Source organism: Equus caballus, chromosome 3 (genome assembly GCF_041296265.1).
Source record: "Equus caballus isolate H_3958 breed thoroughbred chromosome 3, TB-T2T, whole genome shotgun sequence".
NCBI lineage: Eukaryota > Metazoa > Chordata > Mammalia > Perissodactyla > Equidae > Equus > Equus caballus.
This window is the reverse complement of record NC_091686.1, coordinates 77,324,459-77,396,547: the sequence shown is the minus strand read 5'-3', so window position 1 is coordinate 77,396,547 and position 72,089 is coordinate 77,324,459. Positions and strand designations below refer to the sequence as shown.

The window sequence follows — 72,089 nt, the reverse complement described above, 5'->3', positions numbered from 1 at the left end:
ATTTTCCACTTTATTAGGAATGCCAAACTATTTTCCAAATAGACTAGACCAACCAAATCATGCTAAGTAGTCCTTGGAAAAATTTTACTTGAATAGATACTCTGTAGTTTGTGTATCTATTTCTTTAGCTGGGAATTTAGGTTGTTTTCTTTTCTTTATGGTTACATATAACGCTACAGTGAATTTCTTTGTGTACTTTATACATTGCATCAAAGCTTCTATTTCTTTACTTATAATCAATTCTTAGGTTTTTAAATTATTTTGATCAAGAGTTTGGTCATTTTGTGGTTCTTGACATAATTTCCATGCTTAAATACACTATTATCTGTGACAGTTTACATGTATCTATATTCCTTAGCCACCTTGTGAAGTATAGTGCTGTTACTAAAAGTCAGTTGTGCAAAGAAGAAATAGAGGGGCTGGCCCCGTGGCCGAGTGGTTAAGTTCGCGCGCTCTGCTGCAGGCGGCCCAGTGTTTCGTCGGTTCGAATCCTGGGCACGGACATGGCACTGCTCGTCAGACCACGCTGAGGCAGCGTCCCACATGCCACAACTAGAGGAACCCACAACGAAGAATACACAACTACGTACCGGGGGGCTTTGGGGAGAAAAAGGAAAAAATAAAATCTTAAAAAAATAAAAAAAAAAAAAAGAAATAGAATTGGGAGAATCAAGTGTACTATTCATATTTTTTCTTTTGCATATCAGCTGTTTTTTGTAAACAAGAATGTTTCCCTGTTTCTGAGAACAGTAGAAATACTTTTTCTACTCACATTCTCTTGATCAGGACATTGAAATTATATTAACCTGAAAACACTTTTTTTAAGTGTCCATGATTTCTTTTCTCTTTTGTTCAAGAAAAAAAGATCATGTTAAAACTTCTGAGAATCCTATTCTGATGCACAGAAGAGTCCATTGTTTCTGTTTTTATGACTAGAGCTAAGCAAAGCAATAGATGTAAAATATGTTTGTATAAATAAACATGATATATTAGGTGAACTTTCAGGGCTGCCAATATTGAAATATACCTGGAAAAAAAGGGAAAGCTCAAATATTTCTAAAAACATTCTCAAATATATATCAAATCTGCAATTGTTTTTTATTGATTTAAAATGGCATTGGTTATTCTTAAACATATTTTAAAATCTTTTTATAAACACATATTTTCTGTGAAATTCCCTGAGATTTTATTTCAAAATATATTTCCTTTTGGATGCACAGTTGTTTTTAAGGGGTTAACCATGCAGCAGAGTACGCTGTGAATCAAGAATAACCATGCTGGGAATGAACCTCCAAGGGGAAGGTAAATCTACTGAGACGTACAAGACAGACCTGCACTGATGCCAGTCCATTTCATTTGGATTGAATTGCCTACAACCGTGGCTGAGTTACCCAGAGCCCTCAATTTCTTTTTTTCCCTTTAGTAGTGGCCTGACTGATTTGATTTCAAGTCGCCTGGGGTTTTAAGAAACAAAATCCTCCCCTATTAAAACTGCATGGTGTTTATAACCACCACAGGGATGGTTTAAAAAACAATGAAAAAAGTTGACTTATGAAAAATAAAGCTGGCTAATTACAGCAAATGGGCTTAATTTAAAAACCACAGGTGCCTCTTTTATAAGCTTTTGTTGAGTTCTTGCCCGTTCCATGTTTATATGACATGGAACCAGCTGAAATCTTTGCTGTGGCCAGCTTTAAAGGGGAAGCATTTGGTTCACCTCCATTTATGGTTCAGACCGCATATGATGTCATAGAAATGATAAAACCCACGGAAGCTTGTTTCTCCCTTGAGGAATATTGCATCTGATTCATTATTTATGGAATTTAAGTAAAATGATATCAATTAATGCCCTGGCAAATAACCCATTTGCTATATATTTTGTTTTAAGTAGAAGTAACAAGGGATTTACTCTATAATTCATATTATTTTACTTTTAGAAATCTGTGATATGAGAAGCATTAAGATATATTTAGTGAAAATATTGTTTGCTGAAGTAACTGTGGTTATAGTGGATTTCCATAAGCTTATAAATAAGATGTGTGTGATTTTATATTCTAAGGCCTAAAATGTTTCCTTAAGTATGTGTATACATTTTTCACACTTACATTTCATTTGCAAGTTTATTTCATTTAATTTGGTTATTTTAGTGATGTTTATCTCTTACAAGTGTAACATATTCTATCCAGAAGACCCTGTAATCTCCAGGAATGAGAATATCTGTTTTTCTCTTTGCCTAAATCCTGTCACATATATTTTCCTTATACGTTTCTTGTGGATGTGATTAAATTTTAAATTTCCTTACTCTAGGTGCTTAGAGTTTAGGTTAGTTCCTTGGAGCCCTTGTGTTTCTAAATCAAGCAGGCATCTAATCTTCTTCTTGTCCTTGAGTAGTTAGAACTTCTGGGCTATAATCAGAGATTTGGAATAGAATCACTTAGAGAGGATCAAGGAGGAAACCAATGAACCCTAAAGATTACTCTCTTGAAATTAACCCAAAGCAGTAGAGAGAACAGCAAAATACACATATTAAATGTTGCCAATTATTTTTCAATACAAACATTATATCATAAACAAATCACCTAACATTCACCAAATAATACCATTTAAAGTGCCATATTCAGTCTGTGCATAGATTAGAATGTGCTGTGAAATCCTATACATAATTATAAATATGCATCTATTCACTTCACTTTTTATATTTGTCAGGGAAAAATCCATGCAAGCTGTTTTGGTTTGATGATCTTTTATAATAGTTTTATGGCTACGTTTGGAAAGCGCATGTTACATGACACAATGAGACCCTCAGGTTCTTCATCTATTAGATCATGCTGACAGATCTCTCCTGTAGAGTTCTTCTGAAATGGCAGAACTCAGTAAATGGTACAATTATTTTGCTGTTGTTGTTGTATTAATAGACACATGTACAGCATTTCTTATTTGAAAATCTCACTTTGTTTCCTAAAAATATTTTACCAGCAATTACTAATTACTTGAGCTTTGGGACTCATTCTCATGTGCAGGTCAAATACGAGCTTATATCAATAGCAACAAGTATGACTCAGGAAAATTCTACATAACTTTATTTCCATTGAAAAATATTTCTATCTTCTTCATTATTTTTTAAAAGGACAGTTCTGACTCTTGAAGAAAGATAAATAGGAAAATTCCCCATTATCATGATTGTTATCTTAATAACAGCAGATAGAGTGTATTTAGTGTATACTACACTGCAAATGCTATGCTATGTTATGCATAATGAACATATTTTTGCTAGCCCTTATGACATTTTCCTCATTTTTTTTTAGGAAGATTAGCCGTGAACTAACATCCATGGGCAAGTCTCCTCTTTTGGCTGAGGAAGATTGGTCCTGAGCTAACATTTGTGTCCATCTTCCTCTATTTTATATCTGGGACACGTGCCACAGCATGGCTTGATAAGCCGTGCATAGGTTCGCTCCCAGGATCTGAACTGGTGAACACTGGGCTGCTGAAGCTGAGTGCATGCACTTAACTGCTATGCCACTGGGCCGATGACACATTATCCTCATTTTTGATATAATAAAAGTGAGAGTTGAGGAGGTTATGTAATTTGCCCAAAGTGACCAAAACATGAACTGAATACAGGTTCATCTGACTCCTACTTTCCTGATTTTTCTATAAATGCAGTCATATCTTTTATTGAGGTTGGCCAACAGATTTGTACAGACTTCTAAGCCTAGAGCTAGGATACTTGCATTTGGAACATTTAGCTAGGAATAACTTAATATTGTTTTAATCTGTTCTGTACTACTGTTGCTACAAGAATATTCAGTTGACTCAGTTTTCTTTTTCTTGGGATATTGCTGACAACAGAAGAGCTTAAATGCTTTGCTCAGCAACAACAAATTTTTCCAGCCGTAGCCATATAAGATACATTGATATTACTGTATTCTCCTTTAAAGAATAAGTAGGTAGAAAATTGAACTACACAAACACTACAGCATAGCTAAGACTTCAAATATATAATTGGAATGATGTTTAATATTTTATTTGCCACAAAATTACAGAACTTCAGAAGCCAAAGGGTCACTGTGCATTAGTACAAACTTGAGATTGAGATGAACAACGATTTTGAAGACCTAGATCTAAAGTACAGGTCTTACACATACAAATGATGTCCACCTAGACGACTGTTTGAGATCAATGCCTTAATGCATTAAAATCTAGACTGAAGGTAAGGTTAATTTTTTCCTTTCAGTAATCATTAAATGCCTTCCATGCATCAGATGTTGTTTTAGGCCCTGGAAACCCAGTGGTGGATAAAATAGATAAGGTCCTTGCTCTTATGGATCTTATTCTTTACTGGAAGAGAAAACAATTCACAAGCCAGAAAATAAATAAATGAAAATAGATTTCAGATTTGAGTAAGAGCAATGACGCATAAAGTGCCTAGAGGTTGAGATGGGTGTGTGTATATGTGTGTGTGTGTGTGTGTGTGTGTGTGTGAAGGTGTATGTTGAATACTTTAGGAAAGACCCACAAGAGCACAGAGGATGTGGCATGTAAGCTGAGACCTTTAAGGAAAGATAATATTTGAGACTCAAATTATTACTACAAGCATACTGTGTGAGAAAATCTGGCATCATAGTTTCAGAAAACATTAGGCCTTGAGGTCTATAAAAGTCTGGAAAGTTTGAGTAAATAGAATTAAGACCAATATGTTTAAAAGGTAATTAATAGGGGGCTTAAAAATTTCTACGTGGAAGGAGCTGGAGGAATAAATCTGTTTGGAAGTAGAGGTTGGGAGATTATTTTGAGCCTTACGAGCACATTATTTTTGGTTTGACTGCAAATTTATTTGGGATGGAGATTACAGGGATCTTAAAACCCCTACTTTGGCATTCACAAGCTACCCCTTGGTGTCTGCACTGGGGAGCTCTAGACAGAGGTCAGATGGTGTGTGTCTAATCAGATCATGTAGTGCATGTTATGTTATTTAGAGTTATTCTAAGAGTGGTGTTAAGCGAGATGACGTGTTTTATATTTTTCTAGGACTAATCTGACTGCTACATAAAGAATGAGAGAGGAAATCTTTTTATTAAGAGATTAATGTTTTATGATTCATTCAATCATTTGTTGAACTTTGAGTTTCTACCATGAGCCAAGCACGCTTCCTGGGCACTGGGGAAATAGCAATGAATACAACAACGTCCTGGATGTCATGGATTTTACAGTAAGGTGAAGGCAGGCATGCAGAAATAAATAAACACCAATATCAAATGGTGACAAATGCTTCATTCGACGCATAAATCAGGGTAATGGGATAGAAAGTGAAGTGGTATTTGGTGTCTTTTGCTAATTTATACAAGTGGTGTGGAAGTCTTCTCTGATTATTTGGCATTTAAGCACAAACTAGAAGGCAATAAGGGAGTAAATAAGGTGGATATTTATGAGAAGAATGTTTTAGGCAGAGGGCCACGAAGTGCAAATGCAGTGAGAAGAGGCAATTTTTATGTTTTTTGCTTCCTTTTGCCAGAAAATGCAAAAGAAGCATCAGAATTTTGGCTTTCCATTCCTGGCATATTTATTAATTAAATATATAAATTTATTTATATATTATATATATTTATAATTATATTTATAATATAAATTAAAAAGCCTTTTGCAAAATCTTTAGTCACTATGTATTACAGACTCCAGTAGACCTTGAAAAAGACACTACCATTCAGAAAGTGGAAGAAGGAGGGGCCTACAGTAGCAATCCCCAATCCTGCTGGGTACGTATTGTGTTGTCTCTCTGCCCTAAGGATAGCAAACATTCCTTGTTTAGGACACAGTGCTGCATCTTCTCTAGCTCTCCAATCCATGGTATTCCATGGCTCTTGGCTCCTCTCTCTGGAAATTCCTTTCTTTTCTATTATCCCCTTTGGCCTCATCTAAGGAATTTGCTGAAGAATATGCCTTCTTTAGAAGCTGAACAAGGTCCTGCCTATAAATGTTTAGGCACTCAAAATTCCTCCTCAAAGATTGAATATTTGTCAATAATAATTCAGTTTTATCAGACTAGGTGCTCAATTAGATTCTGGTTTTATTATTGTGATCATCAATCTGTGATAATTTGATATTTCTATCTGTTTTTATTATAGACCGATGTATTTTTTTCTCCATAAACATTTAAGATTAATTAAAGCTACTTGGCATAGTGGATACAAAGAATGAGATACATTCTGTGTCCCAAAATAATTCCATGAAGCAGATTGATAAGAATATCAAAAGTTAGAACATTACATAAAACGTTCTGTAACGCTGGTTGTGTTCACTATGCCCTGGGAGCAGGGAGGTGTACCAATCTAGCACCGTAGATCAGAAATAGGTTCCTATATATGGTCATGTTTTGGGGTTTTTTTTTTCTGAGTCCAAATAACAAAGAGTAACTAGAGTGAGAAGGAAAGATGTTCCAACCAGCAATGTGTAAAAGCAGACAGCCCTGAGAAATTGACGTTTATTTAGGAAAAGGCAAATGACCTTTTGTGACTGGAATATAGCCCATCTACTGGGAAGTGAGAGGGGGAGGATGTTAAGCAATTTCGATTTTATCTTGAGGATCATAAAGGAGACAATCGTGGGTTAAAAATAGGGGTCAAGCTTACATCTGAATAAAGGATTTGCAGGTACTAAAGAAAGGAGGGAGTAGTGATATTGTAGGCTGAAGGTGAAGGTAGAAATGTAGAAATTTAGATGGACTGAATTTGTGCAGCAACAGGGCAATGTGGAGAGAGATTGAGAATATAGATTTGAGAGAGTTTTTTGATTATGTGAGGGTGAGAGAAGGAGGACCGGAGAATAATTCTCAGCTCTTTTATTTCACAAGAATGTTTGAAAAGGAGGAACAGATTTTGTATGTGTGATGAGATTATCCAGGCTGAGACTGAGTGGTCTATGTTTTATCCAAATGGATAGTTAAGTATAAATTTGGATGGATATATGTCTGTGGCTCAAAAGAAAAGGAACCACCTATTTATATAGATGATGTGAGCCCAGGGAAGATTATGGGAAAAGGAACTGGTAGAGAAGCAGGAAATGGTAGAGAGATAGCAGAAGCGAGAAAAATTTTTACATGGAAGAGAAGAGGGAGGGTATTATTAATCGAGGAGATTGTGCGTGATATTGAAGTCAGAGACTTTAACCAAGGGAAAGGGCCAGTGAACTTGGCCAACAGGAAATAATTGATGACCCTAGTGGGGGCAATTCCAGGATAATGTATCTATACAGATTTCTGAGGATTGAGATGAAAATGTAACGCAAGTGGAGGAGTTAAACTTGGGGCTGATATTTATTAAACTTGATAATGAAAGAAAGAAGGGCACTAGGATCGTCTATTTTCTTAATGTCTAGAGAGACTCTGGCATTCCCTATGTCAAGTGTTGAGAAGTGGCAGGGTGGTGGAGAGGGACATAATGCATTGAGACGTGATGCTAGTTTGAGTAAGGCCTTAAAGAGAAGGAATGGATTGACACGGGAGAAATTAGATTCAAGTGAAAAAGCAAAAGATGATTCATCTTTTAAAAAGGAAGTAGACAGAGATAGTAATGAGAATCTACTTGAGTTTTTAAGTGGTAAAAGTAAACTTTTGTAGCTTTCAATTTATCTGTATATTTTGCTTTTCATTTGATATGCAAAGATTTGCACTGCTGACTCAAACAGTAATCTGAAGTCTCTGAAAAAATCCACAATCAGAAATAGCAGAAACAAATAAGTATTGACTGGATATATGAAATCAATTATCCTGTCTCAGAATAGGACTGGAAAATAATTACTTTGGGGAAGTACACTTTGACCTCAGAGAGCACAAAGTGATTGTCACATTTAGCCTGCAGTCCTGTATTTTATGTATTGTCAGGCTGATCTCCTTGAGGTTATAACTTTTCTGTTATGATTTATGAAGAGTAATAATTTGATCTGTTTTTAATAACTCATCTCTAAGTATGAAGTACAAAGTGACACTTCGCCATGAAATTGAAATTTTATTTTTGCTATATATTAAAATACACAACCTGCAAACAAGTTACAATTTGACTTTTGAAATGATTATTCTTAGAAACAGCATAGCTTAGCAGATGAGATAGCAATAATGGCACTATTAATAAAGACTCTATGCTACTGCCATGTTTATACACTATAAACCTCCTAACCAATTGTAAATAGAAAGCACAGAGATCAATCATAGGATATTATCAATTGTCACAACATTCAAAAAATGTCATCACATGAACCAAAGAATATTATCTACAGAGCTAGGATTCTTTTTTTTTTTTTTTTTTAAAGATTTTATTTTTTCCTTTTTCTCCCCAAAGCCCCCCCGGTACATAGTTGTATATTCTTCGTTGTGGGTCCTTCTAGTTGTGGCATGTGGGACGCTGCCTCAGCATGGTTTGATGAGCAGTGTCATGTCTGCGCCCAGGATTCGAACCAATGAAACACTGGGCCGCCTGCAGCGGAGCACGCGAACTTAACCGCTCGGCCACGGGGCCAGCCCCAGAGCTAGGATTCTTGATACATAAAGATGCATGGCTGAATTAAGAGGAGGAGCTCGGGAAGAAGACTAGAGGGAAAGATCAGGTGCCCGGGCTATGCAATAAATTTGTGCATGCAAGAGTGAAAAGATTCTACCACCCTTGATAGCTCCTAAGGTTAGGACTCTATATAACGTATCTGAGTCATTCCTCAGAGCTGGTCTTTTTGTATGGTTATACCCACTACTCTTATTCTAAAGACTGACTGTGTCAGTTACATGGCCTATCCTCTTCTCTGAAGTATGTCCCATTTCCTTTTTCTTTTTCTTTCCTTTTTTTTTCTTTTCTGAAGACGATTCACCCTGAGCTGACACCTGGGCCAATCTTCCTCTATTTTTTATATGGGTCACTGACTGCCACAGCTTGGCCACCAACGAGTGATGTAGGCCCACCTGGGAACCAAACCTGGGCCACCAAAGTAGAGTGCTCCAAACTTAACCCCTAGGCCATGAGACCAGCCCCCATTTCCTTTTAATATCAAAAATTTCTTTACCAGAAGAAAAGTTAAAAGTCTTTTGCTGTAAATGAAAGTTAACAGGTTTAAAACGTAAATATACACAGGAGAGACAGCACTTTTATATAACATGGTTTTATTAGAGAAAATACCACAATTACAGGTTGGTATTTGATTTGTTTTTATTTTGAAGCTCAAGCTAGAAGAGGGTGGGGTGCAGACATACATTGGAAATGTAGGGACATGAAATTAGGGACAATTGTGTAAAGAAAGAGTTTGGGGCTTATAAAAGACAGGATTCGCACTCAATTGTACCTGGGTTCTTGTAGAAATGCAACAGGTCAATAGAAAGCCAAATTTGAAAGTATTTTTGCCTTGTAGAAGCAAAGCAGACAGATCTGTATTAGGTATAACTCCTTCTTTTTGCTTGCTTTTAATTAGTCTTATTTCACATTGCGATATTTTGATACCAGGGATTTGTCAATGTACCAAAGAATCTGTTATAAGAATCTCCTCTTAAAATCATGTTTTGTTTTCCATTATGTAGTAAAGCAAAAGTAAGTCATAAATACATTGGCACTTTTGTCCCTCTGTCAGCATAATAGGCCTTTTTATATTTTCCAATCCTTCACGTATTGACTATAATAATAGCTATTTGCAAGTGAAGAACACACTATCCCAAATGACCACAATTTGAAATGCAAATGTAACTCTGCAATGCCTAATAGCAGACAATTCAGTATTAGGAAGGGCTGTCTCTGAATTCCACTTCTGCCTCTTATTAGCGGTGAGACTTTGGATAACCATAGTTTCTAAGCCTTAGTTTCCATATATACTTAGTAGCTGCTTCATGCTGTGTTAATGAATATTAAATGATAAGATGCATATGTAGCACATAGTAAATGCTTAGCAAATGCTAGGGAAGAAGAAAAATCCCACCAACAATAAAGCAGTGAGTTTCTTGCCTTTTAATAGTAGAATAGATTTATTAGCAGTTGAAAATTCTCAGTTTTTAGTAGTTTCAAGATTGTGTTTTAACTAAGATAACATCTTTGCCATGAAACTCCTTTCTTTCTGCAAGCTATTGTATTTTCTGATAAATGGTGGTAGGAGATTGGAAAGAGTCCACAGAACTAGGCTTCTGGAAATGGGTGAGGTTAGTGACAAAGGCCCTTGGGAGTCTTAGGCAGACAATATTTGGATCAGGCAAGCTTGGCATGGTGGGAGCCAAGGGTAAACGTGGCTGACATCCTCTCTGTCTAAGGTCAGCTCTCGTCCTTGATTTGTATCCAGTAAGCTGATAATACTACTCTCTAGGTATTGGAAGTGGACAAATTTTAAGAGATTGTTGATTCCTGCTTTCATAGAATCTACCTACTCAGACACAAAAACTAGACCTATTACTACCTTAGAGAAATGAAAACATGTTGTTTTGCAATGCCAATAGACAATGAGTTAATTTTTTAATAAACCGTTGCAAGAAAAAGTCTTCCACTATAACCAATGTATTTCATAACAAATAATTTATCATTTATTATCTACTATGTTTCTATGCATTTTTGTACCACAATTACAATAGATCCTTACAGCAAATTTCTTAGGCTCTTTTGTTTTCCCTGGGGAAAATTTAGGCTGAGCTAACATCCTTGCCAATCTTTCTCTAGTTTTTAGTATGTGTGCTGCCAGCACTGCACAGCATGTGGTGTAGGTCTGCTCCCTGGAACCAAACCCAGGCTGCTAGAGTGGAGTACACTGAACTTAACCACTAGGCCACTGGGGCTGGCCCCCTTAGTCTCGTTTTAATGATGAAGACTTTGAAGCTAGGGTAGTTTAATGGTTTTGGCTAAGGATGCACAGCTAGTGGATGGCAAAGCAGAGTTACACTGCTGATGACTTACCATGATTTTATGTTCTTTTTTCTATCCTCAGTGACAGTGGGTAACTGGTTGTATAAAACCATTTTATGAGTCTTCTCATATGAAATATGTTCCTAGCCATTTTCCCTCCTTATCAAGGAAAATCCTTACAATGCAAATAAATAAATATGTGTATACTTTTTCTTTTTTTTTTTTTTTTTAATAAGGAAGCTTTCGTGACCTCATTCTCAGCAGGACATTCAACTTGAACTTTATTTCCTAGTATTGGTAAGGTGTATTGATGAAACACTTCACTGTTCAGGACCAAAATAAAGTCATGCATTGTTTAATGATGGGGATACGATCTGAGAAATGTGTCATTAGGTGATTTCATCATTGTGCTAGCATCACAGAGAGCACTTACACAAACTTACATAGTATAGCATACTACACACCTAGGCTATATGGTACTAATGTTATGGAACCTCTGTTGTATATGTGGTTCATCAATGATTGAAATGTCGTTATGCAGTGTATGACTCTGCAACAATTTAACATAATTGCTAAGAGTACAGCTGGGAATTCAACAGACTGAAAATAGAGTATTAGTCACGTCACTTCCTAGGTAAATTACTAGGTAAATTTTGCTAAGTTTCCTAATCTGTATAAAGCACGCTTTCCTCACATTAAAAGGAGAAATATAATAATATCTTGGTTATTATTAAAGGAGACACCATACAAGCAAAAGGTAGGAATTTAAAAATGGCACCATTACTATTATTTTTTAAATTGTTTGGAAGTGCTGTTGATTTAGTCAAAGGCCAAGCTACATTTTTTCTCTTTTTTATGCATCTCATTTTCTTACAACAAAATAAAATATATTGCATTTTCCAAAATTCATGGTCTCTTTTTTCCTAGACTGCTCAAATGCTCAAATCTAATAGCCAATGAATTATAGTATTTGTCTAATTTAGTGGTCAGCAAACTTTTTCTGTGACATCTAGAAGTAAATATTTCAGGCTATCTTGGCCATGTGCTCAGTTGCAACTACTCAGCTCTGCCATTGGAGCACTAAAGTAGCCACAGACGGTACATAACGAAAAGTGTGACTGCGTTCCAATAAAACTTTATTTTCAAAAACAGGATGTGGGGGCTGGCCCCATGGCATAGTGGTTAAGTTTGGCACATTCCACTTCGGCGGCCCAGGTTCACTGGTTTGGATGCTGGGTGCAGACCTACACTACTTGTCAGCCATGCTGTGGTGGCAACCCACATATAAAATAGAGGAAGATTGGCACAGATATTAGCTCAGGGCTAATCTTCCTCAAGCAAAAAAAGAGGAAGATTGGCAACAGATGATAGCTCAGGATGAAATCTTCCTCAGTAAAAAAACATGAAACAAAATAAAAACTAGCTGTGGATATATTTGGCCTGTGGGTCATAGTTGGTTATCCTTGATATAAATTATTGATAAATAATCATGGATTATTTATTGTTGTTCAGCATACATATGTATAAGCACTTATATTTATGCACAATTAAACATTTAAAAATACTACACATATTAATTACTTATTTAAAGAGACTTACCTGTTTTATCAATTGGCATTGTTGCATACATTAGTGTCTCTCTCTTTTTTAATGTAATTCTGGATTTGAAATAAAGGAAGAAAAGAAGCTGCAAAAAAACAGGAAAAATTAATTGTCTAGTTTAGATAGCTTTCAAAAATTTTCACTGGCCCCACAGCAAGAAGTACCTTTCACAGCACAATTCAGTATTCATTACACACATCCACACACACAACGGGTGTGTGTATTTCACCCTGATCTATTCTCTGCTGTGCTATTGTATGTTATACTATGCTATGCTATCCCATGCCATTTTATTATATTTTAGTTCAAGCAAAAGAGCATAACACCAGACTCACTAAAATGACTTCAAGATCTTCTAGTGAATTATAAACTACAATTTGAGAACACTGGCATAGGGGTCTGGAAACTCAGAGGCCAGAGCTCTGGCAGATCTTCTCTCATCACGTCTAAATAAAACCTTCTGACATAAAATTAGAAAGTCACTCAGATCATGCTGTTCAATAAAAATCAAAGTTATACATGCAGCTGAAGGAAATACAAAAAGAAAAAAACAAAATTTTATTATGAAAAAGTCCCTCCTGTCTTCCACCTATTCTCATCTCTGCTTTACAAAGGCAATGACTTTGAACTATTTTTGCTTTTGGTTGTTACGTCCACATCTCTAAGTTTACATTCCTATTTCTTTTTTTGTTCTTTTCAAGCATAACTGACATACAAAATTATATTAGTTTCAGGTGTATAACTTAATGACTTGATATTTGCATATATTGTAAGTTGATCACCACAAGTCTAGTCAACACCTGTCATCATACATAGTTACAAAATTTTTCTTCTTGTGACAAGAACTTTTAAGATTTACTCTGTTAGGAACTTTCAAATATACAATACAGCATTAATAGCTATAGTCACCACATCGTACATTAAATCCCCAGGATTTATTTATTTTATAAGTGGAAATTTGTACCTTTTGACCCCCTTTGCCCATTGTACCCACTCCCCCATCCCTCCACCTCTGGCAACCACCAATCTGTTCTCTGTATCTATGAGCTTGTTTTCTTCTTTTTTTAGGTTCTATATATAAGTGAGATCATCTGGTATTTGTCTTCCTCTGTCTGACTTATTACATTTAGCGTAATGCCCTCAAGGTCCAGCCATGTTCTCATAAATGGTAAGATTTCCTTCTTTTTTATAACTGAATAATATTCTATTGTGTATATATAATACATTTTCTTTATCCTTTTATCCATTAATGGACATTTAGGTTGTCCCATGTCTTGGCTATTGTAAATTTTGCCACAGTGAACACGGGGGTGCATATATCTTTTTGAGTTAGTCTTTTAATTTTCTCCAGATAAATACCCAGAACTAGACTTGCTGGATCATATGATAGTTCTATTTTTGACTTTTTGAGGAAACTTCATACTGTTTCCTATAGTGGTTGGACTAAGTTACATTCTCACCAATAGTGCAGAAGTGTTCTCTGTTCTCTGCTGTTTCACCACATGCCCAGCTGTGTGAGCAATGCAGGACAGGTTGCCAAGAGACTGAAGAAAAGATGCAGGGACAGCAAATGAAACATATGGGTTTATTGGAGAGATACTTACAGGGGGCGTCCAGTGGCAGCCGGCTGGATGGAAGTGTACACTGCTACCACCCTCTGAGAGAAGCTTCCTTAACTAGGTAGAGGAAGAAAGACTGCATGCTTGCCAAGGGGGACTGTCCCTGTATTACCTGCATTCCAAGGACCAGAGCTCCCCTCAGAGGGCCTCCATGTTCCCTCACACTGTGACAGTCTTTGTGCTAATGATCCCATGAGAAAACAGCTGGCTTAGGATTATTATCATCACGAGTGCTGGCACATAGCCCAGACAAGGAGACTCAAGGACACATGGTTTAAAGGGCACACAGGCTGGTGCCTTGAGTTCCACATTCTCACCAACATTTATTTCTTGTCTTTTTGATAACAGTCATTCTAACATTCTATAAAGAGGTAATATCTCTATTTCTTGATAATAGCCATCCTAAAGCTCTATAAAGAAGTGATATCTCTATGTTGCTATTTTTTGACGTGTTGATTTTGGACATTATCTAATTGCTTCCTGCTGTGGAAATCACCATTATTATCTTCCCTGACTCCTTCTTCCTTATAGCCTTATATCCACATTAATACAGATGAAGGTGGAAAGGGATATTGGGAGACAGAATTTCTCCCATATATAGTTTTTGTTTTATCCTGAGATTTCTAATTGTCATTCTTCCTGTAATACTGTTTTCCAATAATCTTTCTTTTGTGTATGTGGTGGTTTTAAACATATTATGTCAAGTCGTTGAGTTTTATTATTTGTTTTCTGAAGTCCTCCTTCCTAGAGCCCCCATCCTTGGAGTCATCTGTCTCTACTTCAGGTGGTTTGCTCTTGCATGGATCTTGAGTTCCTTTACATTCTCTCCTCAGAAGCAGACATTGTTTTCTGATCGCGTGTCCTCTCTTTCTTTTAAAGTGACTCATTTTGCTGCAACACAGGTTGGGTGGGAGAGTGATTCCTGCAGATCTGTAAGTGTTTCATTCTATCCTTACTGCTTTTTTAAAACTTTAAAAACATTTTTTGAAACAATTACAAGCTTACAGAAAAGTGTCAAGTATGGTACAAATAACTTTCTTCTTCCCTCCCTCTCTCCCTTCCTCCTTCTTTCTCACTCTCCATTTCCTTTTACCCATCCTTCCTTCATTCCATTATTCTTCCCTTCTCTCCTCCCTCTCTCCTTCTCTCTCTCTCATTCTTTCTCCAAATAACTTTCCAGGAAACTTTCAGTGTAACCTGCTGACATTACTACATTACTCCTAAATACTTTATTATGTATTTCCTACAAACCAGCACATTCCCATTTGTAGCCAAATACAATTATCAAAATCAGAACATAACTACCATTTAATCTTCAGACCCAAGTGTTCCTCTGACAAGTTTCAGCAACTGTCCCAATAGTTTTCTTTGTAGAGAAAGGATCTAGTCCAGAATTTTCCATTACTTCTAGTTAGCAAGTCTCTTTATACTCCTTCAGTCTGAAGGATTCCTCAGTCTCCTCTTGACTTTCATAGACTTGACACTTTTGAAGTATATAGGCCAAGTTATTTTATAAAATTTCCTGTAATTTGGGTTTCTCTTATGTTTCCTTATGTTCAGTTCAGTTGTGTATCTATGGCATGAAAAATCACACACGTGATGCTGTGTGCTCAATGCATACTATTGGATGACAAACACACACACTTACTCTGTGGCATAAGATATTCCAGGCTCATCTTGTTCTTTCTCTAACTAACTCTGGAATCAGTCATTCCTCCAAGAATCCCTGCTTTCTTTTAGTGGAGCATACTACTTAGTAATAAAAATCTGGGTGCTAGGTTTGCTCATTGCTGTTGGGGTATCACTGCTCACTGACCATCTCAGTTGTTAGAGTTAAGGAACTAAGGAATATATGTGTGTGTATACATGTATCTTGAGAACTGAGACTACTGCATCAACATGGCTTACTCATGACGGGAAAATTCTTTTCCCAGGAGAGATGCTTCTGTAAATCATTAAACAACTTTGTTTTGGGAAATTTCTGTTTGTTTTTGGAAATTCCTAAAAATGTATCTGAGAATACACCTGAGCATAGATCTAACTAATGAATCAACAGTTTAGTTAATAAGTCTTGCTTTAAGATTCTTGCTTTGTTATTTCCCTCAATCCTCAACTGTTTAAGCTAAACTATTAAATTCTAAACTATTTTAAACTAAAATCCTAAACTTTCCTCAATCCTATCAGATCCCTACCTTGAAATGTATTCTTGAAATCACTTGAGTCCAGATCACAAAATCTATAAAGAACCCACTTCCTCTAAGAATCTGTCATGCTAGTGTTCTCCTATACTGCATAAATTCAAATAAACTTAATTTTGATGTATTATTAAGTTGTCTGCTGATATTTTGGTGTATGCACCTGCACACACATACATACATTTGCATCTACATTAATTTATCTATCTATTCGTCATCTATCTTTCTATATCTACATACCTATATTTATATTTGCATCTATATGTAAATCCACATGTGTATGTGTGTTTGTAGGTATATATACACAAACACACACAAATACACACATGTATATTTGCTCATTTTTTATGAGTAAGTTTTATAATAAAAAATTACCATTTTACTATCAATTTACAGATATATGAAATGCTATTTAAAATTGTATTATTATTTTTTATATACATATATATAAAATCATAATAAAACGTAAGCGTTCCTCAAGAGTTAGAAGTGGAAGTATTGTAACCAAATTGCTAGAGCTGAAGTAACCTCTATAGCAGACTTCTATATCCCCATTAAGCACCAGGAAAAGTGGGACACAGATGACCTATTCCTGTAGGTTCACCCAGTGCTGATACACCAGAAGCACTTTGTCAAGGAAAGGAGATCAAGATAATAGCACAGATTCTGCTGTTTTGAATTTTCACTTTGAACTCTTCAGTTGGTATTTCAAAGATAGTATTAAATATTTAAAAACAAGGATACATTAAATATATACAACTGCACACTAATTTAAAAACGGTATATATTGCATAAAATACATAAAATTATATAATTATGCATTATTTGTTTAAGGTGTATATCAAGTTTTATTCCTACTTTGCGTTTTTTTTTTTGAGGAAGATTAGCCCTGAGCTAACATCTGCTGCCAATCCTCGTCTTTTTGCTGAGGGAGACTGGCCCTGAGCTAACATCTGTACCCATCTTCCTCGGCTTTATATGTGGGACGCCTACCACAGCATGGCTTGCCAAGTGGTGCCATGTCCGCATCCGGGATCTGAACCAGCAAGCCCCAGGCCGCCAAAGTGAAACATGTGCACTTAACCACTGTGCCACCAGGCTGACCCCCCTACTTTGCTTTGTTTAGGATGAATAATGTCTCTATTCTGCAGATAAGACTACTGGATGTTAATTAACTTACACCTAGGAAGTGATGCAATTAGGAAACCTATCTAGATCAAATGTTTTCTTTTTAATCATGCTATAATTTTCTATAATACTAGGCTGCATATTTTATTCGATCATTCTTTTATGGTTGGACATTCAAAATTTATCCTGTTATGTTTTGTTTGTTTAGATTCTAAGAATTATAAATGCTCAATCAAACTTTAGGAGCAGTAAAATTTTAATAAATTTTACTGATGTATTTACACAACAATTATTTTAATCATTTTCTTGTAATCTAAGTTGTGAATATGCAGAAAATAATGACACCTCCAAGTGCTTCAAAATTAAGTGTTCATTGCACATTTTGCCTTTGCAAATTGCTATAGGGTATAAAAGTAAAGACAAGAACTCAATTCTCTAAAAAATTGCACATGGAATAAAGATTTAATATTATTTGCAAAGATACATTTAATTTAATTCCTATTACAATTCTACAAACAATGAGCAAAAATGTAGGATAAAAGTGAATTTTAAGAAGGTTACTTAGGCAAGACTTTTGGAAAAAGATGAGTTTTCAGCTGCTTTTAGCAGAAGAGGAGGAGAAAATACTACTGGAAATCAGTGACATGAAGATATTTTCTTGTTATCACCAACTATGCAGGGTAAAAAAATCCCACGAACTATTAAAAGTAACTTCCTTATATACATTTTCTCAACATTTATGATAAATTTAATTTTCAAAAGTTATTATTTATTACCGTGGAATCATTTCCTGCAGTCCTTTTGAGCAAAGCTTTCATGGACAAATTTAATCATAGTACAGTAGTGTTTTCTCCTAGGCTATATTTGGAGCTTCTCCTCATTTGAAGCGTATAATTTTTTATAAAAGATTACAGCTATGAAATAGCCTCCTGTTATAAGCAAATCATAATGATGAAAAATATCACCCCTATTTTGGTACCTGTATGAAATTACCAGCAGTATTTCATGTAGATGAAAAAGTATACATTGACATTTAAATCTATTATATATTATGCCCCTTTCTATATTTTTGATTTAGTAATGTAAATCTTCATACAACTTTGTTTTTTACTCTAGATATTATAATTACAGGGAATAAATTTTGCAGAATAAACTGGGGAAATTTTATTTCTGAAAACATCTTCTTCTGGGGGAGAATAAAGATTATATATTCTCATAACCACATAGAAAAATCTCAAGTTTTCAGTTGCTCTCAATCTCTTTATAGACTACCCCCTTCAAAAGATAAATAACAGGGGGCTGGCCCCGTGGCTGAGTGGTTAAGTTTGCGTGCTCCGTCCGCTGCAGGTGGCCCAGTGTTTCGTTGGTTTGAATCCTGGGCGCAGACATGGCACTGCTCATCAAACCACGCTGAGGCAGCGTCCCACATGCCACAACTAGAAGGACCCACAACGAAGAATATACAACTATGTACCGGGGGGCTGTGGGGAGAAAAAGGAAAAAAAAAAAAAAATTAAAACATCTAAAAATAAATAAATAAATAATAATAAACTTTGCTTTTTAGGCAGAGTTTATGTTATACTCTAACATGCTGTGCTTAAATTGAGGCTTGGGGTACTGTCATCTGTAGTTATAACTCCAACAAGTCCTGCACTGTTGTTTTGTAGGTGTCCAGATGAAAGAACTTTCTGGGTCTCCGCAGCTCTCCTCATGATAAAGAGGTCAATTTCACCTTCAGATCTAACCTTCTGTTTGGCAATACTTGTTATGTAGGCTTTGGGAATAGATTTCTCTATAGAATGCTTGGGGTCTGTCATTGAGTAAAAGAAACAAACATTATCTTCAATAGAATCTGTGTTTGTGTGTAGAATAAGATAGGAATTGGCCTTCTATGTGTTTTTTTCCCTCAAGGCTTTTTCACCTGACTTCTGGTTCTGCCTTTTGAAAGAGCCTGTGAAAGTTTAATAAGCAGTTTGTGGAATCCTTAAGGAATGCAAGCCTTTTCGTGTTCTGCTGCTGAAATATAGAACTGATTCTCACTTGACGTCAGAAGTGCTACCTCTATTAATAAGTTGACAACTGTTCCCAAATACATCTTTTTGGAGAACATTTTTGAATTAGAGAAATAGACCAGAATAGAAATATAAACAAAACAAAAAGTAGAACAAGAGCCATTTTTGATTTTTCTACATTTTGCCTAGGGGCAATACAACACTTGGGAGCAAGTTTGTTTCTTTTAAACAACCTTCTCCCAAATTCCGTTTTTTTTTTTAATTCATAGAGTTTATTTATTAGAGCAGTTTTGGGTTTACAGAAAAATTGAACACAAAGTACAGAGAGTTCTCGTATATTCCCTCTTCCAACTTGCCTATGCCCACCCCTCAACAATTCTATCATTAACATCTCGCGTTGGTGTCGTACATTTGTTACTGAACCAATTTTGATACATTACACTAAAGTCAGTAGTTTAGAGTTCACTCTTTGTGTTGTCCACTTAAATGGGTTTTGACAAATGCATAATGTCATGGATCCACCAGTACAACATCATACAGATTAGTTTTACTGTTCTGAAACTCCCTGTGCTCCATCTATGTACCCCTTCCTCTCTTTCCTCCCCAACTCCTGGCAACTACTGATCTTTTTATTGTCTATAGTTTTGCCTTTTCTAATATGTCATATAGCTAGAATCATATAGTATGTAGCCCTTTCAAACTGGTTTCTTTCACTGAGCAATATGCATTTAAGTTTCCTCCATGTCTTTCACAGTTTGATAGGTTATTTACTTTTATCATAGAATAATATTCCATTGTATGGATGTACTATCATTTGTTTATTCATTCAACTATTGAAAGACATCTTTGTTGCATCAATTTTTGGCAATTATGAATAAAACTACTAGAGATATTTATGTGCAGGATTTTGTGTGGACGTAAGTTTTCAACTTATTTGAGTAAATATGTATGAGTGTGATTGCTGGATTGTAGGGTAGACTCTGCTTAGTTCTGTGGGAGAAAAACCCTGCCAAACTGTCTTCCCACTGAATCATTTTGTATCCCCACGAGAAATGAATGAGAGTTCCTGTCGGTCCATATCCTCACCATCATTTGGTGTTGCAAGTGTTTTGGATTTTAGCCATTCTAGTAGGTACGTAGTGCCACCTCATTGCTTTGATTTGCAATTCCCTAATAACATATGATGTTGAGCATAATTTCATATGCTTATTTGCAAACTGTATATCTTCTGTGAAGATTCAGATCTTCTACTTTTTAATTGGGTTGTTTGTTTTGTTTTTTTTCTTTTTTCTTTTTGGTGAGGAAGATTGGCCCTTGAACTAACATCTGTGCCAATCTTCTTCCGTTTTCTACATGGGATGCCACCACAGCATGGCTTCATGGGTGGTGTGTAGGTCCATGCCCAGGATCCGAACCCACATACCCCAGGCCACTGAAGCAGAGCACATGAACTTAACCACTACACCACAGGGCCAGCCCCCGGTTGTTTTCTTATTATTGAGTTTCAGGAATTCTTGCATATTTTGGGGATACAAATATCATTTTTTTAATCTTTAAAGTGTATCCCTCCAGCCTCTCATTCCATTGTTACATCTTTTTCTGAATTTGACCCTCGTACCACACTCTTAATAAGGTCCCTTGTGATTACACTGGACCTTCCTCCAGATAATCCTGGTTAGACTCTGCATCTCAAGATCCTTAACTTAATCACATCTGCAAAATTTGTTTTGTCTCATAAGTTACATACTTACAGCTTCTGGGGATTAGGACCTAAACAGCTTTGGAAGGCCCTTATTCTGTCTACCACAGTAACCTTCCTTGTTTCCAGTTTTGCTATTTAAACCTCTCAAACTCCTTTAAATTCAACTGAAATATCACTTCCATGCTGAAATTTCCCTGAACCATTTAATGGGATTTATTTTCTCCTTCCTTTATACAATGTGTACTTTTTTTCTGGACATATTATTTATATTTGTTTGGACTCACTAAAAAGTCTCTTAACTCTTCTTGTTGTCTTTAGTATTACTTCCTTTTTTTTTTTTAAAGATTGGCACCTGAGCTAACAATGGTTGCCAATCTTCTCTTTTTTTCTAAAGATTGGCAATTGAGCTAACAACTGTTGCCAATTTACTTTTTTTTCTTTCTGCTTTTTCACCCCAAATTCCCCCAGTACATAGCTGTATATTTTAGTTGTGGGTCCTTCCAGTTGTGGCATGTGGGATGCCACCTCAACGTGGCCTGATGAGCAGTGCCATGTCTGCGCCCAGGACCTGAACCAGCGAAACCCTGGGCCACCGCAGTGGAGCGTGCAAACTTAACCACTGGGCCCCCAGTATTACTTCGTTTTAGTCATCTTTACTCTCTCATTGTCATACAATCTTGAAAATACTTATTCATTCAACAAATATTTATTGTGCCCTTATTATGTGACAAGTCCTGTGATAGGCACTAGGAAAAATACAGTAAGCAAAAGAGACACATTTCTTGTCTTAACAGAACTTACAAGTCACTAAAATATTTAATTATAATATGGGGTAGATTTAATGGAGATAAGATGATATGAAATAATAGGGTGGAACTGAGCTGGTCTGTTTGGGGCAGGAGTGGTGGTAGTGATGATGCATGGAGGTTAGGGGAAGCTTAGACTGTTACAAGGATGTTAAAGTGATACTTGAAGCTTGAGAGATGTTCCAAGCAGAGAGAACGGCATGCAGAGAGGCTGTGGGGAAGCAAAAATTTTCAGGGAACTAATAGATCAGAGTGACTGAGTATGAAGAAAAAGAAGAAGGCATGGAATGGGGTTTCGGATGTAGGCAGGGGCTAGATCTCAAAGGACTTTTTAAGCCATGTTACTAGTTCATAAAGGTACCTGTGGGTTTTAAGTAGTGAAGTCCCATTATTATATCCAGACTTTAAAAGGGATCACTATGATAATCACATTCCTCTTCTAAAAATATTTGATATTTCCTTATAGTCTGATTATTTTCTACAACAATTTTTCATAATACCTTCTATATATCCCTACTGGTTAAGAAGATTTTTTTCATGATTTCCTGCTAGCAGTCTGCTTTTGTTTTAAAGAATCAACTTCTCAAATTTTCTTGAAGAAAAATTTATTGAGTATAGAATTTTAAATTGAGGGGGAGGGGAGCGTCAGATGCTTTGCTACCTGTGCAAACCTCTATTACACAACTTGTTGCTTTGTGTTGAGCTTATCACTTTACCAGTTTTCTCAAATAGGCAGCAAAGAGCTCAGAAAAGATATTTTAGTCATGTGTGTATACTGAATTCCCAGAAACATAGTAGGTGTTCAATTCATGTAAATTAAATGGAAATACTTAATTCAATTGAAAATATTACGTGAAAACATTTGCTTACACTTAATGCAGGGAACTGTATTTCACACAGAAATAGAATTATATCAGAAAGAATTTGGATATTTGTTCTCTTGTTTATTGCCATAGTAACAGTGCACTCTTCAGTGTGTCCTTATAATATTCACCAGTTTTCCACTTTGCTGTCTTTAAAAATAGGAAGAAAACATACGGTCCATCTGAACAGAAAAGAAAACAATAAAGACAGGATTAAATATAATTTAAAATAACATATGCAATCATTTTTACTGATGTCACCATGTCCAAAATAGTAAAAGATGTATTTTATAGTATAATATCATTAGTCTGAAATCTCATGGGAAAATTTATGACATCTCAAACATATTAACCACTCAGCATGATGATTTTGAGATTTTATGACTCTGTTTCAATAAGAAACCATGGTAACTTAGGTACTGGATATCTTTTCTGACAATCTCACCAACCTCAGGTTATCTGTAGATCTTAAGTTCCCTCTTTATAATGTCCTGCCTCACTAATGCCAGGCCAATACAGCTGTTGTTCTTTTCAGAAGGATACTTCCACCCAAAATTACATGAATTAATGTTAACATGTTTGTTACATCTAATTTGCTACGAGTCTGATTTGAAAGACTATTTCTCATTTTATAACATACGTAAGATCAGGAACAAGTAAATTTAAGAGATTGATTTGGCACTATATTTCACAAAGAGAAAAAAATGTGAGTCTCCACAGGGCTATTGAAGGAAGGGAATGAATGTTAAGCATACATGTATAAGTACGAATATATGTGTGCAGCCATGTATATATGTTTTTATGTGCATACATATATAAATTGTGCTATACATATACATATATGCACACAAAATAATTAACATTCAAATTAATAGTATGAGACCGATGAATTAAGCATAATTCACATAAACAATTATCTACCTTGTCCATAGGGTAAATATTTTCCTATTTCGGTGAAGGTAAAAAGAAAAAAAATGAGTACTTATTATATGCTTATTTATATTATAATGAAGAAAGTCTCCTTCCAATAACTTTGCCTCATATTCATTGACTAACCAAGTTCAAGGAGTGAGAGAGGTACCAATATATGCTAGAAAGCCCAGAGATTATGGGGCCAGGCACGGTACATTTGCCCTCATGCAGGTTTCATAATTGCTTCATATATAAAGTGTGGATGATGATGATTGCTGCCTTGTAGCACTAGCTGTTAATGAGGATTAAGAGGAAAACTGATCAGAGGATGATTTTCCTCTTGAATTTGAGTTTAAGGAACAAAGAGATTAAAATTATTTGAGAATAAATCATAATCTCCAATATAGCTGTGGCTTTCGTGTAATGCTGCTTTTAATATAGACTGAAAAGAAAGTTGCCTACATGATGTAAATTGAAATTTGCCAAAAATGTTTACCCAGACTTTACAAAATATTACCCACAACAGCAGTGATAGCGAGAGAAACTTTCACACATATTATTTAATTTTTGGGTTTCAAGACCTTGTAGCCTCTAACAAATTGATAATCCATTACGTTCGTGTCATGTCTTAAAATTTATTTATTTTACTCTTTACTCAAATCTGTGATTTAGGTATTCTAAAGAATTATTCCAAAGTTGTAGGCCTGGTCCCTGTTACACCTGAGATATGAACCCAATGATTTTAAGTCCAATGAGCATGAGCAGTGGTCTTTTCACAGTGCCATGACTCACTGAAAATGATATCTGGAAAGGTTTTCTCCCACGAAGAATTCAAAGCAAATTAAATTGGCTTTATCAGCAAAGATATATCCCAGGGTAAATGGACATGAGGAGGTTATGATGGGAAGTCGCATCAAGAAAATTCCACATTACAAAGAAAAGTTCTAGAAGGCAAGTGTGAATAAGAGTGTCAATTATTGGGAGGAACACTATGTTATTACCTGATATCCCAGAGCTGGGAAGGACCTAAATGAAAAAAAGTAAGACAAAAGGGTCACTAAGGAACACTTAAGGATGCTTTGTGGTCTGATTTTCTTTCAAACTCATGTTTCTCTGTTCCTTGAACTGCATTTTATAATTAATCATTGATTCAATCATTCATCCAACCAACACTTACTATGTATCAGGCACTGTTCTAGATACTGGGACTGCATCTCTGAACAAAAAAGATGAAGGGTCCTGCTCCCTTGAAGATTAAATTGTAGTTGGAAATATTAAAATGCTTATAAATCTCTCATAAACTTCTTTACTTTTCACTTCTGACCCTCTACCTTCAATGCTCTTCCCTTCCTCTTCACTGTAATATTCTGATGAGTTCTCACATCTTTCAGGAAGCCTTTCTGAATCTTACAATCTGGATGATATTCCCATATCTTATTTATTTTATTTTTTTTTGAGGAAGATTAGCCCTGAGCTAACATTTGCTGCAATCCTCCGCTCTTTGCTGAGGAAGACTGGCCCTGAGCTAACATCCGTGCCCACCTTCCTCTATTTTATACGTGGGACGCCTACCACAGCATGGCTTGCCAAGCGGTGCCATGTCCGCACCCGGGATCTGAACTGGCGAACCCCGGACCACCAAAGTGGAACGTGTGAACTTAACTGCTGCGCCACCGGGCCGGCCCCTGATATTCCCTTATCTTATGTGCCTCTAATATTATGCTTAACATATTTCTTTACTGTTATCAGGTTTTTTTTTTTCACTTGTAGGCAGAGTCTTGGTCTTTGAATGTGTATCACCCATGCCAAACCCAATGTCTTACACACCCATGCCATATAGATTTGTTTAATGAAAGAATAAGCTTCCTTTACAAATATGTCCAAAAGCTATCCTTGACTTATTTTGCATATATATATGTAAAAAATATATATATGTGATTTGCTGGTAGAATTTTGGTAAATGTTTAGCCAAATTTTCCAGTGTATTGTTCTTTATTGATCAAATGACTAGATGTCTGCTAAATTTTGACATCAACTTGAAACTATGCAGCTATGTTTTTCTCTGACCTTGAAGACCCTTGAAATAAAAAAAGGAATATGTAAAATAGTTATACTAAGAGAAACATAAGAAAGCATGATATTCACAGTTAATATAACTAGCACTAAATACTGTTCTGTCCACACTTTTAAATTCCTTATGTAGTAAGAGTAAGGTAATAGTTTGTGAATTAAATCCCCCTTCCACACACACACACACACACACACACACACACACACAGAGAGCTAATGACTGACATTCTTACTATCATTTCCAAAGATTTTGAGCAACACATTAGCCCAAAGATAATAAAAAAGAATAAATTCTAAACCCATTAGGGAGAAAAATTACCTATGGAGCTGGAGCTGATCTGATATACCCAGCAAAATTGGGGACAGCAACTTGAATAATGATCCGGAAGACTGACAGAGTGATTGATAGACTTCTATAAACCCATGGGGAGTGGAGAGGATTTCTTTGCTCTCTGTCTGGTGTCGCAGCAACCGGCATGATTCCTTTAATCTGCTGCTGAAGTGTATTAGAATATATGATGAATTACCATGGATTTTTCTTCCTTTTCTCACTGTTGGTTTTATAAAAATAGGGAAAATACACTATTAGACATATACATTAAACCGTCATCTTGTATTTAATAATTATCTCTTTTCTCAGTGATTTCTTTACTTATTATCTATCACTCCTCACCAGCTTAGTGAGTTTTATTTTGTTCTGCTTAAAGAGCAGACACTTAAATAGTCGCTCGGAGCATCTATTACCCTATTCTTCACCCTTCCCTTCACAATATCACTAACAACCTTAGTTCTTCAGAAGCTGTGCGTCGAGTGGATAGAAGAACATTCCTGGACTGACTTTGCTGCTCTGTGACCTAACAGTTGGGTGACCTTGGCCAAGTCACTTACCTTTTCTGCATTTTCTCACTTGTGGAATAAATACCCTGCAGTATCCTAATGAAGACTGAATAATGCTGCAAGCAAATCAGCTGGAACTCTGTAAGCACCCAGAAGAGTTAATTCCTTCCCTGTTCATAAGTATAGCTCTTTTGCTGACTGTTTTTGGATTGTTTATTTTTTATTATAATGGCAAGCAAGGAGAAAACAGAGATTATATTTGAACCCTAATTTTATGTATGAAGAACCATAGTTACTAGCCCAAGTTCACTTAGCTAGAAAGGCCTAGAGACAACAATCTTAGATTATAGATTTAGATTATAATCTGGGTAATATGGCTCCTACAATTCCTAGAATTTTAGATTAATAAAGGGGAATAGTGGGAGGAAACAAATACATTTAGGTGCCTACTCCATGCCAGGTTTTGTGCCAAGCACTTAATTTCCATGATTTTATGTAAGCCCCACCACAACCCTAAAAGGTGGATACTTATTTCAAGAGTAAATTTAGGCTCATGGAGGTTAACTTGTCATTGCTCACCTAGCCAACATGTGGTGGATTTTAGATTAAAGTCCAAGCAACAGTGACCTTAACATCTATATTCTTTCTATCTTATGATGCTGCCTTTTGTGTTTGGAGGGATCTTAGGAATAGTTTATGTCAACCTTCTCCTTTTAGATGAAGTTTGGTCTAAGGAAATCAGCTTATTCAAGGCAAAGACAAAATTGTCTTCTCAAACTTTGTCTCATATGTGTTCACTCATTTTTTTTTAACTTTTATTTGACTTATGCTTTCTTATAACCATATTTACATATTTCAACCATTTTTCTTTATCTCTAAAATCCCTCATTATTTTTGAGCATACATGTCCTAAATCACACTTTATATCAAGAAGAGATCACTGGGTTCTAGCTCTCAGTTGACCTCCAGTATCCAGTAACATGTAACTCAGTGTCTTCAGCTCCTTCTTATATTGCCTTTAATTGTGAAGAATGCTAGTGAATTACTTTAAAGTACTCTGTCAAGAATTGTGACAAAAGTGATCATAGCTGCATATATTTAATAATAGCCTTGACAGAACCTCTTAAAACTACTTCAAGTATATTATACAAAGAAATATGATGGTTATTTAAAAATATATATGTATATATAATTCATTCTTTTTATCAGAGAGTCTATATTTGCCAGAGAGTCTATATTTTTTAGTTGCCCCATCAAAACACTTCCATTTTTTTCTTCTATGTTATGTTTTTTGAATTTCCAAAAACTATCAACCTTTTCCGATCATCTACTCTTTGGCCTGAGTACCTTAGGAATCCTCTAGTTCTTCAAAATAATAGCCAAGTTTTAAATGTGGCCCTCTTCTCAGATATGTGAAATATTGTTATCATAATGGCCGACATAGATGACATCATTTTACCATCATAATAGAATTGAGAATTCTTAGTTCTGTCAACATAAAAGTGGCACTAGAAATTTCATTATTTATAGTAGGCACAAAATGGATATAACCAAACACATTTCAAAGATTATACCTGATCTTAGGATGTCTTGAAACAATGACATCTTTGGTAATTCCTTTATGATAGATAAAACCTTGCAGGAATATACGTGGCCATGAGTAGAAAGCAAGTTTGCTGTCATTGAGACTGGAAGCTATCAGCATCGATAACTTTTTGTATGTAGCCACTCAAGACTCCCCACACCATCTCTGCTGTAAAGACACCCCTTGCAGCATTCTTACTTCTTTTTCCCATTCACTTTCAGGATATATAATTGACTCTCGCATAAACTCCACTAGACAAAGTAAGGTATTCATTCAATATGACTTTTAAAATTAATGATAAAATACAAACTGAAATGCTGAGGACTCAGTAAATACTGTCCTTTCCTCTGTCTCTCATAAATTTTAGTGCAATGAATTCTTCAGTAGCACATTTATCAGTGCCCCAGCACACAGTGAGGGCAGGGAATCAGTACTAAGCATTATTTCTTTAGAATGGGTCTTGCTCAAGATATAAGTTCAATACATGGTGACTGAATCAGTCTGTGTATGGTTATAGCACTTCATTCATCTATATGTGGGTATATAAAGATCTATATATGACTACATGTTAATGCTACTGAAAGTACTTGAATATACTCCCTTCAATAGATATTTAAGCTTATTCTAAGAAATAATACATTATGGATTAGTTAGGATATCACTTTTATTTTCAACGATGATCTTTTATTTATTTGAACAGAGGTCTATTTATGTCAAAACTTTATATTTATGTAGCTGCATTCAAGTTTCAAGTTAATTTCACAAACATTCCCCATTTGATCTTTCTAATATATCTGCAGAAAAGAAAGGTAGATACTAGTATTCTTATTTTACAAGTAAGGAGAGGAAGATTGAAGTAATTTGAACCCATCTGTTTATTGGTGCTAAGGCAGTGAATAGTTATTTTTGCAGCAAGTTAATCTCCCAAGTATTTACATTTAGAAAATTCACCAAAATATTTTTTATATATAAACACATGTGCTTATTCACTATGTCACTGAGTGTGTATCAGAGAGGTGAATTTTGGATCTTTCCAGAAGGTTCTTTTCTAAATGGATATGCAATATCGTTATTGTAGAAATCAGCAATAATTTTTTTTTCCGTAGTATCAATCTCCTTCCTTCAGATTCTTTGTGCTGAGATAACACAGCATCCCTCTTGAGTCAGGACACAGTCGTTGCATATTCTGTGAAGAAGATATAAGCTGCGGACAAATGAGAGCCACTGCTGTTTTATCTGGCTTCTTAGAGATAAGCACTCTAAGGTCAAGATAGGTTTTTATGCTCCTGTGCTCTTTATTAATTGCTTTAAATTATGATAAGAGGTCAAAGCACACGGGTCCTTCTAAGTTATTTCGTAATTATTATATGTATCTGCCTGTGTGTGTGTGTGTGTGTGTGTGTATGTGTGTATACATAGAACATCTCAGAGGAAAAAGGCAGAAAAAAAAGTACTATATATAATGAATTCAGAGACAAGAAATGAGAAAGGAGATAAGATTCTTTGACAGCCAGACTGGTATTTATTAAAGTACTGTTTGTGGCCATATTAGAGGCAGTTTGTCAGTTTGAAGAGCAAAAATCCAAAATCCATAAAACTGTTTTTGTTCACAGCCTTAAACAAATCTGAAATGTAAGATTAATTCTTATTTGCATAGAAATCCCATTATTCATGCAATTAATAATAATTATGTTCTCTAAAGTTATGCATGTCCTTTGAAGGGCTGCATTGGTTTGTTTGTCTGCAAATATCTAGCTAATAGGATCCAGTTTGTCTCACCTAATATATTTTCATGCTACTCATAACATTATTAAATTTATAATTTTGTTTTTATGCTTGTGCTGCATTATATCCCCAATTCTCAAAAATGGACTCATGACTAAAAAGTGGTTCACTGAAGCATAAAAAGTAATGAAAAGAGTAACATAAATAGTACAACTCAAAATAACATCATAAGCAAAAAGTGAACTGGTCTCCAGTGGTGAATATGGAATGCAAATCTGTATATGCTGGGACACATAAATCTGCAAGTGTCATGATTTCACATATGCAGTGGGAAAAGAAAAGTGCAAATAAGAAGTACATTTATGAGTATCTTAAAAAATTGAATTATATTTGACTGGAGATTAATTTACTGCTATTCCCCAGTTCATTTTCTGTTATAAAAACTTGTCAAACAGGGGCGTGACATTCTGGCAGGAGTATTTCTTGAAGGATTAATGGAGGCATTCCCTCTGCTTCCTTGTGAGGTCACCAGCTTGTATTCTGAGAGGTATCCTGTCTCCTAGACCGCATGAATAAGGGAACTCCCTCACTTTAGAATCATCTACAAAAAGTCTAAGATCATACAGAAAGAGAAGAAAAGAAGAAAGAAGGGAAGAAACGGAGAGGGGAGACAAGAAAAAGGAAGGAGAGGACTGGGAAGGGAAAAGAAAAAGGAGGTCAGGAAAGGCAGGGCTTGAAAGCCCCTGATCTTGTCTGAGGAGTAGGTAGAAAATGCCTTCATTTTAGGCTCCAGAAGCCTGCATGGATCCTGGCTAACTGCTGAGCTATTGTTTTCATTTCCCATGAAGAGATCTGCCTCCAGGTAAACTCCAGTCCTTTGATTTGAACATCTAGTTGCAATGAAACCGTCCTGTAAGCTAGAGGTGATACCTAAGTTTGTGTCTCATTGTCTGTGTCTGACCCACCATCCTTTGGTTCGAGGCACTTTCTAAGCTCCCCCAAGAGAGGGGAGTTTAGATACTAGGTTTCCTGGTAGGGTGGTGGTGGTAGTGGTGGCACTCTCTCATTGCAGGGTCGGGGGTGAGGGGAGCTGGAGACAATAAGCTGGAAACTATCATTTGACCTGGGGCATCTGTGAACATAGGGTTCCTATTTTAAAGCCATGATTCTTTTATTCTTGACCTGGTAAACTAAGGGAGATGCTTTTTATAACATGCATAAAATAATTTCCGTGCAGTAAAACTGATTAATTTTGTAGCTAAAGTTCAGAAGAGACCAAAAGTAGGGGAAGTATTTAAGGTTTTATTCTTAATAGCAAAAACAGCTTAGAAAACTGTACAGCCAACTGCAATATTAATGAGAACTATGCTCACGGAGAAAGCAGAAGAAGCTATTGTTAAAAATCTTTTATTGAATGATATTTTAGAATGAGCCATAATATTAATTATGTATTAAAGGAAGACGAGTAATTACTACATGGTAGGTGCCTGCAGATATTTTGCTAAACAATTGAATGAAACCAACTGTGCAGTCTATGAATAAATTCTTGGCTTATGCACAGTATGGATATGAGAGAATTGCAGTTGATGATTTTTATTCTGCTTATCAATGAGGACCTTGCACTATAAGATAGGAGATTTTTTTATTTGATTACCACTTATTTTGTGGCCTTGGCCTTTGTGGTTGTGGCCTTGCAAGGAGAGTTGGGAAAAAGGAGAAGAGTTATTCTGTGAACCAATTTGAGTGGACTTTAATACTAATCTACATATGATTTCATTCACAGTGAATATTTTGTGAATATTGATATGCCTCCCAACTTCAATTTCATGTATCAAGAAACAGTAAAAATGTGAATTCAGTCCCATCATGGCTACTAAATCTGTCGCTTAATGAAAAAGTGGGTAGTGAGTTCCAGAATTTTCTTTTTCATATTAATGTACTCCCTCTGTGCTGGGTAAGGTAAAAGCCTACATGACTTTTTGAAATTCTTGTTGATGTTAATACACAACCCTAAATATTGACCCTAAATATTGTCTCTAAGTAACATTCACATATTTCAAGTAACTTCCTCAGTAGCATATCAACCATATATATTGAGAATGTTAAATTACTTAGGCCCACCCTTCAAAGCTGAAATAACAAAATGTTTAATGTTGAGGATTAGATATCAGAATTTCTTAAGTTGATTGTGCAGCAAATTCTTCACATATGATATTTTGATTAATTTCCTTTCGGTTGAAAACATTTTTCACTTGTTGAAGAAATACATCAATGAGATAATATTAAGTGAACTTAAGAAATCACACTAAAACACAGTAAGAGAACATACAGACAAGAAATCTAGAATTGAATCAAACTAGAGTAGATTAGGAATTCATCCATTGATCTTCAAAGATGCAGGGTACATATCCATTACTCTCATCTTTAAAATTAATTTAGAAAATAAATAATTTTAAACTGAGTAGTTATAAGTCCTTAGCTAATTTCATTTAGCCATTATTGAAGCCAAAAGTACTCCTAATGTTTAACATTAATGCTGATATCTTATCCACTAACTGCCTGTCTTGTTGAAGACTCCAGACTTCAGAGAGGGGAATAGTAGAGAGGAGGAGCAATTGAACAATAGGGAGTTCTTGGTCCAAAATCCAGCCATTATTGAGATAGGTAACAAAATCATCTCCAGCTTCAGGAGCTGCCTTAGAACCAAACCCCAAGGCAGGCCTATGAACTCATAGTGAGTGCTGTTCCATTCAGGGCCAGTGGGGCTGGCCTGCAAAGTATTTGTTACAGGCATATGAGAAGATAAATACAGAAATTGAGAAGAAGAGTTCGGAATCTCTTACAGTAATTTGACGACCTATTGCATCCAAGCATGTGATCAGTGGACTCACTTCACTGAGCAGGTTTAAGGCTAGTTTGGGTGAACTTCATCTTGTGGAGTGAGTCGACGTGGGGTGAGATGTTTACATGCAATAGGATCACAATGCAACACGTGGTATTTTAAAGTTAGTTTGTAAAGAATAACTCAAAAGGATGTGAATATCAGAGAAAACATGTCATTTGTTTATTTTTTATGCTTTGTTATTTCTGCATCATTTTGTTTTAATTAAGCCTGGCTTTTAATTTGTAGTTTAACAGTATTAGGTCAAATAAGGAAGTGATATTTATATTATTTATTGTCACTCGTAATTTACAGGTGATGAAACATTCTTCATTGAACTACTTTTTCAAGAAAAGATAAAACTTTTCTAAATGTTGCAGAATGGTAGTGTAAAAAAAAACCCTGAACTTCGGTAAAGACAATCTTTATTTAAAAGGACAATTGCCATAGTGGGAAGAGGGCTATCGCAATAGGGAGAGGGAGATTATTACAACACAGAGAACCTTCTGACCATAAGATCTGCAAGTCTCCAACATCAGGCAGAAAGGAATTTTCCTTTTATAGGGATGAGTAACAAGACTAGAAAGAACTGAGTGTGGAGGAGGGGAATGAATGGGTGTTGTGATGATCGGACAGTTGATCAGAAAATGTCCACCTTGAGATCAGGGATTCTTGATTCTCCGTAGGGGCTGATATGAAAGGGTTGGTCCACATTCTGATGCTGGCTCAGGCTGGCCATGGGTCAAAATTTAGTGCAGTTCAGTGTGCTCTGAAGAGAGGAGAAACTTAACTAAACTTTACTCAAGTAAAGTTAGTGGGTATTTTGTCCAGATTGGTCAGAAGTATAGATAGTTCCGCTAATCATGGATGAGATTAAAAAATGGGAATTTAGAAGGTCTGTGTTTAGCCTTGTCACAGATAAACAAGACAGGGGCATTCTTGACTCATCTAAATCATATGAGAAAGAGTGGTTCTTTGCAGTAAGTTGTCTTACAGAAGCAAAGGATGAGGGGATTTCTTAACAATCTCTGTTTTCCAGGAGCACAGGGCTCAGGTGAAGTTTAACACTGTCAATTCCCCTACTTGCCTAAGCCAAATGAACATCATTCATTGCTGAACAACTCAGAGGTGATTGTAAACCAGAGTGGAGCAAAGCAGGTTCTGAGAAATAGGCTCCTGAGGACTCTCGTTGAATTGTTCCTGTAAAATCAGTTAAATCATCTGTTGAGAGGTGTGGCAAAGGTAAGTTGTGTTGGGTTCAGGCATCTTAAAAGAGGGGGATGTATAAAATTAAGAAGAGAAATATTAATGTAAAAGGTTGTATTAAAGAGTCAAAAGTTGAACCCTGGAAGATAACCAATCTGGTGAATCCCAAGAGTTTGGTGGATAAAGATCTTTCAATTATGCACCACTGCTCCTTGAGTTTCTTGAAGCTAAGATGTTGATGTACCTGGTGATGTTGTCCAGTTATCTCTCCTATAAGGGCATGCATGACCTGAGCATTTTACCAGACTTCCTTGATGACCCACGCAGCATATTGTCCAGGGAGAAATCTGGGCCACGCATGTTCAACTGTGGTGACGAGTCCTTCAAGGTTGTCAAGTCTTCAGAATTTAGCTCATAGTATTTTTTTTTATATGTTGGGAGAAAAGGCCCACTACAAAGTAACTCAGAGTCCAGATAAGGATCTGATTAGTTAAGTTTTAGTTCTTGATGACATCAAGTTAGGAAGGAGGGAGGAAAAATTGGGAGTGTTAGTTGGGGTTATAACCAAATGTTCATGGAAATTGGAAGAATTGAAAATATTGTTAGGGTTGACAATGCATGGCAGATAAAAGGATACAGTCCAGTTTACATGTAGGAGAAAAACTTGTTTTTCATACCCATCAGTTACTTATAATTTGCAAAGTGGTGCAAAATAGCTCAAAAACAATTAGGCCCAGAATATGATAACTCATATGGTTGTGCTATAGTTTTCCACTGAACACAAAATTTCTGTCTGTAATCACTCTGCTTTTGATTAAAGATGATGTCAAAGATTATTCTAGATCATAAATTAGGGCTTCTTTCATTAGATTTGGCCTTTTATTTATGTAGATGTAGTGAGAATGGTGATTCACCCTTATAGGGCTTTTTCAATATACTTTCTTGGAAATTTTCATAAGAAATCTCTGATTGGGGTTTTGAGATCCTCTTGAGGCCAGGAAGCCAAGCCAAGACCTTGCCATCAGATTTCGCCCACACTACCTATAGATTTGGGTGAACTTCTCTCTTCTTGAAGTCCCCCAAATATCCTGTTTCCTGTGCCTATAAGGAAATGATTTCCCTTACCCGTAAGGCTGGGAGCTCTGTAAATTAAATACTTCACTAGTCGTCCTAACAGGGCTTTGTGAGCATTGCCTCCATAAAGCCAACTTTAACTTCTTAAAAGTGTCTGGTCATATCCGATCGAAAGAATTAATCTCAAATATGACATTTGAGTCAAAACTTTGGTTTATTACCAATGTTTCCAATTATGTCTTGTTAACAAAGAAGACAGATTCTTATTGAAACTAAGCAAAATTATATTGCCATGAAATAAGAATATTAATCACTAAGAGTTTCCAAAATCTGAGGGATCCAATAAAGAGAGAAGGATAAATGTTTCATTTCTGTTTACAAGAGCATAGTCTACTAAATCGTTAGGGGTTATAGAGATCATAGGAGAAAAGAGAAAGGTGTCCCTTATATCCAGAAAAGAGGATATTAAAGTATAAGCAACATTCCAAGCAAAACTCATAATCATCTTTCATCGGTTCATTCATTCCTATGTAATTAATTCATGTTCTGATTGATTCAAGGTTAACAGTCTCAAGAACACATTTGCTCATACACTAGAATCCTGGAAATCTTGACTCAGGCCAATGGTTTGATCTCAAGGTTATTCAAGCAATGCCACCTGAAGCCTATGCCCAAGAGTACCTGGTAAACTCACGTTCGAAGCATCTCTGAGACAGTTTTTTTGTGAAGGCAAAGAATTCTGATCTGAGCTGATTTGAAAGTACTTTCAGGGAAGCATGAGAGTAAAATAAAAAATGTGCAGATGACAAAAGATTTAAAATAGTCATAATTAACTTACTATTAATAATTTTCAAAAATGAAAGCTAATGAAAGTTCGTTATAAAAATATTGCAACTGACAAGCAAATTTGCTTGTTTTGTGGCATGCAAAACAAAATAAAACCAATCAAAAATCAAAGTGAAAATAAAATATTTTAAAAGTATAAATAAGATGAAACATGATCACGAATAACCTTAGCACACAAGTGAGAAAACCTTGTTTTCTACAGTAATTAAGGTCATGATAAAGTAAAAATAAACACAAGGAACTATTCTGATATGGCAGAGAATTTTTTCCTTCTATGCAAATTATTCAGAAGGCAAAGATATACCTTTTATAACCTCTTACTAAGAGCTGACAGATAATTCAAGAAAATTTGTCATTTTAGTAGAATGAAAAACATATTCTAGTTGTGCATTAATATACTATTTTATACAAAAGCCCTTTTCAAAAAATTCTTATAAATAAACCATCAACCCTTGATAGCTTTGAGCATACTAAATAAAATTGCCTTTCTGTGGGACTTCTACAAGTTTCTATACCCATTCAGGTTTTGTCCTATGCTTCCCTATTTCTCATATGGAACAACTAATCATTTTACTTTAGGACTAAACCCCTTCCTTTCCCTTAACAAAAACACTTCCTGCATACTTTGCATAGAAAGTTGTTCTTCCCTGTCACTATTTCTTCTAGCAGAGTCTGATTAACATGTATTGATTATAAATTTTAACTATATTAATTTCTATTTCACAGAGAAAACCATAAAGTGGATTAACTGTGAACTGTGGCATTTTGTAATAGAGCTTAGGAATATACATCTCCTAAATTTTTATAACCACATATGTCCTCATAATATAACTTGTCTATGTGACCAAAAACAAACACATTCTTAACAGACCTAAATACATAGAGCCTTAAAATTAGGCTTAGTAATTTATGTTTGTGTTTTATCTTACATATAAATGATTTAGGTATTTAAAGAACAGTGATTAATTAATCTAATTTAATGTTAGTCTAAGATTTTAAGTTACCAAAAGATCTTGGAGATTATATCCTCACACTGACATACCATAAAACCTAATTACTGTTGAAATAAAGTTTGTCAAAATAATGGTTCAGTTTGATTAATCATAAACTTACATTTTTCATAATCTTAAACATCTAGTAGATGTAATGTAAGTGTGTGTAATTTTAAGAAGAACATACCCAAATAAAAAATATATATATGATTGTATTAGCCTTAATTTCTGGGAATTTTAGGAATATTCAATTTATATAAGCATTTATTACACTCTGGTTTCTCTTCAGACCGTATAAATCTTTCGCCCTTTACTAAAGCATTTATTTATCTCTAAGCCAATCAGAATAGAGTTCCTTTAAGAAATGTTGTAATTTAATTTGGTAATACCATTCAGAGTTAGGAAAATATTACGCATACATAACATACATACATGCATACTGTGTTAGTCTGCTCAGGCTGGCAGAACAAAATACTCTTTGTGGTGACCCTGTCCACACCGCTCTCTGTAGGGGCCTTGTCCCTGGAGCTCTTTCAAGGGGCAGCCCCGCCCGCTGAAACCAAGGAGGTGGTTCCACCCTCTGAAATGGAGGAGGAATCAGCCTTGCCCTCTGGGTCTGTGATGGCAGTGGCAGCCCTAATAATCTCTGAATTCCCTTCAGAGTCATTCTTCACTCATTTAAAGGATACCTCATACATGTTCACAACTGGATAACTTCACGGACCTGTCTTGTAGAATCCCAGAAGTCTGACAGTCTTCCTTCATTCTGCCTTGTTTTCTCTGTCCCCTATCGTTCCAGCTGGCGGAACAAGTGTTTTGCTGGTATAATCCCATCTCTGTTCCTGGCTGCTGCTGAGACAGCTAATTAAATTCATGAGTTGCACCCATGATCCCTTTATCAAATGATTGCTAAGCCACACTCACAGTGTTCTCTTCAGAAGCTTCCTCATTTCCTGCAATATGAGTGGGCTGAGAATTTTCCAAATCTTCAAGTTCTGGTTCCTTTTTGCTTAGCAATTCCTTCAATTTATCTCTCCTCTTGCATTTTACCATAAGTGGTAAGGAGAAACCAATCCTCTCCAATACTTTGCTTAAAAGTTTCCTCAGCTAAACATCCAAATTCATTACTTGCAAGTTCTACCTTCCATAAAACACTAGAAACCAACTCAGTCAAGTTTTTTGCTACTTTACAATGATCAACTTTCTTCCAGTTTCCGATAACCTGTTCCTCATTTCCATCTAAGACCTCACCAAAATCACCTTTACGTCCGTATTTCTACCAAGTCTCTTCAGCATGATCTATGCTATTTCTAGCACGCACCTCAAAACTCTTCTGGCCTTTACCCATCACTCAGTTCTGAAACCACTTCAATGTTTTTAGGTATTCAGAATAACAGCATCCTACTCCACAACATCAAAATCTGTATATTAGTCTGTTGGCTGGCATAACAGAATACCACAGATTAAGTGGCTTAAACAACAAAAATTTATTTTCTCATAGATCTGGATGCTATGAGTCCAACATCAAGGTGCAGACGTGGTCAGGTTCTGGTGAGAGCTCTCTTGCTGGCTTGCAGACGGCTGCCTCTCACACAGCCTTTCTTCCATGTGTGCATGAGGGGAGAGAGAGAGTGAGAGAGAGAGAGTGTGGGCACATGCTCTAGTGTCTCTTTCTCTTCTTGTAAGAACAGCAGCCCTATCAGTTAGGGCTTTACCCTTTTGACCTCATTTAACTGTAATTACCTCCTTAAAGGCCCTATCTCCAAAGACAGTCACATTGGGGTTAGAGTTTCAATACATAAGTTTTTGGGGGGTCACAATTCAATTCATAGCACATACATACATATATATATATGTGTGTGTGTGTGTATATATACAAGCACATATGTACAGACTGACACAAATACAGAGCTTATAGATTCAAATCTAAAATTTCAGTTATGAGTCACACATAAACACAGAAATACAAAGCTCACTGGTTTATGGAAAAGGACTGGCTCTTATCTTTGCTCCAGCTTTATATTATTTACCAGGATTGTGTTTCTGGCAGATGGGACAATTTGATATTACCTGCTCAATATAAAGTTTGAAGAATCTTCACTAACATTTGTGGAGGAGACCTTTAAGATTTTTTTTTGCTCTGGTGTATAATCTTATTTGGTCTGTAGATTAAATTTTGGACAAGGGACCAAGGAGAGAGAAAATGGCTGTCTAGATGTTTCCAAAGCTCATATAAATAGACAAAATATCTAGCCTGTTTCCAATTAGCTTCTTCAGTCTCAAATGGTTGCTCCTGGGGTCCCTGAGCTCCTTTAGAGCCCCCAGTGAGGAAAGGGCCACGTAAAGCTGTAGTGTTGAGGGAGTTGAGGAAGACGAGGGGCCAGAGTAGGAAGGGAGAGGTCTGGCAGAGGTGGATAGAGGGCTGAAAGAGTTGGAGATGCTGAAGGGGACCAGAGGGAGGATTCACAGGAGCTGAAGGGAAGATCAAAGGTGGTTAAAAAGAAAGAAAGAAAAGGGGTGGGTGTTGGGAGTGGGAAGTTTTAAATGGTCCAGTTTTGGCCAATCCCAAATTTTCCAAAAAGTCCAAAACATTGAAGTTTTAAATATTTCTATAGTAAAATCTTGCCATTTCTCAAGATATTGAACAGAAGTAGTGCCTGTTATGGACTAAATGTTTCTGCTTTCCCCCTGCGATGGCATTTGAAGATGGGGCCCTTAGGAGGGAATTAGGGTTAGATGAGGTCATCAGGACAAGGCCCTCATGATGGGATGAGTGCCTTTATAAGAAGAGACACCAGAGAGTTTGCTCTCTCTCTTTCTCTCCATGTACAATACATGCACTGAGAAAAGCCATGTGAGTACATAGCAAGAAGACAGCCATCTGCAGGCAAAAAAGAGAGTTCTCACCACAAGCTGACTATGCTGCTACCATGATCCCTGACTTCCAGCCTCCAGAACTGTAAAAAAATAAATTTCTGTTGCTTAAGTTCCAAAGTCTATAGTCTTTTGTTATTGCAGCCCAAGCAAACTAAGACAGTGGCATAATGGAAAAATATGTTGTCAATGGGAGAACAGGAGGCAGGGTGGCTGATAGAGTGAGCATTACCTGTGGGACTAAATAATTAGATCAGAGTTAAAAACCTTACAGGAGCTGGGAAAGAGGCCTACTTCATTGATTTCCTTGCACAATACCCGAAGAACCAGGGAAATTCCTCCATGCAATATCCAGTCAAGGAGCTGACGAAATTCCTTCACACAATCTCCAGCATGAGGAACCAAGAAAAAACAGAAAAGTCCTCACAGAAGGGTCAAAAACATTCTCTATGCATGAAAGAATCAAAGAAACTCCTTACCATGTTACAACAGGCAAACGCCCACGGCAACGCGTGAGGAGTTGAGACTCACCGTCATGGATCCCAATTTCCCCAGCCAGGAAAGGACACAGAAGATCAGAAAAGCTGGAATTAATATGGATGAAGACAGCAGGGTCCAAGGGTGGTCAGCACTCCATCTGAGTCACAGCAGCAAGAAACTTTCAAGTGAAAACAAATTGAGACTTAGGTAAGGAGAGAGTCTATTTGAAAAGACTACTGCCATAGGGAGAAGTGGACTGTTGCATTAGGGACAACTGTACAACCATAAGGTTTGCAAGTCTTGCAAAGGTCAGGCAGAAAGGGATTCTTCTTTTTAGGAAGGGGTAAACAAAGCTACAAAGAATTGGGCATGGGGGATCAGGTTGAGCAAGTGGTATCATCAGACGTTTGATCAGGAAATGTCTTTCCTGTGGCCAGCTGATTCTCAAGAGGGGGTCTCTATGCAGGGTTGTTCCACATTCTGATGATGACTCAGTCTAACGGTGGGTCAAAGTTCAGGGTCTTGGAAGTAGGAGAAAGGTTTAACTAAAGTTTGTTCGGGTTAAGTTTGCAGGTATTTTGTCCAGATTGGTCAGTGGGGTATAAACAGCTCAGCTAACTAAATAGAAGACAAGGAATGGGAATTTGGAGGATCTGTGTCTGGCCTTGACATAGGTAAACAAGGGACATCCTTGAGTCTAATTCAAGTTCTATGAGGAAGGCAGTTCTTCGCAATAAGCCATTTCTTGGAACACGATTGAGTGGGGGAATTTCTTAACCGTTACTTTTTCTGGAAGAACAAGGCTCAGGTAAACATGAGCTTTGTCAGTCATAAACCAAATGACGGAAATGAAAGTAATTCTGAAGAAGTCCCAAAGACTTATTACTAATTTTACTCAGATGCATGATCTCTTGTTTACCAAGTTCAGTTTTGTAGCCATACTTGATGAAGGAATGTTAAAACTAGCGTCTCATTTGTGGGGGCACAATGTGGCTAATGAAGCAACAAAACCAGCAAAACCTTAGCAGAAATTGTGAACAAATCATAAAGAAATAATTTCAAAACAAAAAAACGTATTTGAAGCAAAGAGTATTGAATTAAAGGCTGATGGAAACGGATGTTTCATAATTTACCTATGAACATTAGTGCTTTGCAGGATTCTAATAAAGAAACAGTTAGCCAAGCCTAAAAATATATAATTGCTATGACATTATGTTTGCTTAGAAATATTGGGTAAGTTTGTGGTAAAGACGGTAGTGAAAATATTCCTTTCCACTGATACCATAAAGATGTGTTCCAGAACCGGCTAATGATGAGGAGGACCATTTCAAAGAACAAAGGTATCAAAGTCTTTTTCATGGCAACTTGGCAAATGCCCAGATATGGTGAAAATGACAATTTTTAAAATTTACATATGATTTGAACATAGGAGTGATAAGAAAGAATAATTCTTTTCAGCTTCATTGCTAGAAACAAAACTAACTCTTTCCGTATTTTATAAAAATATGAAAGATTACATAGCTTTAAAATGTGGTTTAAAGTTGAAGCTTTTGTTGGAGTATGCTCTGAAGAAACAGCTATGATATCGGAAAAACCTTCTGAAGTAGTTATGTAGATAAGGAGTGAGTTGTGCCAGAATGTAGATTAACACACTGCTTCCTTCATGGAGAAAGACTTGCTGTGAAAAAAAGATGTGCCTAGTGATATGATAACATTTATTAATTACAAAAGGCTAAAACATTAAAGTGGAGATGATTATTTTGTGATCATGTATGGAAGTTGATCATAAACAACTATTAATGCATGCTAAGAATCAAACATTCTGTTCAAAATGTCTGAATCATTGAGTAAACATTTGGTATTTCTACAAAATAAACATCAGTTTGGTCTCAATTCTTTAAAGCAATACATTGGACTACTGGTTTTCATATTGTAGATACTCAGCATTTGTAACATTTTTAATTTTTGCATGCAAAGGAGGAGTGCAACGCGGCTTTCAATGGCAGATAAGATTAGAGAGTAAAAGCAAAATCAAAAGGTAGAAGTCTGGAAGAATCATTTCTACAAATTTTTTAACATTTATTTTTAAAATAGTTATCAGTTGAGTAGATGATGTTGATTTACAACAGATCCACAGATTCACATCTGTGAAAATTGTCTGAAAAACATCAGAATTTTATAGACTTTTGATTTTGTTTTTTCCAACAGAGTAAGATTCAGATATGGGAAATCTATGAATCTCAAATTCTTTTCTTTAATCAGAAAATGGTTTAAATTTATTCAGAATTTTATGGAATAAATTTTGGAATTGCCACTGGTGAGTGATTGAACCTGAATTTTGAAAAGCAGCAGAACTTGCTTCATTTTAGATAAAAGTTAAAAATGAACATTCTGAGATTGACTGATCAATTTAAACTTTATCTTCAGTTCAATTTAATAATCCTTACAGCATATGTATTGTAGTCTATAATAGGGGGCTATGATAGGTTAAATGATGGCCCCCAAAGATGTCCACATCCTAATCACCAGAGCCTATGAATATTACCTCTTATAGCAAAGAGGACTTTGCAAATGTGACTAAGTTAAGGATCTTGAGATGGGGAGGTTATCCTGTTAGATCTGATGTAATCACAAGGGCCCTTATCAGAGTTACTAGCAGAGGAGGTGACAATGGAAGCATGAGGGTGAAATGAAGGGAGGAAGAAGTCATGAGCCAAGGAATGCAGGGGGCCTCTAGAAGCTGGAAAACAAGGAAACAGATCGTTCCCCAGAGTTTCCAGCAGGAACTAGTCCCGCTGGCAACTTGATTTTAGCCCATTGAAAATGATTTTGGACTTCTGTCCTCCAGAACTATGAGATAATAAATGTGTGTTCTTTTAAGCCACTAAGTATATGATAAATAGGAAACTAATATGAAGACCTAATGTTTGTAGGTGAGAGTCAGAGAAGGTTTTCCATAGGAAATGATATTTAATCTGAGGCATAAAGAAAAAGCAAAAATTAGGCATGTAAAGAGGACCAGATATTTCCAGGTAAGGGACATATAGTATACACAAAGAAAGAGCTTGATGAGTGTACTAGTTACCTATATACAGATTCCACACACTTAGTGACTTAAAGCAACACAGATTTATGATGTAACAGTTCTGGAGGTCAAAAGTCCAAAGTCAGTCTCCCTAGGCTAAAATCAAGCTTTTGACAGGGCTGTGTTCTTCTAGAGACTCTGGAGGAAAATCTGTGTCTTTGCCTTTTGCAGCTTCTGGAGGTTGCTTGCATCTCTTGGCTTATGGCTCTCTTTCAGCCAGCAATCAGATCACCGCAACCTCTCCTTCTCCGACCCTCCTGCTTTCTCCTCCGACTCTTTTACTTATCAGGACCCTTGTAATTACATTATGTCCGCTGGGATAATATAGGATTACTTCCTCATCTCGAGATCCTTAACTTAGTCACATTTGTAAAGTCTCCTTTACCATGTAAATTAACATATTCACAGGTTTCCTGGATTAGGATGTGGACATTTTGGGAGTCGGGGGATTGTTCTGTCTACCACAGTGAGTTTAAGAAATGGAAATTTTAGTAATGTCTAGAGAGCAGGGTATGAGCAGAGAATAGTAAGAGGCTGTCTTAAAAGATAAGCAACCATGAAGGGTATGTTAAACCATGTTACGGTTTCAAACTTTACCCAAAGTGAAGTCATTGTATTCTACCCCAGAACACCTAGAAGACTTCCTAGAAATTCATTTTTTTTTAAGCATAAAGGTAATTTTGACTTCCATGTGAGGAACTGACTAGAGGTAAATCAGTAGGAGCTAAGTTCAGAGGCTAGGAGAGTTGGTGGGACCAAGGTGGTGAAATAGAGATGGAAAGAAGTAGATAAATTCAAGGAAATTTTCAGAGGAAAAATTGAAGAGTTGGTGAGTGATTGGAATGACAAGTGATCAAGCAAGCTTGGGCATCATGATTTCCATAAAACCTCAGCAATGCATATAGGCTATTAACTGAGAGAGGAGAAACTGGATTCAGGGCAAATAGAGAGTGGGGAAATCTTGGATTTAACTACAGAAATTCTTTGTTTTGGTATCATAGATACATTCAACTGAAGATAATTGTTTTCACAGTTCAAGAGCACAGATATGAGGACTAGACTGGAGATGATATATTTGTGATTCATAGACACAAACACATCATAATTCAAACCAATGGAGTGGAGGATATCGCTCAGGGAAAGAATGTAGATTGAGAAAAGAAAAGAGTTGAGCAGTTCCAACATTTAATGGAGTCAGAGAAGGCAGAACAAAAGTGACGAAATATTGTCTTAAGGAGAGTTAGGAAGAAATCTGGAGGCTGAAGAGTCACGGGAACCAAGAGAAGAGGGTATTTCAAACATGAGAGTTTTCAACTGTGGTGAAAGTAGATAAGAGTTTAATGAATGAAAAACCAAAAATGCCCATTGGATTTATTAATGTTGAATTTCTTGGCAAACTTAAAAAGTGTAACTTCTGTGGAGTAGTAGGGGCACAAGTCGTCAGATTTTAGTGGATTGAGAAAGTGAAAACTGTTTGCAAGTCTGTTACGAAATGTGACTGTGAAGAGGATCAAAAAGATGTGAAGTTAATTGGAGTTTGGTATGTGGTTTTCCTTTTTTCTCTTTTTTAAATGGTAGGAGAAACTAAATCATGTTTCAATGCAGATGAGAAAGTGCAGGATAGAGGAGAAGAGGAAAGGCACGATGGTTTAATATTCCTGGAGACCTTGTTCACAAAGGTGCTGGCCAGGTTGAAGGAGAGAATTTTTACCAAGGAAAGTGCAGGATTTAATGAACAACTTGTCATGAAATTTTCTTATTTTGGAGGTGTGTCCCTTGCCCAACCTCCAACAGAGTTAAGATGTTACATTTATTTTCCTTTGAAAACAATTTCTATAATTCTTTTTTTATTTTTTAAAAAAGTATCTTTAATCTTTCAGTTTTTAATTCATATTGTTATGCCTTGATTGCATGAACTTTTATATTTATAAATTCTCATTTATTTAATCTATGTATCTCAAACCTTCAACTCTTTTTCTTTTATAAATTACCTTGTGCTTCTCATCTTTATATTTTTGTAATTTTTTTTTACTTCACCTATCTTGTGTTTACCCTTGTTGGATTTTAATTTTCTTTTAATTTTTATTCTATTCTGTTTTCTTTCAATATATCACCAATTAATGTTGTCCTTTCATCCTATCTTAAACCAAAATCAGACCCTCTTTGAATTACTTTTTTAAAAATCCACTTCTCCATTTCAATTTTTTCAATGTAAAAATTTGAATTTTTAATGATTTTTAAGAAATATGAATACAAAGAAGTTAATATGTAGAACTCCTTTCCCAAATACAGGAGACTTTGTTGGTTTTCTTCCCATTATCTGACACTGAAGCAAACTCCACCTCCTATTTATTCCGGTGGATCCCTCCATCCTTTTACTGATAACACTTGAAAACAATCAAAATAAACCTTTAACCAGGAAATTAAGGATAATAGGTTAATGTCTAGTTGTGCTAAAATTATTTCTTGGCAGATCAAACTTACGATATACTAAAATAATTTTTTCTAGATATTAACACTGTGTAGCAGTTACAATAGAGATTTGTGTTTTAAAATCCATTGTCTCAGACTGTTAAAGCACAGGATATAAAGCAAACTGACATAGCACATCGCAGGAGTAGTGATCATTCTGACACACAAATAGATGTGGTAAAGACAACCAACTCAACGCTACTACATGAATAATATTCCTTTCTAGTCCTCTAAACTTGTGTGCTATGATGTTCTTAAAAAAATGATTAGGCTTATACCACATATGCTATTTTTCTTTCTTCTTGCTTTTATCATTTAATATTATGTTGTGAGCATTTTACCATTTAAAATGTTTTAAAATGAATAATATTTCATCATATGGATGATCTATAAACACTTTCATATTATCAAACTCTTACATTGCTTCAAAATCTTGCAAATACTACACTTTTTTTGATTATTACCCTTGGATACATATTAAAAAATAAAATTTTCGGATAAAATTGTATAACGATTTTTAAAGGTCTTGTTCCTTATTGCCAAAATGCATTACCACACCATGTAATGAATGCATGACTGTCCCCTTTGTTTCAACCATACCACTATCAATTAGCCTCTGGTCCTGCTCCCTGGAATTGGTTTCCAGTTCAGTGTGCTCTACAGCTCTTAGTTAACCCTCTGATACACCCCCCTTTCTTCATCACCCACCTTGGCTACTTTTGAAAAAATGACTCCCTTGGGCATGTGGGTAGCTTTCTAATCCTACTTCGTGCTTTTGAAAGTTGGGAGACCCAGAGTGTTTTTATATTTTTGTATATATTTTATACATATTTTATATATCAATCCCTTTCTGTCCAGGTTACAGGATGCTTTTGGCTTCACGACTCTTTAAACAATATTGTAGCATCTTATTTGTCTTGAATTCATCTCATGAGCCAAAACTCATAGCCACAATTCTTTTGGATGCAGCCCTGTCTAGAGATGGTTCTTGGTTATTTGGACAATGCCCTAAAATCCCAAATCACATGGCTGACCCCAGAGTAAGAAAGGGAGGGCACTACAAAGTTACATGCTGAAGGTCAAGGCTATAGGGAGGGGTGAATAATTGGGGCTAGTTTTTCAATCTACTACACTGTAGTATAAGGAAGGAATGGAGTTTAACAAGAATCTCTGCCACAGATGTACATGAAATTCTTAAGCCACATATTCATTTCTTTTTAAAATTCTGTATAAGTTGTTCCGTACACTCCCAATGTTTAGCATTGCAGATGACAAGCCTAGGGCTGGCCTGGATTTTGTTCCTCTTAGATAACCATTTTTATGTTCACTGTTTTTCTTTTTAATTTGCAACATAAAAATTTTTGTCTCTTGTGTAGCTGTGTCTCTGACATAGTGTAACATGAAGCATGTTTTTAATCTGTATATTCAGAAAGTTTGGGAAGGTTTAGAATATTTTTTTCAAATTACATCTATGAGAAGTTTCTTTTTTAAACTACAAATTCAATTTTTTAATAGTTATATTCAGATTTTCTATTTCTTGTTTAGTGCACTTAGTGTCAGTCAAAGAATTTGACCATATCATCTAAGCTGTTGAATTTATTGACGTAAAGTTGTTCACAATATTTCCTTATTTTCCCTTTAATGTCTGTAGGGTCAGAAGTAATGTCCTCTCTTTTATTTCCAACATTGGTCATTTTTCTGATCAATTTGGCTAGGGGATCTATCAATCTTACTGATTTATTAAAAGAGTTAACTTTGGAAGGCTGGCCCCGTGGTCTAGTGAAGGGTGGTGTGCTCTGCTTCGGTGGCCTGGACTCACAGATTTGAATCCTGGGCGTGGATCTCCACCACTTTTCAGCCATGCTGTGGCAGAGACCCACATATAAAATAGAGGAAGATTGGCACAGATGTTAGCTCAGAGCTAACCTTCTTCAAGCAAAAAAATAAAAGAGCCAATTCTTGTTTCATTAATTTTCTTACTGTATTTTTTTCTATTTCATTATTTCTTCTCTTATCTTTATATCCTTCCTTCTGCTTATTTCCAGCTTTATTTACTGGCCTTTCCTTAGTTTTGTAAAGTTGAAGCTTAGATCATTGATTTGAGATCTAATTTTTTTAACATAGGCATTAAATGGATAAATTTCCCTCAAAACGGTGGTTTTGCTGCATCTCACACATTTTGCTATGTAGTGTTTTCATTGAGTGAAATGCAGTTCAAGATTTTTTTCCAAATTCTCTTATTTGTTGTTTGCCTCATAGATTTTTTGGAAGTATGTTGATTAATTTCCAACTATTTAGGAATATTTCAGTTCTAGTTCGATATTGAGTTCTAGTTCACAGAACATAGTATGATTTCAGTCCTTTGACATTTGTTGAGATTTGTTTTATGGTCTAGATAATTGTCCATATTGAAGAATGTTTCATGTACACTTGAAAAGAATATCTATATTCCTATTATCGTGTACATCTCTTTTTCTCCTCCTTCTGTCTTTCTTTCCTCTGTCTCTCTCCCTTTGTTTCCTTTCCTTTCCTTTCCTCCTTTCTTTCCACCTATCATTAAGATTTTCTCTTTATTTTAGTCTTCATTAATTTGGCTATGATATACCCAGGTGTTTTTCTTTATATTCATTTATTTATTCTGCTTGAGATTCTGTGAGCTTTTTGAGTTTGTGGTTCATCTTCATTTCTTAATTTAGGAAATTCCTGGTCATTATGTTTTCACATATTTCTCTTGCTTCATTTTCTCTCTTTTCTCTTTCCTGGATTTCAATTATGCGTATCTTTTAGGCCCTTTGATATTTTCCCAAGTCTTGGATGCTCTCTTCTTGTTTTCATTTTTGTTGTTGTTGGTTTTTGGTATTTCAGTTTGGGTAATTTCTATTGACCTATCTCAAGTTCAGTCATTCTTTCAGCTGCTATATTCAGCTTTATAATAAGCCTGTTAATAGATTTCCTCAACTCTGTTTTTTTTCCCTAGCATTTCCATTTGACTCTTTTCCTAATCATTTCTATTTTTCTGCTGAAATTCCACACTTGTTCATAGATTTTGCCCACTTTTCCCAGTAGATTATTTAAATATTAATCACAATTATTTTAAAGTCTCTGTTTGATAGTTCTGATACCTGGACTATCTCTCATCTGGTTCTGTAGACTGTTTTATTTCTTGACAATTGATATATTTTGTTGCTTTTCTACATGTCTCAATATTTGATTGAATATTGGATAATATGTGTAAAAGAACAGTAGAATCTGAGGTAAAATTATTTATGCCTAGAAACGAGTACACTTCTTGTCAGGCAGTTACTATGGTCGGTTGTGTTAATTTAGTTAGCAGTTGAGCTGGGTTAGGGTTTTGGTGTTGGTTTATCTACCTTTAATACCCCATGGGATTCAAATGCCTCCAGCAGTGAGCTGTGGCTCTCTTGTGCATCATGTGGGTATATTTGTTTGCTTGGGCCTCCCTAACAAAGTACTACAAACTGAGAGGCTCAAAGAGAATTTTATTGTCTCACAATCTGGAGGCTGGAAGTCTGAGATCGTGGTATTGACAGGGTTATTCTAGGCCTCTTTCCCAGCTTCTGGTAGCTCCTTGGCTTGTGGCAACATAATTTCAGTGTTCACAAGGCATTTTCTCTGTGTAAGTGTCTGTCTCCAAATTTTCCTTTTTGTGAAAACACTAGGCACATTGGATTAGGGACCCGTCCTACTCCAGTATAACCTCATCTTAACTTAACAAAATACATCTGTAATGACCTTATTTTCAAATAAGGTCAAATTCTGAGATACTGTGGGTTAGTTATTCAACATATGAATTTTGAGGGGACACAATTCCACCTATAACAGTGAATATGAGAGTGCTAGATGGTTTTACACAGTGCTCCATCCTTTACTTTCACCAGATCCTGCATACCTATGTCACAAAGGGATTGCATGCTTTTGGCCCTTCAGCTGTGGTAGTTTGCTGTTGCTTGTTATTTGATGCAAGTCTTGTTTTGGGGGGCAGATGTGCTTCTCTGTCCATCTTACTCATGTCCAGTGTGCCTGAGACTCAGGAGTGAGGCTTTCTCTGAATTCCTGTCCTTCACTCATGGCAGATGAACACTCCTTCAGATATGGTACAGAGTCTATAGGGCAGGTGTGTTTCCTGCTCCTCCAGCCATGGCATCCAAATTCTTCCTTGTGTTTGGTAGAGTCTTGGATGTGAGTGAACTTTCTGCTCTTATCCCAGTGGCAAAAGTTTTTTGTTTTGTATGAGTGCAGCTTCTAGACCTGAGCAGATTTCCTGCCTTTGCCCCAGTGGCAGATGGCTTTCACTCGTTGTTACTTCAGAGTAGAATTAGGAGGAAGTGGTTTCTAACCTTCTCTCAGAGGCAACCAACCTTTCCCTGGTACCAGAGAGTCGAAGGATCTTCTGTCCCACTCCCTCCAGCAGATAGCTTTGGCTTCCACTCCTCACATCGGTAGCCACCAATCTTTGCCTTGGATCTGGTGAAGAGAGGATTTCCTCCCTGCTACCGGTGGCTGTCAACTTTTCCTGTCAAAGCAGGGTTAGGCCCCAGTCAAGAGTGGATGTTTCCCCCTCCCCCAGAAGTACCTTGCTTTTACTTTGTTTCAGAAAAGGGTCTGGCAGGTTTCTACCTTGTCTGCCAGCAGCATCTTATTATCATCTTGCATTCCTGCACAGCCTGAGTCGTTGATGTGCTTTTCTAAGTATGAAAACTCCACTCTCAAACCTTGGTAGGGCCTCCAAGCCTGTGCCACAAGGGGAACTCATACGGTTCTCTTGCCCTGCCCCCAATCTTTCTCGTGAACCCCTGGTGAAGGCCCATAGAAAACAGCTGCAGAATGGGAGAAAGTATCTTTTATGTGAGGTTCCCGTGCATTCTGCACAGTCACTCTAGCCCAGGAAAATGTTTGTCACCTCTTGGAATTAGTTTATCTTATTACCTGGTAATCTCAGCTCCCTGAGTTAAAAAAATATGATGTTGTGGATTATCCAGATTTTTCTCATTGTTAGGGTTCGAGTGATGTTCTGTTGCAGATTTGTACATCTTAAGTATTGGAACTCTTTCTAATTATGCCTTGAATTATTCTTCTATCCAAAATTTCTGATACCTTCCTCAGAAGCACCTATACTTTCTGTATCAGATTTCCAATCTCTGTCTTTCGTAGTTCTTATACTTTCTTTTACAAATTCTTCTTGTTTATTTCCTCTGCGTTATCTACTCTAGATCTCTGATGATGATTTCCTGTGAATAACTTCTTAGTGCCTCAATGGTTATTTTAAGATTTAATTTTCATCCTATCTCAAGACACTTAGATTTTTAGTCTCACATGTTGGCTTTTTTTGTGTATTACTCTTCCTGCTCTTCTTTCATAGTAGTCAGATCTTAGACCCTATTAGGACAATGAAGATTTTCTAACATTTCTTAACGTTACGCTATGGAATCTTTTCCTGATATACTTTTCACTTGAGTTTCAGGATGGTGTTCTTTTTATTCTGTGCTTCAAGACTTTTTCTGCAGTGTTCCCAAATTTTGTCTATTTTCAAACTACTCTTTGTTTAGAACTGACATTTGCACCCAGGAAGCATGTATGTGATCTACAGTTTTGATAAGTGTTCTTTGATCTTGGTATATTTGCCATTTCACTGATATGACTAGAAGGCAAATTGAATACAAATTCTAGCACGCTTTCTAGCAAGATTCTCTTAATAGTTAGGAAGTGGGGACGAAGTATTCTGGCCAACACCAGAACGCATCCACACTGATGAATACAGGTCTGCTGCTTCCATCAAGAAGTTGATTGTGGCCTGGAGCCACTTTCTACCTACTTCTAAGAACAGCAAGTTTGTTTTGTTTCACAGGATGGAGCTGCAAATATGGTATAATGAATTGAGTTTGTCAGTGTAGCTCCATGGCTTTGTTACTTCAATTTCCTCTTTATTTCTGGCAGTATGTTTAGTGACTTGGTTTTAATACTAATTTATAAAACTATTTTCTCCTCTTCATTTATGGGCACCTAGGGGGAAGCTGAAGAGGTTGTATCAGAGCCTATGAGTCAGACTCCATTTTTAAACTGAAAACCTAACATGAAGTTTTCAGATGATGACGTATATTCTAGACCCATAATATTGATGCTGAAGTTGGTGATTTTTGAAAAAGTAAATAAATAGCTGTTTGTTACTGATAGGGCATAAGAGGTGTGTAGTACTTAATCATTAAACTGCATTTGTGGTTTAATCAATTGTTAAATATTTATTGATTGCCTAGCAGGCGGTCTGAGCTATCAAACCTCTACTGTGGCGTTACACTATGAATTTCAGAGCTCTGAAAGTTGACAGAGCATTCTTGGAGCAGCCCTACTTAAATATGACTTTCAGGCTGTTACCTAGTCAGATAATATATAACTTTTGTCAATTTTAATCTGTGCTAGGAAAGAACATCTATATTAAAATCAAACAAAAATGGTGTGCTCATTTCCCCTTCAGTTTTTCTCCCAATTTAACAGCTACTTTACTTTCTAAGTCTGGAAAAGACACAGCATAGTTCTGAGCTGTGATGCCTAAGTTATCTGTTCTGCATTTCTAGAACAGTCCATTTAGGTCTGAGCTCTTTGATTTCTGATTGGAGTTGGCTGGAGATAGCAATGAGTTACTGAAATCCTGGTGAAAAAAGCAGTCCTGGAAAATGTTAAACGTTCTAGATTCTTAATCATAAATTAGAACAACTTGGTAAATATGGGAGCTCCTAGAATCAACCAGACCTCTCATGTCAAAAACATCACACATTCTAGAGTTCAAGGCAAGTAAAGTGAGATTGGTAACTAAGAGCTGTTAAGCAAATGCCTTGTCCCAAATGCATTAAGTATTAGTACCTATGCACCCACTCTCCCCATTTTGTACTCTTTCAAATATGATTAATTAAGGGTTGGAGAGTTTAATAATTTGCACTACAAAAGCTGTCAATTGGTAGAGTCACATTTTGCACTTAGGTCTTTATGGGTGTAAATCCTGTGCTCTGTCTAATATTCTGCCTACAATATGTAGGATACCATTTAGGCTTTGGGATTACAAAAGACTAGTTTGACCCCTTGAGGTTTAATGTCTAGCTAGGGGATTTGGATATATCACTTTATACCGTAAATTTGCATAAAAGATAGCACATGAAAGGGGTCATTCCAATAAGGAGTAAAACTTCATAGGAAACAATATTCATGACTAGTACAGTGGGTATATCTTTGTGATTTGGCAGAACGTAATTAAGATAATTAGTAAGAATTAAGCTGGCCTGAGAGTCTCAAGGGTGAGTTCAAACACTAGGAAAAAACAATGAAAATATTTAGAATTATAATTATAAGTCAAAATAGAAGCAAATAACATCATACTAACTTATCAAGACTATCAAAAAATGAACAGTCTCCATCTTCTGTCTTATCTCTGTTTTCACTTGAGATGCATAGACATGTGATTGCTTTTTAAACATTTAGGTAGCATGGGAAACACAGTTAACACAATAGTGTCCATCGGGAGCAGAATAAAAGTGCCATGTCTGTGGAAGCTATTAAAACCATATTAAAAGTCCACTCACCATTTGTGGCTTACAGGACTTTGGGACGGAAGGCCAGGCAGTGCCATCTTCCCTCGGCCCTCATATGGACATCAATAGCCTAATCCTTCTACAAGGTTACACAATACCTTGAATATTCTGCACAAGAATCAAGTATTATTTATAAATATTTTAAAACTTTCAAATATTTATCTCTCAAGAGAGAGGATAAGAAGGGTACTTTAAGAAAGGAGGTGAGTAATGAGCTACAGGGCAACCAGAAAATAGATGAGAATGCTTTAGGAGCAATAAATCCATCAATGTGCTGGAATAAATAGGTTCATTTTTAGGTGTATTTGCAGATAAGTCAGGAAAGATAAGTAGTTGCCAGGTGGTGAACAATCAGGTTAAAACGTTTGGTTTTTCATGAGGTGATTGGGAACAATAAAACATCTGAGCAGTAAAAGGGAGAGTTCTGGCAGTACTGTAGGAAGTTAAAACTGGCAGAGGTGCATTCTATCAAACAAAGAGAGCCTAAAGGCAGAGTATTAGTTTTTGTTATACAAGAAAGAGCCTCAAAATATCCGTGGCTCACAACAATAAACGTTTATAGCTTCTCTTTCATTGTTTTGCAGGCAGTCGAAGCGCTTTGGCTTCAGGTTGTAAATTGTCTAGGCTTGCTATAGACTGTAGGTTGGGTTCAGGTCTGCCCCACAAGTGTCTCATCCTGGGATCAGAGTCTACCAAGGACATTTCTTTTCTCTTGGCAATGACACAAGCACAAGCAGAAACACCTGCTGATTCTTAAAGCCTCAGCTCAGAACTAGTTACTGTCACTTTCTTCCAAATTCCATTGGCCAAAGTAAGGCAATGGCCAAGCTCAACATCAATGAAGTGGAAAAATATGCTTTGCCCATCTTAGAAGTACCACAATGTCACATGGCAAAGGTGTGGCAGTATAATTCAGGGAAGTAAAGAACTGGGACCAAGGACCATAGCCACCACATGGAGACTAGTTGGGACCTACTGTAGTAGTCTAGACTTATGGTGATAAGAGCATTAACTAGGGTAGTGACAGAAGAGATTTGTAATTATGGAAAGGAAAGAATTCAAGAGATAATCCTAATGAAAGAGGAAGAGAATTTGCTGAGTGAGCTGATGTCAGGAATCCTGGGAAAAGATTCAAAATCAGTACAAAGTTCCAAGTGTAGGGGACTGAGTGGATGACACAAGATAAGTAATTTGTCTTAAAGACATGAAATTTGAAAGTTGTGATGACTCTGAAAACCGAGTATGATCAAGTCCCAAATTCATTATCTCAACAACCATGCTGTATTACTATCAGTCATATTATTGCCAGAAATAAAGTGTGAAGCAGATCAGATGTGGGCGGAACTGGTCAAGTCGTCATTGCTCTTCAGTTCCTCCCTCTACCTGTTGGAATCCGAACATGCTGATTTAAGTTTCTCAGAACCAAATTCACAGATTCTCTTCAGAAATGACCGGGATCAGAGATATTGCAAAACAGCTGGAGGTTAAGAGAACTTCCCCAACAAAATTTCAATTTGCTCTCTTTTAGCCCTATTCCACGGGATCATTTAGAATTAGACAATTTAACTTATTTATTGGCTACACAGATTACTCTTTTTTTACTGCTCTCTTATATTGCGGTTTTGGGGTGTATCAATTTTTTCATGATGCCAAGCTAATTTCTTCATGTGTATAATTGAGGAAAAAATTAAGGAAGGCAATAATATGTGATATGAAAATTTATTGAAAAGACTAACGCAAACATGAAAATAATTATCTTTTATTTAAATGGATCATAGAATAGACTATGATGTATATATAAGCTGTGGAAATTTTAAAAAATTTTAAATGGATCTTTAGAATTTATAATAATATCTGATAAATTTTCTTTAAAAAATCAAATTTGTTAGACTAAACTTTAGCTATATTTAGACATTGTTATTAATAGTTAGGTAAATAACTTTATACTAGTTCTTTATAACATAGAAGCTATTGTGCCTATGAACCAGAAACCAGATAATTTTGTGAAAAAAAATCCATCAACATCATCATTTGACTTCATGTGGAGAAATGTGTTTGTCAATATTTATTTTGGTGTTGTATTGCTACAGTGTAGCAAGAATTTTTCTGCGTATTTTTCTTCTCTTTTTCAGGACATCGAGTATCCATTGATCTGCTTTCCAATTATTAAAATATAGTAAAATAGAAAAGGAGGAACATCATGGCATTTTCCCAGAATATCACATCTATGACTCTTTTTATTTACTTTTTTTATCTCACAAAAGAGAAGACTGCATTGTGATAAACATAAATAAATTATCAAAAAAAGGGAAAAAGAGTATATTAGAATAAAAGATTAGTTATAAAAAATACTTTACTTGGGAAATACAATTAAATATACTTACCGCTATTTGAATTATTATCAGTAAGCCACAATTTGGAAGAATGACACGTAGAACTCAAGGAAATTATAACTGGAAATCTAAATATTTTATAGACATAGAGACCTGAACTTATGCAAAAGTAAAATTTTTAACGCTTCGGAGCTGTTGAAGAGTAATAAAAGTTATTGAATGGCTTGGACTTAAATTCTATAGCCAAACTCAGGAGGTCTGAACTCTTCCCACTGAAGCTCAATTCATAGCTCCCCTTTTGATGTTCCCTTATAGGAGGTGGGAAATGCAGAAGGGTTGAAGCAGAAGAGCCAAGACTGTGTGTCATCAAAATGTCGATAAATGTTATGTTTACACAACATGAAGGGGACCTATAAATTCTTAGAGCTCACCATGGATGAAAATATGAAGTTGAGATTTAGAAAGAAACAAATAAAAAGGAATTCTTCATTTTAAAAGATTGGTTCCCTGACTACTCCAGTGGTCAGAAATAGAAAGAGCCATGCATATGCTTTCAGAATCTTCAAAGTCGCCATTCTTCTAAAGTGGTTGGAGTTTGAATTCTTTAAAAGGATGTGGAAAATGTAGATTTTTTTTGTAGGGTTTTTTTGTTTATTCGTTTAAAATCTCCTCATTAATATAAATGAACACAACAGAGACTAATGTAGCTGATGTAGTAATTGAGTATCAAATTTGTCACCTTTGTGATGACCACAAATTGCTTGTCTTATTTCAGAGAATTATATTTCTCTCCCTATTTTATAATTTTGATCACTGTTAAACTCCCACGTTTACAAGATATAAGATTACATTTTGTCCTTTAAGCAATTAAAGAGAAAGGCAATGTAACGTTAAAGAGGAAGTAACAGTGTTTTTATTTATTGTCTGAAAAATGCTTATATATTCTTTCCAAACTTCCTCGAACATATTGTTTCAAAATTAAAGAAAACAGTTATTAAGGAGATTCAAGTTCCAGAATGATGAAGCAATTGACAAAAAATGGAAATTCAGTAGTCTCGGAGCAAGCTATAGGATATAAAATGTTCTAAAAAGAGTTTTTGTTTTATAATATTAATGCTCAATATACGAAAATTGTAGAGTTAAAAAATGTATGTTTTTAAATGTACATATATTTTTAAAATGTATATACATAGGCAATAAATAGGAAAAGCATTTTAGACATGAGCATCTGAAAACTGTTATGTGAAAAGACCAGTGTTATTTTGCAGGAGTCACAAAGAATGAAGCCAAACCTGAGTTTTCACCAGCCAGTGTTTACATGACTACGTTGGTTACTATTGCCCCTTAGACTTAATTTCTACATCTCTTACATGAGGGAAATTAAAAACAAAACAAAAAATTTCATGGGTTTGAGCTGATGATGAAATTAGGTCATACGTATGTTTAGCTTGGCTCTAAGCACAGTACTTGGCATGTAGTAAACTAAGTGACCTCTGTTATTATAATTATTGTAATATTATTCTCATTGTCGAAATATATTGAGTGTCAGTACCTAACACCTGAGGTCTGATAATCTGAAGATCATAGCACTAATTGTAATGATTACCATAATTATTCTGTGTAACTTTTTAAAGCTACTTAAAAAAGTTATTAACTTACCTACATTGTATCTCTAGGTGATTTTATTTATAATCTGCTAATCTAATTGCTAATGCTTTTATATTTATATCTCTGGGCTAAAGTTTTCCTTTAAATTCCAAACATATTCAACTGCGTGTTTGAAATATAACCTGCCTATCTCTCGGGTACATGTTCAAAACTGAACTCTTGATAAGATGCATAAACTGCCTTCCCCCCAAAAGCACGTGCATAGGCACGTACACACACACACACACACACACACACACACACTAAGGTCAAAAGCACTAACCAACCTACTGTTCCAGTTACTGTGGATGCATGACAAATAACTCAAAATTTGGTAACTTAACACATGATGACATTTATTTTGCTTACAAGTCTGCTATTTGGGCAGGGCTTGGTTGTGATAGCTTGTCTCTGTTGTACTTGGTATCAGCTGTGATCACTCCAAAGGCTGCAATCTGGAATCATCTGAAGGCCCCTTCACTCTCATGTCAGGTGGTTGATGCTGGCTTTCAGCTGAGACCTTTAATGAGGATGTTGGTTTGAGCATCCACCCAGTCCTTTCCATACCATCTTTGCTTCCTTACTATTGCTTCCAAGGGTGAGCCCTCTGTGAGTGAGATTGCCTTTCATGACCCAGCCTCAGAAGTCATGCAGCATCCTTTGCATTGTCTTTTGTTTGTCGATGCAGTCATAATGATCCAAGTGGGTTCAAAGGAGAGGCAATAGTCTCTACCTCTAGCTGGGGAGTTGTAAGGTTCTGGAAGTGCATGTGGGATCAGAAAGGTTCCAATGGCCATTTGTCGGAAAACACAATCTGCCACAGCAACCGAAAAGCAAAATACAAATTCCCTTTTTAGTCATTCCAACCTCAGCAAATATCACTACCATCTCCTATTTGCTCAAACCCAAAACCAAGGAATGAGCTTTAATTTATCCTTTTCTTTCACTCTCCACATCAGTAAGTCCAGCTGGTGTTATCACCCATATTATTTATCTAGAATCCCTTTCTTTCTATCCTTTTGCTTTGTGCCTACTAATGCCATATATTTTTCTTTCTCCTAAACTTCATCAGTAAACTCTTAACACATGACCTGCTACTTTTTTGTCCCTGTCCAAAACATTCTCCACGTACGTGTGTTACCTTTAATGACAAAAGTTAGCTAATGTCTCTTTCTTGCTTAAAACAGCCAGACATAAGCATGGAATATTTCTCTTAATTTTCTTATTTGGCAATATGATACGGTGTATGAAACATTACAGTGGTGAGAGTTGTATACAATGGAAAAGAGTGACAAAAACTCTCAAGCACCTTTGATTGTTTAAAGATCAGCAGAGTTTATCTTCAGTTCCCTTCTGCCTTACAATAATATAAATAGAGGAAAGATTAGATATGTTTTTTTAAACATCCAGAACATCATAGGTTTTATTGTTATTTCCCAAAAAGCATGTTATTATTTTCTCCTATAAATAAGTACACAGGTCATAAACTTTTTTTCTTTCTCTACCCACCATTTTGGATTGGATCCTAGAGCTTGAATTTTCTATCTATTAAGTGTTTCCAGCATATAATTATGTAAGGCAAACAGCCATCTTAAAAGACACAGACTGTTTATATAATATTTACTATTTCTGTTGTGCTGCTTCATGTTCACATAAAGTAAGTTTGCTTTTGAATGTTGAAGCTAAAATGTAATAAGATTTTAGATATGTTAAAGACATATTTCTCAATAACCTCTGTATTTTATCTGCTTTTCACGCTTGATTTTCCTTATGCTCAATAATACATTTATACAATAAAAGTGATGTCTTCAAATATAATCTATAATTTATAATCTTTAATACAAAATACATAGTATATTTATAAACATATACAGTCATGCGTCACTTAACAATGGGAATAGGTTCTGAGAAATGCATCATTAGGCGATTTTGTCACTGTGCAAACATCATAGAGCATGCTTACACAGGCCTGGATGATATAGCTTACTGCACACCTAGGCTATATGGTACTGGTTTACCACTGTCATCTATGTGGTCCATCATTGACTGACATGTCGTTAGGCAGCGCATGACTGTATTTATTTATCCTCACACTTCTTTAGCAAGAATTTTAAATTGTCGAATTTTCTTTTCTTCAGCCATTTCATATTTTATGTAATGAAATTCACACAAGGAGCTTGAAAACAGTATAATTTATATTTTATAAAGGTTTATTTTTTTTTTTTACTTTTCCTTTGCTAGTGGCCGTCTGTCTAGCGATAGTTTCTTTTTTTTCCCAACTATGCAATAGCATATATTGTGTTTGCCTCAGGCATACATGCATGCCTTCAAGCAATATGTGGACTGTTTTGCTTGATCAAAAACTCCACAAATATGCTAAATTTACTGGTAGGATTATACCTCTTCTCAATTCATAGTCTTCTAATAATTCTTTAGCTACATTATGAATTTGTCTGTTATTTTTAGTTTAATAGAAGACATTTTATATTTAAGTTATTGATTAATAAACAAGCTTTGGGATAATGTTCTTATCTCAAAAAATTTAGGACTATGTTAAAAAAGATGATTTTTAAAAAATGAGATTTGTTTCATCTAGTGTTTCTCAAGTTTTTTTCTTTCTAATTATCTCAACTTTGAAACATTATTTTTCAAATTGGATCGCATTTATAAATGATCTTAGGAAAACCTTACATTTCATAGAAACTTTTTTTAAAGTGAGAAATATTCTCCCAAGAGATAACTTCCTTAACTTTTAGAAAAAATTGGTAATCTGCAGTACACAATTCACATTGTACAATAATGATTGTGAGAAAACTTTCACTAATAAAGTTATTCAATATCTCTACTCTAGATTTTGAGGTCATTATATTAGTCATCCATTACTTAGTGACAAATTACCACAGACTTGTTTAAAACAACGCATATTGAATACCTCACTGTTTCTGTGTGTCAGGAATGTAGTCATGGCCCAACTGGATCTTTTCCTTCAGGATCTCTCACAAAGTGTTGGCTAGGGCTGGACTCTCATTTGAGCTAAGATCTGCTTCTAAGCTCATACAGTTTTCACAAAATTCAGTTTTTTGCAGCCTGTTAGACCGTGGGCCTCAGTTCCTAGCTGGCTTTTGCTAGGAGACTTCCCTCTTTTGCTTACTTCACTGAAAAGTGTGCAAGCAGAGAAAGCAATAGAGAATACCAGCAAGAAGGAACTTACAATCTTATGTAACTGTTGTTTTTAATATCCATTTATATTGATTTCATCCTAAATGCACACACGAGTTGTCATAAATCAGAGACAGATTTCCTTATAGAATATTCCACAGTTAATAATAGTGTTGGCATCCATGTGTCCTAGTCTTTATCCCAGGACTACAAAATAAGAGCATGTCAATTGTTCCAAGGGAAGAAGAGTTTGACCTCTGCATAGTGAAGGCTGAGGAAAATGATTGTTCTATGTTTATAAAGGGCAAGGCGGGATCTTCCTTTCCTTTCTTTTCTTTCATGGAAGGGCATCTTCCTGACTTCATCCCTTTGTTATATAAATAAAATGTCACCTGAAGACAGATAACCCTTGTGTCTGGTCTACAAGTTCCTGGGCCTCATTCCTCCTTAAAATGTAAATCCTTAGGAAGATAACCTCTGCAGTCTTCCTAGCATCTTGGGAGCTTGACACAGAGACCTATTTCTGGCTGTAACCATTTAGCCCTCTAAGGAGATTAGAGAAGTTTCGCTATTCTCTTGAATTAGAGCAATTAACTAGACAAATGGCTACTTATCCAATTGTTATGGTGTGTGAACAAGTTATTAGGAGGCTAGAGCTTTTTATATGAACATTCCTTCTCTCCTTCCTCCCTTTCCTCCCTCCCTCCCTTTCTTCCTTTCTTCTTATTTCAATAAAACAATCTTTCTAAATCTATGAAAAATTAACTTCTTGTGAAAACTGTTTTACTTCTACCCTTAATATGGATAGGCTTATTCATCAGCCCCTTTTCTTACAACTACCAAGTGTACGCTAGAAAATGAGAATTTCATTGAGTACTCCCTTTACATTAAATTATTAAAGAGAAAAGTAATGCATAGCAATGATTAACATATTTCATCAGGCCAGGCATGTGCTTTTCTATGAATTATCTCATTTGGTTATTAAGAGTCTACTCAAGAACTCTTCAAAGTGTAGAAGCAAATCTTCTTGACAACAGTGAGATCAGACAAGTAAAGCACAGAGCCAGATCTTATTTAAAAGTGAAGCACAGTTTATTGAAAGCTACAGTACGTGGCATGTCATCAGGTTACATGGCTAACGTTCCTGTGGTCAGTGAATGAAAACCAGAGGAGAGAATTCCTGCCTCGTAAACTAGTGAATTCCAGGTTACCAGAGCTGGCTATGAAATTGCCCTGAAATGTGAAAAAGCATATATTTTTGACTTATAGTCTAATAGACAAATAGATAATTGCTCCCTGTGGTAGACAAATTTTGAAATCAGCATCTAAGAATTGTTTTAGATGGAATGTTTTTATTTTTCACATTTGTAGAAGAGCAGAAGTCTAATTTCTGGGTAACATTATTATTAATATTTATTGAGTTTAGAGAATGTTATTTTACTAGAATAGCAAGATAATTTTATATTTTGCCATGCCCTGGATGATAAAAGGCTGCTCTTTTGTTGTCTAATTTCCTTATCTATTAAGTCAGGGGTAGACTTCAAAATGTCTAAAATCCCTTTAGTTCAAATTCTTGGCATAGTTGGGACAGGATTTCAGAGAAACCTACTGCAGATCACCTAGAATCTACATTGAACTGGTGTTCGGTACCAATAGGGGCCCATTGAGTGCCCCCCAAAGATTCACTGTATTCTTCACATGACCCAGTGAGTTCTCCTGAAACCCAGACCTCCTTATTTTAAGCTGATGGTTCATAATATTATATGGGCTGTTTCAAGCCTTAAGATAGGTATCTTAAGAGGGTCCCAATACACACCTTGGTAAGAAGAACCTAGGGGGAATTCCTACAAAACTGCCGTCAGTCTTGGGGGAATTACAGTGGCCAATAGAAGAAAAGTTCCAATTACATAAGATCATTTAAAAAGTTCTCTTAAAAGCACAGACTTTAAAATTCCAAAATAGCCTTATTAAAATTTTTGTTACAAAAAGCTAATAGAAAATTAAGTTATAAAAACTACCTAAAGGAAAAGCCTATTAGGTCATGGCTTTACAGACACCCGCATAATCTACCTACAAAAAAGGGCTCAATATGAGCCCTTCCCAGAATTAACAAGATTCTAAGAGATTTTCTGGGAAACTGCCACATTAAAGATTAATGGAATTGTTCAGTACTGCCAAGTGTAGTTACTGTTTGTCCTGGCTAAAACCTGATAAGATATTTGAAAGGATTTAGCAACTTATGATCAGAAATTTGGTCAAATTGGAAGCTGATATTCACAGCCTGATAGGAATTTTTTTCAGGTATTTTTCCACAACTTAGAATAAAACTGAATACCCAGAGGGAAAGAAGCAAATTAGGGATTATGTAGATGGACAGGTAGATCAACCTATAATGTTATTTCAGTTACAACCCAATTTCCGAAGAATTAAGAACAGCTGTGCTTAACTTACAAATCTTTGCAAAACCGGAAATTCAACTTTAGAAGCAGTTCAGATTCCACTCATTTCCTCTATCTCAAAAAGCTTATAACCTCACCAAGAACTATTATCTAGCCCATCACCAATTCCTAAGACTGAAGAGAAAAAAAAAAGGGAAAAAAGAAAGAAAAATGCCTATCGAAGTGCTCTTGCCTGGAATCTAGTGTCTTCTCTACAAATATTAGTAGAAAAAACTTAAAATAAAATTTGGATTCAATTGTTCTTTCATAACTAGTGAGCTATGTGTTACTGCACCTGATTCATGATAGTAATTTTTAAACAATAGGTGTGGAGTCTCTATGTATGTGTGTCTATATATTATATATATGTGTGATATGTTTTTACCTCTGGATGGTATAATGTCTAAAATAGCACTATTTAATTGGCTTAAAGGAAGTGCTTATATAAATGTAATAGAAGCTAACCCAAATGTCTTTCAAGTTAGTGTGACATAAAACAATCTTTGGTGAATGAAAGCTTATTTATGTTTGTCGGCTTGATTAAAAGAAACGTTTCCAGAGTTATCAGCACTGGATATGATAAAGACATGTTGTCTCTTACGAAATTTGTCAGCAAAAAGTAACTTAAAATAGTAGCTGATTTTGTCTAATGTATTATGAAGTTCTGTAGGCAATCTAAATAATTATTGGGAACAAGTAAACTAAATAGATGTGAACAAGATAAAAGTTAGGTGAACTTTGTAACAGAATTATGTGTCATGGTGTATGCACTTAAAATAACTTTAAAACCTTTTGGTAACTTGAAACCTTAGAGTTTTGCTAAATTAAGTTAAATAATAAAATTTGTTGATTATGTAGGTCATTTTCAGATAAGATATAATATTAGATATTATTTGCTAAACATAGATTTATCTATCTCTGGCTTCTTATTACAGAGAAATTAGAAAAATGCTTGGGTTTATTTATAAACATGTTTTGTGCCATGCTGAGAAATTTTCTATGAGAAAACACATGTTTCTAGGCAGTGTTTGTGGATCTGCCAATCCATAGGATATTAATATAAAAAATTAAGAAATGTAAGATACACATTTTCAGTAGAGAAGGTATAAGGAATGGAGATATTTTTGTTTGAAAGATAAATTTACCCTAAAGTGCTAGGAGAGAGAGAGAAGGGATGGGACAAATTCTGAATATAAAATGAAAGTTGTAGAAGGTTTGTGGAAGAGGAACCCTAAGAAAAGTGTTTTGTGCATGGTCAAGTTGGCTAAGATTAAACTGAATTTAATTAAGTGAATCAGTCAATATCAAAAGTGAGCTGGTACAAAAGTTAAAATTTGGTTTTCTTTCTCTTAAAAGGATAATTTTTTGGACTTTTAGTCTACTCTTGATAAAGAGATTATAAAAGTTTTTTCTTTACTTTTGAGTAGTCAACCAGGAGGGTAAGGATTTTATGTTTTATCAAAATAAATGTCCTGTGTTGTTTTTATCAGGTCTTTAATCACAAGAGCTAAGGTTTTTCTTACAGCTATTTAATTTTCTGTATTTTCCTGAAAATCTTTGTCACAGTGTTAAATGGATAACTAAGCATTATTTCACAGAGACTTATGGTCTTGTTTGACCAAGTGTTTTAAAACCTTTTGATATTTTTCACAAGCTTCTCCAAAATTCAAATCCTAAATGAGGTCCTTCTTTTGACCTTAAAGTAACCTTGAGAATTTTCAGTGGACTCTGGGAATTCTCAAATGATTTGTTCTCTCTTCATATGAAGAGAGAAATACTAAACTAATCAGGTTTATTTAGTATGTTAAATTGCATAGGAAGCATTATCAAGTAAACAATGATAAGCCTTCTTAGATTATATTGAGTAGATAAATATTATCGATTATCTTAACCCTGCTAACTTGCTTCCATCACCCCAATCAGAAAACGCCAGGACAGCATTTCACTACCTAATTTGGTTTACAAATGGATCTTACTTAAAGGATGGGCAAAGACATTATCAAGCTGGATATGCTGTCCAGCCACAAGAATGCCTACTACTTCTTATTAACTCTACTAACCCAGTAGATTTGCTTTTATAGCCTCAAGAAATCATCACGTAAGAAGAGAAACAAGTATGGCAATGAAAAGGGGGTATTTATGATACCACCACACAGAAGTGCTTCGGGACCAATAAAATAAAAACAAAAAACAAAGATATAGTGCCTTTTGGATCACAATTGCTGCTCTGCTCCAACATATACATCAATTAACCCATTGGTTACCTGAAAAGATGATTTTATGGAGAAAACAATACTTTTGGAAATTTTCTCCCATGGTGGCTCATAAACCCTCTACTTGTTGTGCTATATGCCAAAAATATAACATAGGGAAGCCATTTCGTGGGTCACAAGGCCACTTTCCTCTTCCCACGGGACCCTTTGAGGTATGGCAATTGGACTTTGTTCAAATGCTACCGTCTCAAGGATAAATATGTCTTGTAATGATCTGTGTGATCTCACATTGGGTTGAGGTCTTTCCTTGCAGAAGAATGATGGCTCTAGTAATAGGTAAATTATTATTGGAAAAGATAATTCCTGTTTAGAGAATTCCTACTGAGTCATGCAGTGACTGGAGAACTCATTTCACTAGACAAATAATTAAATTTATTTGTGACATTTGGCCAATAATGCAACATTTTAACTAATGATACAATCAAAACTCAACTGGCAAAACTTTCAGAAGTATTTAATCTCTCATGACCTAAAACTTCTGCTAGTGCTCTTCAATCTTAGTTTTACACCCTTTGGTAAACATCAACTGTCTCCTTTTGAAGTAATAACCGTGTGTCCTATGCAATTAGATGAGGGAATGTATGAAAGAACTTTGCTTAAAGGAGATATCTTACATTATTGTCAAGGTCTCATTGAGACACTTAAAATAATTGAAAGGTTGACAGCTGATTCCTTTCACAGTGAACTCCTAGGATATATAGACTTTAAGGATCATGGACTACAACATGGAGATGTTGTTTATTGGAAAGGATGCCAGATAAAAGACTATTTGCAGCCTTGCTGGAAAGGCCTGTAGCAGGTACTCAACCAATTCACGTGCTAAAAAGCAAAAGGCATAGATTCATGGATTCACATTTCTTGTTTATGAAAAGGTTTCCCCATCTGAGTACATTTCAGCTCTTATTTCTGATACCCAACTTCAACTGACAAAGACAAATACTTCCAAACCAGGATGATAAGAAGACAGCATCTGTTGTAGACAGCTATCCCAAGACTCCGGACCAGGCCTGTATTTCCAAATTTGTATCTCCTCATTTGAATGCTTGTAATGCTTAAACCATATATCCATGTTATAATTGTTCTTTCTAAGGTTTTGAGAATACTATCATACTTAAAAAAGTGATTGGCTTGGAACAGACTGGTCTCAAAGAGGAGGGATTTATTGGGTGGCTCCTAATGGAACTCTATGATTGTGTGGAACAAATCTCTGGCCTTGGCTACTGCTCAGATTGCTAGAATGCTGCACCCAGGGCTTCCTTTGGATGCAGGGAATGACTCATTCTGAGCTAATATCTGTTGTTAATCTTCCTCCCTTTAAGGCCAGATGGACTTGTTCAGTGTTCCACTGGTACAACCATCTAGTGACTATATTTGTTCCTTCCTTGGGGGTTAGAAGATGTATCACATAGAGAAGCCCTGACTAAATTTACTCAACAAGCCATTAATGATAGTCAAGTTTGAATAGTCTTATTAAATACTGAAATGTGTTTAATGAATAAAGCTGTGCTTCAAAATAGAATGACCTTAGATATCCTAACTGGAACCCAACATGGTACCTGTGCAATCATTCAAACTGAATGCTGTGTTTTTGTTTTGTTTTTTGAGAAAGACTAGCCCTGAGCTAACATCTACCACCAATCCTCTTTTTTGCTGAGGTAGATTGGCTCTAAGCTAACATTTGTGCCCATCTTCCTCCATTTTGTATGTGGGATGCCTGCCACAGCACAGGTTGGTAAGCAGTGTGCAGGTCCATGCCTGGGATCTGAACTGGTGAAGCTGGGCTGCCAAACTGGAGCATGGGAGCCTAACCACTATACCACTGGTCTGGCCCCTTTGTTTTTTTGTTTTTTTGTTTTTTTGATGAGGAAGGTGGACCCTCAGATAACATATTTTGCCAATCTTCCTCTTTTTGCTTGAGGAAGATTGCCTCTGAGCTAAGATGTGCGTCAGTCTTCCTCTATTTTGTATGTGGGATGCTACAACAGCATGGCTTGATGAGTGGTGTATAGGTTCCTGCCTGGTATCTGAACCCATGAACCTTGGGGCTGCTGAAGTGAAGCACATGAACTTAACCACCTTGCCACTGGGCTTGCCCCGAAGGCTGTGTTTTTCTACCTGGTGAATCTTCCAAGTGTCATCTCTGCTAAAGCACATGAAAAAGCAGGTGAATGTCTTCAGTTATCCTACACCCAATCTCGATTTGTTTGGTGGGTTCCCTTCAGGTATTGGTTCCCTTTTGCCATCCAGATTGCAATTCCTGTTGGTACTACTCCTTGGAATTCTTGAATTAGTCATAATATTCAAACTAATTACTGTTTTCTTTACTCAGTGTTGTAAGACTGGCATGCAGGTTAGAGTAATGATTGCTCAGAACCTGAGATGGTCAATTTATCTTACAAGTTTGGAGGAATTTCCTTTTCTGATAAAGATTATGCCTAAGAACCCATTTTAAAACTAATTATTTCAAGTATTGAATACCTGTTCCATAATTGTGAACAATATGAGCATGAATCATGCAAAAGCACGTGAATAATGCTTGTGCAACAATCTAAAATTAATTGAAAAATTACATAATCTATGAAATGCTTCCCATGTTAATATATACTCCTATGCTTGTCTACTATATCTATTTCTCCCAAATGTGGATAATTGGGCAAATCAATGAATTAGAAGCCTAGCAATGAGGAACATGATGGACCCAGGACAGGCAGGAACCACCCTGGCACCGAGGGACAATGTTTTGGTCATCAATTCTTTCTAGTGAAAGATTGTCAATCAAAAGGGGATAAATGATAAATAAATCAAAAGTAGTAAGATATATTGAAGTATATGAGGAAGCCATTTGGTTTAATACTAATTCTGCCTGATCTTGTTTTTTTGGGAAGGCCTGATGTGGCCTGTCAAGCCTGCATTGTACATCTGCTTTAAACATTTACAATGTCCTAAAGCCAAGAATGATGTCCTTCAAGATAGGGATGTTGCCACCCCCCATATCAGCGTTTCTTTATAAATAAGCATTTCTTCCCAGAAATTGAGGATTAATTGCTGACCTACTGTGCTCATCTCATGACCACTGATCTGCTGGCCACCAAACTGCTGTGTTCACCTTGTGTCCACTGACCTGCTGCACCAGCAAAGCACCTCATGACTGTATTAAAAGAGATATTCCTGTCATATGTGATGTATGTTCCTCGTTCCACAGTGATGTATAACCACTCTGTACACCCCACTGCTTCGGGGTGCTTCCTTCCTGGTGAAGGTAGTTTCTGCAGGGCTGTAGTCCTCAAAGCTGGATCATATAATAACTTCACGCTAATTTTCATTTATAGATTGATTATGGGTTATTTGCATTGACAAAATATTTATTGACTTTCACTCTGTTTACCTCTTGAAATCAGTATTTGTCAGGTTCATGTTATCCTTGTTTTCTTTTCCTCTAAGATTACTGGAATACTGATAATTGTGTCTTTTAAGGACAATTATACGGTAATGTAAATGAAATTAGATTCTATTTTCAAAATGTAATATTATACATAAAAGTTTAGGAAGATTAAACCAGGTGGGCTCTAATTTTAATGGATTTATTGAGAAATCCCTTGACCTCCTATACATATATAAAAGTACATAATTCATTTTTCCTATAATTCAGGATGTCATGTTGATTTATCCTGACAACTCTCTCTCTTCATTGGAAAATATAGTAAATTTTAATGACTCCAATTCCATTTGTCCTCTGCCGTTGCTACAGTCACCAATGACCTCCATGTTATCAAATTCATTGATATTTCTCATTCTTTGTCTTACCTGACTTCTCAGTGATATTTGATTTCATTGATGAATTTGACCAATTTCTTTGTGTTAAAAATAGTCTTTAGTTCAATTTCATGACATCATGTTCTTTGGCTTTGGGTTTTCCTCTTTTCATTATGTTTTCATCTATGTCTCCTTTGCTGACTATTTCTCTTTTATACAACCTCAAGCCTTTGCATTGTGCTTTTTTCTTTTTTCCCCACTCTTGCTATATACATTTAACCTTGTCTAGGTCATGCAGTCTCCATGCCTTTAGAGACCGTTTATATGCTGACATCTCTTAAAAATGTATCAACAGTCTTGATTTCATTTTTGAGTTTCAGGGCCCATAATCAACAATCTACTGTACCTCTACATTGGGATATCTCTTAATCATCTCAGTCCTAACATTAACCCTGCAAACAAACCTGCTCCTCTCCCATTCTTCACTATTTCAATAAATGACATCACCATCCACTAGTTTTTTGAGAAAGAAAGCAGAGAAACTCTTACATATAATTGAAGACCACATCCTGCCAATTTTGCCTCAAAAATAATATCTCATATTTGATAAGCTATCTCCATCTTCATGCCACCACCCTTTCTTAGTCATCTTGCCTTATCTTCTACTCTTGAACCAATCCAATCTACTAACAGCAGCCAAAATAATTATAAAATAGAAATCAGGTGATGTCGTTTCTTTGATTAAATTTTTTCAATGATTTCACATTGAATTCAGGATAAAATTAAAAATCTTTGACCTTGCCTTCATGATGCCCTTCTAGCTGTATCTCCAGTCTTATTATCTGACTCTTTCCACCTTAGCTTTCAGTCAAGGTCTGGATAATTCTTTTAGGCCTTTATAATTTCCTCTCTCTTTGCTTGAAGCATACCTCTTCATTATTTGACTCCCTCTACTCCACGTTCCAAATTCTTTTGCCTAGTTAATGCATATTTATTAATGAGGCTTTGACTTAAAAGTCTATTTCTCAAAAAAGCTTCCACGATTCTCTAATCCGAATAAATTCCTTTTTTTATAATTTCAAAACACCAGTTCCTTTACTTCATAAACAATATCAGTTTCTAAGCATGACTGTTTATTTCTCTGATTATTATTTGGTTTCTTTTGTCACTGGATAATAAGTAGTGAACTTTGTTTCTCTTTTGCCTATGTTTTATTGCTAAGGTTTAGTACAGTAAATAGTACATAATGAATGATGATTTTTATGTAATATCCTTCCCAAATTTCATTTTTCTCTAAAACTCAAAATAATATTGCATATGTTTGTTTGCAAAGTCCTTGTTCTCTTCTGGATCATCTCTTTTACCTCCTATGGTTCTAAAGCTCATCTTATCTCACCAGGATGTGCTTATCATCTCTTCTTCAAAGTACTTCAAATCAGTTTGATGACCCTTTTGTTATGGAGACATGGAATGCCTGTGAAATATCATAGCCAAGTTTCATTCTTTATAATTTATTTTTCTATCTTAATTTTCCCCACCCTTATCTACACTAAATTCACACATGTATCCTTAAAACTCTTCTATAATTTCTTCCTACGCTTTTTTAAAAACTTGCATTCCCATGGCTTTCTAATTTATCTTTTAATTACTCTTTATTTTTTAATAATTTTCATTTAATAAGTTTAATAATGGCCATAAGAGCACAATAGTAACTGTTAAAAATTCCACGATGGTTTTCTACTTCAATAACTCCTTTAATCATACATGAAGAGAATGCTTCTCTTTCTGAAAACTGCAGGGGATCTGAACTCAGCTTTTGTGTGGCTTTTTGTCAGGAAAAGACAGCAAAAGTGATTAAAGGATCTTAACCTCATTTTGCCTGAGTGAGAACTTAGCGTGGGAGAATTGATGTAGGAAGCTGACTACCAGAGCTGAAGACTAGCCTTGATTTTCCTCTCTACAACAAGAACAGACGTATTTGGGGGGAGACGGGAACAGAGCATTTAATAGAACCCATTAAATGCTAGATGTGCATCAGGTCTTATTCTTGATACAATATTATTTTCTCTCAGGTAGGTAGCAGAAATGCTGATTACCAAGCCATTAGGTTTTATGGGCAAGAATGAAAAGAGGGTCAAGGAGGACTGAAAGTGAATTACTTGCTTCATATCACAGAACATAATTCATTTGGGCAGTTTGGATTTGGTGACTTTGTCAATAGTTATTTGAGAAGAGCTAATTCACAACCATAGACGGCAAATTCTGTAAACTTTTTCTCCTTTTCACAGACAGTTTTGTGTAATATGGTGTCACTGGCAAGATCAACCTGGAGAGACTCCATAGGAAGGAGAAAATAAAATACAATACCTTGGGGGGCAGACAAAGAAATAATTAGACTTGAGCATAATTATACTTTTTTGTTATCATTGTCTCTACACATTTCCTCTTTAACTTATTATTTGCCCAGTGTTTCTTTTACCAAAATCAATCATATACTTTAATTAGGCACTGTAAGGGAGCCAAACAGAAATGAGTCTTATAGTGACAAGATTTTTGGAAGTAGTGCCACTTATTTCTTTTTGCTCACTTGACTTTAAAACTCATAATAAATTTAACCCAATTGCCTATATATTAAATACCTATAAGCATTTTAAAAACAATTCAGTTGTCTTGTAGATAACAAACAGATTTATGGAGAATAACCAATCACACTCTATAACGGAAAATTAACTTAGTTTGTATACATTATTATAAGAACAAATACGTGAAATAAAATTATTTTTCATGGTATTCTGATAGTCCACTTACAACTTTTAATAAATGAAGGAAAAAAAACATTATTCTGATTCAGTCAAGATTTTCTGTTTTTGCTGAGTATCTTTCAGTTACGACCAGTTGTTCTGCACTGATGCGGTTAATGGCTTGCTGTAGGCTATTACCTCACTCTGGATGCACTTCTGCATAGTTCCCTCTAATAAAGCCTCTTGCATTACCCTGTCCAACATCATCTGCACAGTTCTATGCTTGATTCATCTTTTGGAGTCAATATCGTGGGAGTGTCAATATCAT

At 35.8% G+C, this 72,089-nt stretch overlaps 1 long non-coding RNA gene across 3 annotated transcripts; it reads left to right on the top strand.

Moving 5' to 3' along the window:
• The first annotated feature begins 26,616 nt into the window (after positions 1-26,616).
• Positions 26,617-35,883, top strand: LOC102147377 (uncharacterized). Of its 3 annotated transcripts, XR_011437113.1 has the most exons (4): positions 30,442-30,771; positions 31,693-31,806; positions 33,830-34,032; positions 35,631-35,883. It is a non-coding gene; the product is annotated as an uncharacterized lncRNA (long non-coding RNA). The 3 variants fall into 3 exon arrangements; XR_002807022.2 differs by lacking the exons at positions 30,442-30,771; positions 31,693-31,806 and adding an exon at positions 26,617-26,740; XR_002807021.2 differs by lacking the exon at positions 31,693-31,806 and having other exon boundaries at positions 30,498-30,771.
• Positions 35,884-72,089: the final 36,206 nt, after the last annotated feature.